Raw genomic sequence first — 72089 nt, 5'->3', positions numbered from 1 at the left:
AGTAGAATTGATTTTGATACCTTAGAGCTTGTTGTGATTCCATATCATAAAAAGTAAGTTGTTTGGTATTCTTCTACTTTTAAAATATTTTATTATATTAAATTATTCACCTATGATTATTTTCAGATCTCATTGGAGCCTAACTGCCATAAATTGTGTAGATAAGCAGTATTTTCAAATCAATTCTTTGAAAGGAGTACATGACATGCTAATATGTAAGTTGAATTTTTCCAAGGATACCTAATCATTTAAACTTTTGTCTATTGTAAGTACTCTAAATTTTATTTATTTTTTATATAGATCTGCAAAAAGATTAATTAAAGTTCTATAAAAAAAGACTCCTATGCCTTCTGATCTACTTACACAAATGGAGTACAGATAAGTTATGGTAAGCTTTTTATCAAATACATCAAGATACTTGACTCCATATACCATAAATAAGTTGTTTAATTTTTCTTTGTATTGTTATTTATAGAGCCCTCATCAAGATGATAGTCATTCCTGTGGTTGGAGGGTGATTGTAAATGCCAAAAGATTTGCCAAGTTTATTTATCTTAATGATGACAAATTTATCAAGGTAATGTAGTAGATATTTAATTTTAAGATATTATTTCACTCAAAAAAGAGTGCATTGAAAAATAGCACTGAACTAACATTCCTTTGTTTCAAATGTGGGATAGTTTTTCAAAGATTTTTACAATAGTGAGCATGTTTGGTATGTATAAGAAAAGTACATACTTGTCAACTACATACAAGAAAGAAAAACCAAGGTAGAGACTATGGAAGCATAGAAGGAGATGCCATCAACACCTAAGGCAACCAAAGCATTAAAGAAGTGAAAAAGAACTCCTAAAAAGGATATTCCTCACAAAAAGAAATAGTCTTTGTATATGGTCTTGTACAACCTCATGTATATAGACCATGAAAAAAGTAAATACAAATTTGTTGTAATATTTAAGCTAGTATTTATATTGAAAGTAAAGATACATTTTATTCAATGTCCTTGAATTGTGTCTTTCTCTCTTCTCTTTGATATCTGTAAAAAATTAGCATAGATGTTTACCATTCAAGAAGTGTAATCAAATATATATTTACTATATATGACTTGATGTACAAACTTACTCATTTATTGCTAAGTTGAAATACAAAGGAATATGGTAATTTGATATCTTTATTCTGTAAATCCAACCTCACTTGATGTAGTATATATGATCTAACCTTTAGTATTGTAATAATATCCTCACTAAGCCAAATATCAATGTCCACTATTATATGATCTTTGCTAAAAGCATCGAGATTTTGATCCAGAGCAACTAGACTACTACCAACATAGTGCCATCTACTATAATAAAAAGCTAAGGATGAAATTTTGAATAGCAAGCATGTATTTACAAGTAATAAATTCTTGATTTATCTTACAAGTTATCTTGCCTTTTATTCTTATATCCCATCCCTCATCAACAAATTGTAGGACATGATCATATGCCAGCCTCTTATGAGACTGATAGCATGGTCTCCTTTGATCTTCATATCTCAACATTGGAAAAGAAATCAATAAATGCATTAATAGGCATAAAAAAAGTAATCTTTCTTAGCCTACTTGTGACATTAGCTTTCAATGTTTTCTATATCTCGAAAAAAATTTACATCTATAGCTCTCATTAATGGCTAGACTTGGTAAAGACCACTCAAGGCTTGTAAAATCAAGTAAAGGAAGTGGGGATATTGCTTCCCATTGGCCATTATACATAGGGATAATAGAAAAATAGTCATTAAAAAAATTATTCTCTACGAGCTCTGTTTTTCTCCTACCTTTGTGCATTTCTTCTCCAATCAAACCATGCATAACATCAAGAATATCAATAATAGACTCGACGGACTACCATTTTTCAATATTAGAAAGATAGACATCTACAAATAAAAAGAAACTTGTCACAATAAAAGTTAAAATTTCTTATTTAAAGAAAAGCATCAGAATAAAATACTTATAATTTGGTATATGCAATGGAAGACTTGAAGCTCTAGGCTCCAAATGTAACTCTCTATGCATAAATGCATGTTGTACTAAAGCCACTTTTATGCTTTTCTTTTTTGCTCCAAGTCCAAATCTTTGATCCTACCCTTTTAAGTAGAGATAAAGGAGCTCTCACATCTCTGTCTTTTCCTTCGTTTTGCTTGTTGCAATGGTAATCTAGCTACCTTTGCTAATAATGGTAGAAATCCATCTTTCATCTATTTGGAATGAATTAGACGTAAATATGGATGTGATTTAGAGCTTGGACACCTTGTTGAAGGTTAACTTTCTATGTCCACGAGCACACACAAAGAGAGAGAGAGAGAGAGAGAGAGAGAGAGAGAGAGAGAGAGAGAGAGAGAGAGAGAGAGAGAGAGAGAGAGAGAGAGAGAGAGAGAGAGAGAGAGAGAGAGAAACAACCACCAAGGAAGGAAGGGTAAAAGAAAGATAGATTTTGAATCAATTTGCTGATGACACAAATGGTATGGTTAAGAATGATCTAGTTTCTATGAAATTATATTGCATGTTGCCTTTAGCTTTTTTATAGGTTTTGTGGTTAACACAACCAAAACAAGCATTAATGAGACCCCACCAAATTGGCTGCTAGAAGAGGGCTATAAGGCATTGAGGAGAGTAAGCTATTCAAGCTTTTAAGGGTCCCTATGGGGTTTGGGGTTACTCAAAGACAACAATGGAAATGGGTCTTAGAAAGGTTGTAAATAAATTTGGATAAATGGGGTTTGGGGTTACTCAAAGACAATAATGGAATGGGTTTTAGAAAGACTGAAAATAAAATTGGATAAATGGAAGGAATTTCAACCTAATTTTAATGGCTAGGGAAAGGGTATCAAAAGACATTATAATCCCCTATTGCATATTATCTCTCATGTTGAAAGCCTCATAAAGCTAGAATAAAAGAGCTTGAAAGTATATCTAGGAACTTCCTTTGGTCTTACAATGGTTTTAATTGTAAGATACCAAAAGTACCTTGGCAAGGTTATACATTGCCCAATAAATAAGGTAGGCTAGGACTCCCCAATTTGAACCAAGTGGCCACTAATCTAGTTGCTAAGTGGGTGGTAGGAGCTTCTACCATGAGAAGTATGGCCCACCCCAATTTGAACTAAGTGGCCAATAAGCTAGCTACTAAGTGGATAGTAGGATTCTTTATAATGTCATAAAATTGATTTTAGTCAGTCAAGCTATTGAAGCTCTAAATGTATAAGGATGATAATAAGGAAGAGCCAACTTCTCTCTTTTTCGGCTAGTTCAATTTATTGTAGATGAGTAATGGATTATGCTTCCCAAAATGAAAAAACAATCACTAATTTCTCACATTTTCTAAAAAAATAGAAACATCATTAGCCACTATTCCTCATGTTCTATTTTCTTTTTAATACAATTGTCTTACAATTTCTACACACACAAAAAAACATTGCATATGGGACCCATTATGTTTATGTATGCCATGGGAATCATGTAGATCCATATTCTGAAGGGAAAAGCCCAAGTGAGAGCACGAGCAAGGGGAAGAAATGGATGTGTGAGCCATGGCAGATGGAGCAAGAGAACAACACACACACACACACACACACACACACACACACACACACACACACACACACACACACACACACACACACACACACACACACACACACACACACACACACACAGATGTGGAAACTCCAATAGTTACAAATGTGTGATCGGTCTCCCTTATTGTATTAGTCACTGAAAGAATAACGAATAAAGTGACAATGATAGGTGCTTGCCACCTACAATGTACAAGTGTGTAGGTACTATCAGTGTAGTGAATACACAGGTGGCATAGCCATAGATGCCTTTACCCCCAACAACCTCCCACTTAAAGACAAATGTACCTCTAGTGAGAAGAGAACAAGAAAAAAGTGACAATGTACAAATGTACATAAAGCACAATAGGATGAGGAAAGACATCATCTCATCCAATGCCCATCATCTTCCTAAGGAAGACAAAATGTTGCACTAGGAGACTTTTAGTAAGTAGATATGCAAAGATTTTTGTCAGTTGAGATCTTGATAAGCTTGATGGACTTGTGCTCAAAAATCTCTCTAATAAAGTGGTAATGCATCTCAATGTGCTTTGTCTTCACATAAAAGATTGTATTCTTGGCCAACTGAATAGCAAACTTATCACCATGACATCTATCTCTAGTAGATCACCTCAAAACAGGATGTGGGCAGTACATCTTGTCTAACATCATGGTCATAGGCCACTGAAGCATCAGCTGTTGCAAGCTATCTAGCTAGTTGTATAGTCACAAGAGGCTTCTCCTGAAATATCACCCTGCATACCTCAATGACCTGCTCATGCTACTTATACATTTTCTCCTCATGGAAAACAACATCATGGCTACTGATGGCCTTCTGAGCTTGTGGATCCCATAAGTGATAGCCCATCTCACCTCCATCCCCATAACCAGAAAAGATGTTTATTGTATTTGTCCTTGGGAACATAGCAAAAAGCCTCACAACCAAAGATACGCAAATGAGCATATAATGGAGGTTTTCCAAACCATACCCCCTCTACAACCTAATAGTCAAGAGCATTGCATGCGAATCGATTAATCAAATTTATAATAGTAGTAATCGCCTTGGCCCAAAAGTGATGCGATAGTCTACTTAGCTATTAAGCATACTACGGACTCTCTCTTGAATTATCTTGTTCATGCACTCAACTATACCATTCTAGGGTAGGGTGTATGGGGTAGTCAACTGATGCTTAATACCCCTCTCATCTACAAAATTGCTCAAAGGCTTAAGATACATACTCACTTCCATTGTCAGGTCATAGGCATTTCAATCTATATCTAGACTAGTTCTCAACAAGAGTAAGCCAATGCTGAAACATAGCCAATACTTTTGATTTTTGCTTTATGGGGTATACCCACATCTTATGTGAGTAATGATCAATCAAAGTAATGAAATACTTTGCACCCCCTAATGACTTGGTAGACGGTTCCACAAATATCAAAATGAATAAGAACCTGAGGCTCACCCATATGTATGCCAAACTTCTTGTGCAAAGTGTGTATGTATGCCACAAAGACAATGCTCACAAGAATCAAAACACTTATACTCAAGGGGTGAAAGATACTGCAAATAGATAGGCATTTTTATTTCCTTTAATGGCATGTGCCCAAGGCAACGATGCCCTGATGGTACATATAGTATTGCCGCCACTACCAAAACATGGTTGATAGACCCAAATACAAGGGATAAAGAGTACTAGACTTGGCACCTTGTGCTAGGATAAGATTCCCATAGGTAATCGCCATGAGTAATCCCCAAAGGATTCAAAGTAACTTGCATTATCCAACTATCCAGCAAAGCGTAGACTTTTAGTCAAAGTCAAAACATGGCACACATCATGCAAAGTAAAGATGTTGCATGAAGCAAACTACAACTATACATCTCCAAGACCAACAATATCCAATGTCAAATCATCACCCAATCTTACAGATTCTATCATGTCGCAATAGGAGTGGAACCACTCGTGATGAGGGGTAACATGAAATGAAGCCCCTAAATCAATCGACCAACATTGAGCACAAGTGGATAAGTCATTAGTCAACTATGAAACATCAAGGGAAGAAGTTGCAAGTATGTAATCATCATCAGAATCAATCTGCATGACATTAATCTCTTCAATCTTGACATTGGGACTTGCTGGGGACAATGTTGCGATCATCATTCTTTTCCTACACTTTATACTTTTCCTTTCCCTTGCTCTTGTCATCACGCATTTTATGGCACTATGGCCGAATATGACTTCCTTTCCACAATAATGACAAGTCAATACAGACATACAGCCACAACACTTAATACGAGATTGACTACGTGACTGAGAAGAACAAGACATCAAAGAATCTCTCCCATGGTTGTCATTACTACTCTTAGCAATATTACTCTTTATGTGAACCTCTTCATTCAATAATGCACCCTCTACATCCTACAATTTCAGCCTATATCAGTAGGCATATCTGCACATATAGCGATACGAAATGTGTCCCATAATTTAGGCAATGTAACTAGCAAGAACAATGGTGGAAGATTGTCCTTAAAGTTAATCCCCTACAAAGACAAGTGACTGAAAATAGAATGAAACTAATTTAAGCAGGTGAACATGGAAGTCCCCTCCTTCATACAAAGGTCCATGAGTTGCTTCAGCCAATACATCTAAGAGGTAGGGCGCTACTTATCACATAGATATCGCATATCTTCTCCCAAAATAATCTAACTGGCTAATACTTAAATTGGCTATGTAACTTATGGCCAAATGAATAACATAGACCAATAACTGGCACCAGATACCATGAAGTACCTATGTTGCATAACTTATAGCAACTTTTGTCTTTGACATCGAAAAGGCAAGGTTGGAAAAGATGAAATAAAGAGAAAGATTATATCCGAAGTTGAGTATGAGATACTATGGACCCTTCCAGGTGTTGGAGAAGATCAACAATGTGGCATGTCGACTAAAATTACCTTCACATCGATGGATACAAAATGCCTTTCATTTCAATTTGTTAAGGCCTTTTCATGGTGATGTGCTAGAGGATATGTCAGCTGAAATTCAACATGAGGTTGAGAAACTGAAAGAGATTTTGGTACCCGAGCAGATTTTGACACACAAGGAAAGAAATGCCAAAGTTAAAGTTTCCAGGAGATACTTGGTGAAATTTTAGAATTATTTACCAATGGATGCCAAATGGATGGAAGATGATGACTTGGCAGACCATCCTCAATTGTTGCAGCTTTACATAGATGCCTTTGAGTTAGAGCCAACTTTAGTTTGAGCTCCATCGTTCAATAGAGCAAGGGTCTGGAGTATTGCATGATACTCAAGGGGGAGGTAGCACTTCCACTCCTCTAGTTATGGACATCTCTTGTATGTAGTGGATCTCAGATGTATTCAACATGCATCCAAGGTATTGCGCTAATAGTATGTTTGCCATGAGGTCACTACTTAGTGTAATAGTCAATGTGAGATGTATGCAAATGAGTATGAGTTTCACCCAGGCACGGGAACTATACTTTTGCATTAGCTTATGATTAATTTGGCGTGAATTTTACCTCAATTTTGAGACAACATATGTTATGATGACATTGATGTTTTAGCCATGGTTTATGCTTGGTTATGCTATGCTATGGTTTAGTTTTGCTAAACGAGTTGAGCTCATGAGAAATAGACATGTCACATGATAATTTGACAATGTTTTTAAGATTCTCTGTGAGTCTTATGCTATGTTATGATTGGTTGGTAATTTTCAATATGTGTTGGGCATATGGAATGGTTGAGCAATAGTGCGCAATGTTATGTTAACTATGATGCCTTGTGGAAATTTCAATCTACTATTTTGCTTTTGATGCATCTAGTAGTGCAATCAAGGATAATTGCAAGGATTTTAAGGGGGAGGGTTGTCATAAGGACATGTATTTTTGAAACCTCACTTAACATGTGGATGATTTTTTATTCACATGGTTAAGTAAATGTTGCACACGTGAGATGTAACTGGGATTAGAATCTCTAAAGTGCATATTTTATGTTTGTATAGACTACATCCAAGTTTTCCACATAATGATCACTCTTAAAGATCTTATCCTTAGTTTGCAAAATAGATGGTACATTCTTGTGACGCTCAACCACATCAAATGGACCTTTGTCCATAGAACTATACATTGTGTTGTTGTAAGCAAACTCAACCAAGGACAAATACTGCTCATATTATATCTTGTGGTCTAAAACATAGCACCTCAAAAGATCTAACATTGTGGAATTTTCTTCCTCAGACTAACCATCTGTGTATAGATGGAAGGATGATGAGAATTTCAACATGGTATCCATATTCTCAAACAACCCCTTCCAAAATAAATTAGCCATCCAAGGGGTTTTGATCACTAATGATCAACTCTAGCATACCATGATAAAGATGTGCTACAAAAACAATCCAACCATATGATCAACCTTTATTTTCATCCTCATTAAAATAAAATGGGCTTGTTTGCTAAACCTACAAATAATAGTCCATATCACATCATTCCCTGTAGGTGTCTTAGGAAGCTCAAAAATAAAGTCCATTACAATGCTCCACTAAGGCCTATCTAGAATAGGCGAGGGCTACAACAAACATGGCATCTTTTGTCTATCATGATTTACATTTTGGCATACGATACATGTCTTAACAGACTGTTCTACATCATGCCTCACTAGCAAATAAAAGAAATGCTCCACTCCCTTGACCATGCAATACCTCTATGTCTAGCATACAGAGAAGCATGACTTTCAGTGATAACTCTATGCCTTAACTACTTTGTGACACACAGTCGTACATCCATCATCAAAAATCCATCTCTTAGCACAAAGTATGCATGCCTTTGGCCATTGCAAAGTTAATCATAAACATTAGCAAAGTCTGAATCAGCAACATATTGCTCTTTCATGGCATCCAAATCATTCCATATTGTCATGATGTCCACCTCAAAGGTACTTGTCAACCAATTCAATGCAAACATTTGCTTGATTTGTATCCATATTGACAATGCTCTACCTTGTATCAAAAGAGTGGACCACCATTGTAATGCATTTCATTTCAAGAAAGTGGTTGCCTTTCGAATCTTCGAGGACTCCGTGAATTTTCCCCTTGAATAGGTATGAAACTGCTAAATGAAAGTCAAAGCTTTCAGCCTATCTTGTACACCACTGAAGGACTCAAAATCCACTGCTTTTCCACCCTCATCATAGTCTTTTGTTGCCCCTTTGGGTGTCAGGTTGTCATACATTGGCTGCTGCAAAAAGGGTGCATTTGCTTAATTTACATCAAGACCAACGCCAAAGAGAGCATTTACATTACCAACATTCATTTCTTAAGCCCCATAAGTATTTGGGGGTGGAGATGTAGTACCAAACATGCTACTTAGTGCCATGCATTCCTATATGCGGTCCTTGTCCAACCATAGCATGAAAAATTATGCTTTCACCAAAATATCTCGACTACCCCATCATAGCATGCATGCTCAACTATCCAAAATCCATTGGATTTGCACTTTCATGATATCCTTGCATTCCTTGCTTTGTAGGTACCAACTATTTTATCTCATTAAAATCTTTGGGAGCTTCAAATGAAAGGTTTAGCATTATCTTCAACACATAAATCATAATGTCCCGAAGGTGTAAAAGACTTCTTCTTCTTCTTGTCTTTGTTGTCCTGCTTTGGAGCATTCAAAAATCATGTAAATTGAGAATTCTTTGCCAAAGCTTTGGCTTGCAATCAGGGGCCTCAAGCCCACCAAATCAAGGGCTTAAGTGGTAATCTCGTTAATGAAACCATGTAACCAACCTTCTATTCCATGAATAGGTGATAATTTCCTAATTACAACTTAGTTACAGTATCAATATTTATTACAAAATTGAGAAATGCAAATTAACTTACAATCTTGAACAATGGATACCCTGTTCACCTCAAAACTGGCGCCCCTTTCAATATATATTTAACTTAATTGAAGAAGAAGTTGTTGTACAATGGGATTTTTCCAATCCCACTATGTATTCCAACTCCCCTTACTGTCCAAAATAACCAACAAGTCTTTAATTTTATTTGCCCCTTAATTTGGCAGTCAATTGACATTTGCCCACTTTGATGGAGATTTAAAATGCCCCAAATTCATTGATTTGCTAGTCTCTCCACTTAAATTCGACTAAAAGCAACTTCAACCTTGTTGAATCCAAGTCTTGGAGCTTCCGATTTCTTGCACACTTCTCGAGGCTATTATTAAACCCTAATTCACATTGCAGATTAGGGTTTACACCATTGAAATCTGAAATTTCACAACGTCTAGTAATCTCAATGATGTAATCTTCAGAGTAAGCTCTAAAAAGGCTAGAAGATGAGAGAGAAAATGTTGATGAGAGAGAAATTCAAACTTTCTTTGCAAAGAAGTGAAGAAAATATGTCATTTACTATTAATGGCATATCTCAATAACTTGTAGATGCAAAGAACTGGAGAAAATCAATCATATACTACTGCTACCATGTCTCAACAGCCTATAAATATGGTCACCTACTATTAATTGGTCTTCTTTTGCCCTCGGCTGCCTCTCAGAAGGTCCTCCAATGGCTGCAAACCAGCAACATCTCCTCCCTCCCTCTTATAGGTTGAATACATTAAAATATCTCTCTCCAATCTCTGAAGACATTTTTTAGTCTTACATGTATATTTTAAACAAGTGGCAACCTTTCCAAATGGTTTTTTCAGTATTATCCATAATTAAATATTAATTTTTAATCTTTTTAATTTTAAAAATTAATGTAATATTATTTCGATACCTTGAAAAATAATCTGATTGACCAATAATTAAATTGACTAGGCAATTTCCATTACCGAGTATCTCTGCACCATCTTTGACCATCTCATTGGTATTAGATACCACTAAACACCACTTCTCTAATGTCACCAACAATTAACACTTATGGCTAAATGAATGATCTAAGTCAACAATTGACACCAAATACCACCAAGTACAAGTGCGATATAACTTATAGTAACGCTTGTCTTTAATATCACATGATTTTCTTGGGTCCTGGGCTCATAAATTTACTCTAATTCCAGTTACATCTCACATGCACAACATTTTCTTAACCATGTAATTCAAGATTAATCCACATGTTAAGTGAGGTTTCAAAAATACATGTCCTCATGACAACACAAGTATAAGAAGGTAAGAAAGAAGAGGAGCGTCAATTTTTATCTCTTCAAGTTAAAGCCATGGATACCAGAGTAAAGTGCTTAAGCTTTTAGAATCTCAAGCTGATGAAGCTCCTCGATCAAGGATTTTAATACCAATTTTCAAAAAAAATCCAAACGAGAGTGCGAGCAAGCATAAGCAATGGAGGTGTGAGCTACAACAAATGGAGCTAGAGAGTAAGAGAGAGAGAGAGAGAGACTTAAGATGTGGAAACTCCGACAATCACAAGTGTGTGACAAGCCTCCCTTATTCTATTAGTCATTGAAAGAATAAAGAATAAAGTGACAATGATGACACCCACCACTTGCAATGTACATATATCGGTAGTATCACTATAGTGAATATACAAGCAGTGTAGTCACAAGAACCTTTACCCTCAACACTTTCAACATGCAACATGCAACATACAAAGTACATTGAACCTTTCATAATCATATGGGCCGCTCACTTTTCTTATCATGAAAAATTTGAGAGATCCATATTGTTATTTTTCATTGGTCCCACAAGCATAACCAAAACAACCAATATTTTGGGTTGCAACCTTACCAAACTCATGGGTTGCATCATATCCCATGATATCACCATGTGGAAAGAAATATTGTATTGGTCAACTAGTTATTATCCATCATTCCAAAAAGAAATTCATAACATATACAATACTTATTGTAGAATCATTTCAAATTTGGTATTTACTTGTAGGTGTTTCTTTCATAACACTCGGATAAATTTGAAAGTCGAGCTTTTAACTAATTGAAGACACTAAAGTTGCTTCCTCATAATGTTTCAAATTGTTATAAAGGATCCTAATGAGCAAGATATCTACTAATAACTAACTAGAAAGCTCAAGAGCATTCTTCCCTTTTTACTTTTGTGTAACAGAAAATTAGAAACTTAAATTGTTTATTTTGGATGACATTGGATTCCATGATGTGATTGGTATGCAATATATGTCCATTTGATTTGGATGATGTTGCATTCCATGTGGCGATCAATATGAAATACATGTTGAAATTAGAGCCTCGCAAGATATCTAGCTTGCTATGGTAATTGTAGTGAGAAAAGAGTGATTGGTTAAGAATGTTTTCCTTCAAGGAAAAACTAGGCTTTCTAAGAATGGAGTCATTGATGCTTTATATTGTGCATAGAAAGACCTTACTCTTGAAATGTCATGGAATATAAGACCTTACTCTTGAAATGTCATGGAATATAAGTGCTTATAGCTATGATTTCTTCCTTGATCAAAAGGATGTGAACCATGCATATTGGCATGTGGTATTTCCTTGATTTACAAACTTGTCTAACCCTTCATATTTTAGGGTTGCACTAGCCCTCGAAGGGGGTTTTACCCTTTCCCACAAGAGCAAAGCAAATACAAATATTTAAGCAATGAACCATCAAAGAAAATTTTGTTATATCATCCTTCACAAAAACTATAATATCTAATTAGCCGTACTACTATCAAAACACCATATAAAAACAAAAAGGTTTTAGACAACTACTCAAATTGAGAGCCAATTCTCTAAAGAAGAGATCTTGAAGCATTGTCTCAATCTACCAAAGCCTATGTTGCTTAGTTATGACATCAATTGGCAACATCACAACACAAAGGGTTTAGACACCTGCTCAAAATTGATGGCAAATTTTCTAAAGAAGAGATTTTGAAGTACATGTCTCAATCTACCAAGCCTATGTTGTTGTTGTTTATGACATCAATTGGCATGATCACAACCCTTCAAAAAGGACTTGAAGGCTTTTGACACATACTCTAGTGATATGTTATATGCCACAAAATGATCTCACTTTCATTATAAAATCCAATTGCATTTGCACACAACGAATATACTAAGAGAAGTAATACTAACAAAACAAGCCAAACCTAAGAAACTTAAGAAAGGCAATGCACTTGTTATTGAGAGTCATGGTATACTGATGCATGCAATCTCTATAAAATCGCACGCCCTTTTGCAGGGGATAGGTTTAGCAATACAAGTGGAGAACAAAAAGAGGGCAAAAGAGGTTGTAGAGACCTTGCCTGTTGTGAAAGAGTATCTAAGAGGCCCTCACTACATATTATGCACTTGCCTCCACAAATGATATCATTGAAGTATAGACTTCACAAAGGGATCAATTGCTTTCCAGGAGACAAATTACAAAGTTAAGCCAATGGATTGTAGCCCGAGTGGTTTAAAAGAGAGAGAGAGAGAGAGAGAGAGTGTGTGTGTGTGTGTGTGCGTGTGTGTGTGTGTGTGTTACGTGAATTCAAACCCTGGGAACAACCTTCAAGCATCTTGCAACTTGAAAATTTCAAGCCTTCTCCAAAAGAAAAACAAAGCTAAGGAACAATTGCCTATTTACCTGCTGGATGAGGAGATGTAGACCAATAGAATATACCTTGTAAATCTCCATTCAGTTTGCAACTATCGACCAAAAAACTTTTTACATATGTTCAGTGGATGGACCATTGGATAGCATACCTTTTGTGCAATCCTTAAAAGACTATTTATGAAGTAAATTCTGAAGAGGTCGAGGCTCCCCAATCAGTAGAACTCTTCAATGGAGGAGACTTCGTAAGCTTATCTAGCTTCCACGATACGTAGTGTATGAGAAGGGAGACAATAAGACTGGCACATGGAAATGTTCAGAAACCTGACTTGGCTTTATCTCAAAAATAACTGAGATGTAAGGATAGAAACCCATTGATGCCTCACTCTTATCATCAGTGCCTCTCAACATCGAGAAATACTTGCCTGTGTTGAATGTTAGCTTGTACCTCCCTTCCTTGACATTATTGGAGGGTGGCATCAATGGACCGGAGCGCCCATCACTATCAGTGATTGATAATCCAATTTCATCCCAATTTTCTGAACCATGTCCTGCCGAGAAGCCTTTACTTACCTGGAGAATAACCTCAACGCCTGCAGCTGGCCTTCCTCGTGACACATCTAATACATGAGTTGTAATCGGAGGCCGTACAGAAGACAGCTGATGAGGGACCTTGCCTCCCTCCAACCTTAGATGTGCTCCAATCTGACCAACCCTGCGATCTGCAATCAACAGTCCTGCCCAACATCAATTAGCATAACAGCATACTGCCATTAGAAACTTTGCAGCTTGCCTAAGAAAAGAGCAGCCAGGATCTATGTTTGTAATAGCTAGGACAGATGTGGGGAACCAATGACAACACACCAAATTGAAGAAGAGCTCACAATTAGGACTACTTTGCAGTTCTTAAGATCCATATTGTTGGGTATACCATCTGAGGTGGTGAAATCAGACCCCGACTTGTGTTGTGCACAAAGTTTGCCAAGTCGTATTTCAGTTATCCTTTGTTGTTCCTCCGCTGCAACTTGAATCTCGTCTATTGGTGTGTTGTTAAGCCGTTTCTGCCAAAATGAAAGCGCGTGTCAATCAGGGAACCTTTGGAAAACAGAGTGCCCTCTAAATATCATTTGTGTCAATTGAGCTTTAAAGAATGAGCACATACACCTTTCTTTTTGTAAGCAATGTCCTTCAATTAATAGACATAAGGCAGGAAGCACTTAGTGTAAGGACAATAGACTTGATGTTGCAAACTAGGAACAGTGAGCATGCAAAATACATTGACTTTCAATCATGCGGAAATTCCACTAGATTCTGCAAACTAAGAACATGGGCATACTATGAGAGTGCGCAACGGAAGAAGGAACTCAAACACAGAGGAAGAGAGAGACAATATGCAAGAGAAGAAGAAAAGAAACCTGCACTGAACAAGGAACAAATGCTAAATACAAAAGGACTGATCAGTCCCTGCACGCAGCCCACAGCATCAGTGAGGGCACTAGATCAGGCTGATGATAATGGCAGCACCGAAGACGAAGGAAGATGACGGAGTCAGAGTGTGCGCTTGCCGAGGGAGGGAAGATGATAATCTGACTGACTGCCAAGTGGGAAATGGCTATAAATAGCCAAAAATCCCAAAAATTGGCTGACCTGAAATTTGGGGCCAAAAATATGGCCGATCAGCATTTAATGCTGGTAAAAATGCCAAAAATGTTCAGAAAAATCCCGGAAAGGGTGGACAATGTCTGGCAAGTGAGGCAGGCTGAAGAATGCAAAAACTGCCCCGTGAAATGCACATAAATCCCCGATTGGAGGAGAAAATGCATTGAAATGCAACAAACTGAGTGCTCTAGAATGAGCTACCTCCTCCGTCAAAACAAGCAATAGATATGTTAGAGCTCCTAAAGTCCTTATCTGACTCAAACTAAGGCTCACAGACAAGAGATGATAAGGCATGACAAACATGACTGCTAACACATACAAGTTGAACGTTGGGACCAAATAGCCTTTAAGTAACATGTTGTTTTTACCTGGAGGCTACTATGTTTGATCACTATGGAGCTTTGCAAGCACTCAAGAAGTACAACTATGCTTTACTTAGGCCAATCACAATGACTAGAAGATACAATGCTAGTCCCACTAGGTGTATTAGCTCAACGAAAAATTACATGAGCCAAGTTTCTTTCCTTGAGGTAAATATCACTCTTGCCCGGAGGTAAAAACTGGGATGCATCAAGGTAAAACTGAAGATGAAGGGTTTTATGCCCCACCTAATCTGGAAACTGTGTAATAGTGGCTCCTAGCTCTCTCAATGACCAGCACAAGGCATATAGAGCTTGTTTAGGGTGTAAAGCATATATACTGATTAGCTCTTTATTACAGCCCCAAAACATACTTATTACCAAACCTTCCTAGAGTGTGTCTATGTCCCATAAGCCAAACCCTGATTTGGGAGGATCCACTCATCTAATGGGAGGCAGCCTGTCCGCTCAGCCAATCTTGTTTGTAAGTTCTCCATCAGCTAGCCATCAATTCCTGTCCACACCCCTCCATTGGCAGATACCTCAGTTCATTGTGCAGCTAGCAATCACCCAGCTCCTATCTACCAGCAATGATACCTGTGTATGCTACATTTACAGCAAGCGACCCGGTACCAGCCCTTTCAAAGCAGTCTACATGAGTTGCCAGTCCCTATGCTGCATTTTGCAGATCAGGTTACTTGCAGGCAGCTGTCATCAATTTTCACCAGTCGCCATAGGTCAAAGAGTGGACAGCAGGCTTCCCTTTCAAAAAACTGCTGCATGATTCTGCCCCTCTTTTGTCAATTGCTCATGCTCCTGAGCTACCTGCTGCATTTCAGGATCCATATAGAGTATGACACACTCTTTAGCTCATACTCTCTACCCCGGTCCTTCAGAGACACGGGAGTTCAAGATGTTGTATTCACTCTGCATGGTGCTTTTACTGCATTGAGCATTGTATCTATTCATTCATTCATCTTCTGTGTTCATTGTCTCTGAGCTACCCTAACCCTACTGGGTTCTTTTATTTGTATGTACTTTGTTGAACAATCGTGTTTATACTCTTTGTTCAAGTATTTCTTTATATGGTATCACAGCTAGATACTTTTGTTCGAGTATTTCTTTATATGGTATCAAGCTAAGTACTTTCTAAAGAAACCTAGGCCCTCAATTAGAAAGCTAGTCACCACAAATACCATTTGACTATTCTTCATATTTTACTACAGCGAGCTACAATTTGCAACAAAGGAAAGAGTGGAAACTCTGGCTCAATTTATGACTTCCATGATTATGTGCAGCCCTCTGTGAGAGAAATTTTCTAAGCTTTACATGGTGAAACCCTGATTTTAACAATTTGGACCATGCCTGTCCTATGAAAAACAAACGGCCATTTGCAAAACCCAATACTATAAACATTTACAAAAGCCCCAGATTTACAAGCAGTGTTTCCAGTTGCACCCACACCTTAGAAATAGCAAATAAACTTATGTATACTGCATTCTTATTTGGATGAAAATCCTCCCCTCTTATCATGCAAAACAAAATGTGCTTACAACCACTTTCTAGCCTGAACTATTTTCTTTCTACCTCTTTCCTTGTTCCCCTCCAAACCCACTCCCCCCCCAAACCAGGCACCCCAGAAATAAGATTGCATGCTTTCAATCCTCTGCACAAGACTTCCTCAAGCTCAAGTAGTCTGGTGACCGGTTCATCAACTTAACAATTCTTTTCACTTTGAACAAATAAAGTGACTTGCCTGCAGAGTTGTCAATATTTCATCACTCGTCTTTCCAGAAGCACAAATCAAGAAAGTAAACCCAAACTTCGCTTTATACTTCTGATTCCATTCGGCAAGATCCTGCACACTTACAATGACCAAAGTAAAGACTTCATTACATGCCAGCAAACTTCAGCAAAAGGGGGTGAAAATGTTGTAGTCTTACTAGGTCATAATAAAAGTGAATGGCTGAATGATGTGATGTGCACAAAAAATCCATTAGGTGCTATGGTTCTAAAAGTGAACACAAGACCCAATACGACACGACACATGATTCGCCAAAGTATCAAGCAACTACCCTTAATAAAGGACTTGTGTTACATATCGGCCTCCTCCTCCATTAGGTTTGCCTTGCTCAGTAATAAAGATACAAGGAAAATTGTAAAGAGCTTACGAAAGGATCCTTTTTCTTCTGGTTATAAATTTTTGTGCAAGAATATATGCTTTGCCTTTAAGAAATATTCACTTGTTTCTTCAATGAAGAGGAGGGCAAGGAGAGGGGGACACATGAAGATAATTGAGAATAAAGAGTTGAGGAAAATGACTATATTATTACCACACTCTATAACAGAAGACTGTTTCAGAGTCAGATAGTTCAGATGGCACCAGCACTTCAACCCACTACAATGTCAGAGAACATTCCTCTAAATTTTAGGGATAAAAATAAAACTATACATATTTTACCTGCAATAGTGAATTATTGGCACTCTCTAATGCCCTTGATTGCTCCCCCCGACTCCACCTGCAAAATTTCAATACTCTAAAAGGTTCAAGAGTTTCACAGGAAATTACAAAACCCAACGATGCACCTACATAGAATCTCAGCAACTTTTCAACATATAATTCACTGCATTTTTGTGCATTCAAACTAATAGAACGTAAAATCAAGGGGAAGAAAGAATACTCTGTGGTTGGAGCATCTCGTTTTAAAGCTGCCACATCACCAATGCGAGGATGGGCAGCAAATGCTTCCAACCAACCTGGGATATCAACCTATTTCAACAAATATCACTAACACAATCATTACATTTAAGTGTTCAAAAACCAGCTCCTTTTGTGAAAGACAAAAGTGAGGAAAACTCATTCACAGTGATAAGCTCATGTGTAAACTATGAGAAATTCTCAATCTGCATGTTTGCATGGACTTCTTTCGTAACTAACTCATTTGTTTATGCCTAAAAAACTGGGACATAGATTATTAGCTCTCTCAAAGGCAGATGAGGGAGACTCCAAGGAAATTCAGAGCACTGGAGGAGGGAAAGGATTTTTGACTGCCTGGAACTCATGCAAATTCTTCCATTCTAGAAGTCTTTACAGACTGCTTGATAGGCTTTATCCATAGCCCTTGCATAAGATATTCTCCCTTGAGATCAGCCAATCTGGGGGATGTCCTTTCCTTGTTTTTCTATTTCCTTTCTATTTGGAGGGCTTCATATACCGTGGAGAGCCTCTTCACACACACTGATAGCTTCTACAAGTACTCCTTTGTATTTCCTTTGTTTATTCATCAGAACATATACAGTAGATATGTCATCACACCTGACTTGGAAGAAAAAATATTGACCCATGCACTGTCATTTATTCTTGAATTGTAAGACTTGATTACTTTGGACACATCTTTCAAAAGGAATGAGTTGGAATTTTATAAACTTGTTTCCTGTAAAAGTGAAATGTGAGAACAGACCCATATTTATTTGAATCTACTATGTAAACAGACTTTCAAATAAGAGGACCTTGTATGGCAAAGCCATTACCTGCCCATATCAATGTGATTCATCTTGTCCATGGGTAGGTGGGGGAGAGAGGTATTTACATCTCCCAAAACAAAATGGCCTATGAGACCAAGAAATAAGTACCTCTGACCATGTTGTCTTGACTCAAGAACAACAATGAAAACGAAAATGAGAAAAACTAAATATGGTAATGCTTACAATCATAAGGATTGCAAGCATAGACTACTATTAAATATACAAAATGATCTCCCAATGATCCTCTAGTTGACCTAGTGCAAACCCTATTTAAGTGGCTCAACATGCAAACCCCCCGCCCACAAAGGACTGTGCCTAAGACGGTGAGGAAATCACGTTTCCACCCTCTTTTCACCGAAACGTCCCACCCCAAAGAAACAAGGCATCAGACCAAGGGTTAACTCAATGGACTGCCCAAGGGCATACCACAGTGGCAGACACAATGGATATCCTCTTTCAAGTAGCCCAATTTAATGGATCTTACATTTTTATTTTCTTTTCTTTTCTTTTCTTTTATGGCTATAAATGAACAACGTATCCTTTTAAAAAGAAACATAGCAAGGCAGGAATGGGGTGACGAAGTGTAGAAGAAATACTAATAAGGTAAAGCTATGGTGGGAGCTGCCATAGTAGAGAGCCAAAATGATGATGTGCTACAAATATGGTGGATCGAAATCTCTTTGATAAGCTAATTAGAAGACATGCTAATGCACGGAATTTTCATCCTTGGATGGATACCTATTGTTGAGACATTCTTTAGTTCGCACACTTCATTTAGGGTTTCGCATTGATAGCCCCAAAAAGGGTTAGTGTCCACATTTTTTATCACTTTTCCAATGGCACCCACACAATGGTGCACCACCTTAGACAACTTATGCCTATACATAGACAATCACTTCATTCATTACTACCTCTCTCTCTTCAATCATTCTTGACCACCTTCAATTACCACCACCACTTCCCTTCTCTTCCTTCACCAGCCCCTTCCACTACCCTCACACCCCTTTAGGAGGACAGTGCAGTTCATGGCTCCTGGCTGCCTTCACCCTTCCTCTTCTGCTTCAGGCACCCTATTCCAACATCCAGCCTTGCTTTTGGAACATCTTCCACTTGGTGTCACCATCATCTACAGGCATCAGCACCCTTCTCCTTCATGCTCCACCTTCACCTGCGTCTTTCAGTCTGGAGACCTTCTTCTTGCCTAGCATCATCATCTCCAACTTGGCATCAGCATCCTAGCCTCTGGCGACAGTCTCCATCATCAAGCATCAATGATTTCATCACTCACTCCATCATAGGGACTGGTGGGACCTACTTTTTTGCAGCCTAGCTTCTCCTCCATCAAGCAGCATCACTCGTCTGTTAGAAAGGCTTCTCGGACCTGCGTTTTTGCAGCCCAACTCATCCTCCATCGTCTAGCATTATCATAAGACACCTGGCATCGACATCTGGGCTGCTCTCCTTGCGTTTGATAGCTCCGACATTCTAGGATTTGTGTTTTGCTACCCAAGTCACTCCCTAGCATCAAAGGACTGTAATTCGCTCCCTTGACAGCCAGTAATCATCTTCCACATCTCCGGCGGTATTAGAGGACTGTGGTCTACTCCCTCCATAATTGTCCTTCACCTTCCAGTGGTTACTTCAATAGCCCACTACTCGAAGGATTGTTATCGCTCCCTTCACTCTGCAGACTCCCACAGGTGCTGCTGCCTAATTCAAAGAGGACTGTGCAATCATCTTTTGAGCTTCCGCTCCATTGTATCAACTTTTCTTCCCATAATATGACACCGTATTTCTCTTGTGTTTCTCAGTTTCTCCTCTCTGAGTGTTTGCCGTACATACTTTGTGCCACTCCCCGCAAACCCTGCTGTCTCTCTACACTGTCACTTATTTTGACATGGTATCGAAGCATACCTATTATTTTTAACATGGTATCAAAGCACAAGAGCTCAAAGAGCTAAAGACCCTATTCATTAGAGAAGGCAAAGACAAGTTGCAGGTTTGACATCATCTAATTTTCCCCTTCATTTCCGCTGCATCACGAGGAGACAAAGATACCTTTCTCTTCCTCTCCCACCCACCTTCCCTTTTACAAGTTGAAACTCCGGAGCTATGACTTCTACACAGGCAGATGGAAAGACTACTAGGTGCTCCTCTTCCGACATCACCGAAACCCCCACCGATGCTTACCAACATAGACCTTTGCTCCCTACCCTGACGGTATATATGCACCTACCCCCAAGCACTCGATTTGATACCTCTCCTTTCTAGGCCACAGAGTTTATTTTGCATCGGCTTTCAAATTCTTATGCTCCAGGTAATAAGATGCATCTAATGCACACTAAGCCCTTTCGAGCCACAAGAAGATCAACTAGTACCATGGCATCCTCGCGACTGCCGCAATGCGCTACAAAGGTTGCTTCTACTTCTTCTAGGGTTTCAAGAATGCCACCTCGACAACTCGTGGTTCTACAGTCTGCTCCCCCGAGAGAAAACGATTATTGGATATTGTCCCCTCGACAATCCGCTCCTTCTAGAGAGAGTGATTATTCGATACCCTCTATTACTTCAGCTCCATGGTACGCTTCACTAAGAGACAGTGACTGTTGCCCTCACCCTTGGCTCAGCCAACCTTTCTCCACCCTCGACTACTCAAGTTCAAGAGGCAACCTCTAGGCGTTCGACACCCCAAATACCTTCTTCAGCACGACTGGCGGTACTTCCTTCATCATTAGATGATTCAGAGTCCGTGATCCATGAGTTTCTAGATTCTCTCTCTCTTGTAGAGCGGCATTCAAAGTGGAATGTACTCTCTTTGTCTTTAGAGGGGGCTTCTACTTCTTCGGCTTCAAAGGGGAGCCTGCACCTCCAACCTCGGGGGGGCACCTACTCATCATGAAGTCTATCACCCACCCTTTACTCTTTGGGAATGGCTGTCTTCGAGCAGTCATTTCTCCTCCTAATACCCCGGATCTTCAAAGACCGCCTAGATCGGGGCCTTGGAGGTTCAACCATAACTTGGTGACAAGACCTTCAAATTCCTTCCGCATGGAGTTACGGAGCTAGTGGCTTCTCTCCCTAGGTGGAGTCAGGTTCTACAATTCATCCCATCTATTGTTCCTTACTACAAGTTCCCTTTCATGTTGGATCTCCACAATCCTCTACATCTTCATATCTCGCTTCACTAATCTTTCTTCATCCCTTTTGGACCTGAGAGGGGATATTAAGAAACCTTTTCTTGAGTTCACACACTTCATTTAGGGTTTCACACTGATAGTCCCAAAAAGGGCTGATGTCCACATTTGTGGTCACTTTTTTAGTGGGCACCCACACAATGATGCGCCACCTTAAACAGCTTATGCCTATAAATAGGCTCTCACTTCATTCATTACAACCTCTCTCTTTTCACTCATTTTTTACCACCTTCTTCGATCACCACCACCACTTTCCTTCTCTTCACTAGTCCCTTCCACTACCCTCACACCCCTTTAGGAGGACATTGCAGCTCATGGCTCCGGGCTACCTTCACCCTTCCTCTTCTACTTCAAGCACTCTATTCCAGCATCAGACCTTGCGTTTGAAGCATCTTCCACTTGGCATCACTATCATCTGCTTAGCGTCAACACCCTTCTCTTGTAGGCTCCACCTTCACCTGCTTTTTCGATCTAGAGGCCTTCTCGCTTGGCATTATCATCTCCAGCTTGGCATCAACATCCTAGCCTCTGGCAACAGTCTCCATCATCGAGTGTCAATGATTTCATCACTCGTCCATCATAGGGGCTGCTAGGACCTCCGTTTTTGCAGCCTGGCTTCTCCTCCATCACCTTGCGTCATCATCTGTCATAGAGACTATAAGACCTGCGTTTTTATAGCCTGGCTCATCCTCCATCATCCAACATCAACATCTAGACTGCTCTCCCTGCATTTGACAGCTTCGACATTCTGGGATTTGCATTTTGCTGCCTAGGTCACTTCCCAGCATTAGAGGACTGTAGTTCACTACCTCGACAGTTGGTGATCATCTTCCACATATCTGACGGCATCAAAGAGCTGCAGTTCACTCCCTCGACAGTTGTCCTTCAGCTTCTAGTGATTGCTTCAATAGCCCACTGCCCAAAGAACTATGTTTCGCTCCCTTCGCTATGCAAATTCCCACGGGTGTTGCCGCCTAATTCAAACAGGACAATGCAATTGTCTTTTAAGCTTCAGCTCCGCTGTATCAACTTTTCTTTTCATAGAATGATTCAATGCATCATCACCATGTTCTTGTGTTTCTAAGTTTCTCTTCTCTCTCAATGTTTGCCATACACATTGTCACTCCTCGCAAACCCTACTCTCTCTCTACATTGTCGCTTGTTTTGACATGGTATCAAAGCATACCTATTATTTTTTACACCTGCATTCACAGGTTTTCTCCCCATTCACATGCTCCCTTTCACATTAGCATGACACCAATGCTTGAATAATGCAAGTTGTAACGTAAAGTGTAATGCTCAAACAAAATGTTATGTACAATGCAATGGTACCACTTGAGCAATGCCCTCATAGGAGACTTGTTCACTTGCCCAAGCGCCCTTTTACAAGTATGATGATCAAGATAAATATAGAAAATGATATAAATGCATGAAGATACCAATGCAATAATTGAGATTTTGTACAAACCAAGGGAAACATATCATCCTTTCTCACTACCGGACAAAGGGGGGAGTAGAAGCATTTGATGAAGATGAGTGAAGTATGTGGCCAAATGAAAACCTTTGAAATGAATAGTCTACATGGTAGCCTCAAGGAAGGATATAACTCGGCCTTAGGAAGGAAAGCCTCCATGCTGGTCCGGAAGTGTAAGGCTTATCCAAAGAAAAACAATCGATACGCCTGTATCGAACTATCCTAGTCTCTACTCCAATAAAACATGGTAGGAGTAAAACACATGCAGTAAGCATAAGTACCACAAAAGACCATAAGACACACATGCCTCTACTTCAATGAAGATACCTTAGGTGTTTTTTAGTTTTAGATTAAGATTTCCCACTACTTAATACCATATTTCGGTAGTGATATATGTGAACACGGCGCAAGCTTGGGACCACCAAAGCACCTTTTTCCCTCTCTAGGACGTTTTTCCCCCTAACCTTGTATAAATGCCTATGCACTTTAGGGCATATTTAGCCTTCTAAATCTTTTATATTCATACTAATCAATATACTTTCTGTTGTGCCCTCTCAAGCTGCTGCTTCTCTAAATAAGAAAGAACAGGCAGGAGAGAGAAAATTCTACAATTCAGCCCTCAAAACAATGACCAGAAAAAATGTAAATCAGGTCTGTTGCTGCATCTCTTGCACAATAACTCTGATGGCAACCCTAATGCCGCCAACAACTTCAAAAGGGGGGTAAAAAACCCACCACAATTGACAAGTCCTCCTCTTCTGCCATCACCTCTCACAAAAGTAGAGAAGAAAAGTGTTGTCCCTGTCCTACCGTACATACGCAGTTTAGCCCAAACGTGCCATCCCCACCCTCAAATCTGCATCAAAACATCCTCACACAGCTTTGCACAGCTCCCAAACTTAGTCAGCTGCCAATTGTCAAACCTACTTATGCAAACTCACCTCTAGACTTAATTTTCAGCCAATAATAATTAATTACAATAGAAAATACATGTCTAGGCCCAAATATTGGCCATACCCAATCTTTATTTTAAATTCCTAATCTCTTTGAACCCAAATGTGTTAAAACTTTTCACAAACCTTGGTCTAGGTGTTAAATCATTTAAATCCCTAACCCCCATGGCACCAAAAGTCATTTCTTGGGGGACTTTCAATGTCCTTGACCAAGGTACTATAAGAGTGCACAACGGAAGGACACTGAAACCAGCCTACCTTCTTAGAGAGGGTTGTAATTCCCTAATCAATCACATAATTACAACAATCAGAAAATAAACATAAATTGGAATGCACAATTTACCTTAATAATCTCGAACATTGGACACTCTATTGTCCCCAAAACTAGTGCCTCTTTCGGTATTTCTTTAATTTCAATTGCCAATGGATTGATTACAAGCCGAGATTTCACAATCTCCTTGGCTAATCCAAAAGCCCCTTGCTAGTCCAACAATCAACAAACGAATTGGGCAATTCGCCCCTTGAATTTCACTGGAGGCTTGCTCTAATCGGACCCCAACTAGCCAAATGCTACCCCAAATTTACAATGGATGGCCTAGTATCTGAAATCCCTATCAATATCACAAATTGCTGTTAGAGATCATCGCTCTGGTCGGACTACACAGTCCAATCGGACTGTCAGTCAGACTGCCACGTGGCAGTCCGACTGATTTAATGCAGCCGACCTGCTATTTCTGGCGCCTGTTTTCTGGCTATTTATAGCCGAGATTTCTGCAGTCTGGACACACTTTTCTGCTCGCAGATTATAGACTGGTGGCACGCGCAGATTCCGTCTCTGTTCGCAGATTTCTGACAGGAGACAGTGCAGACTGCAACGGACTTCGAGGTGAACAGCAGGTTGCATCGTCGAGGTGGAGACACGCAGTCCAGCGCACTGCGCCCGTGTATATATCTGCATATCTTTGTATACAACACACTTTATATAACAGATCTTCATCTTCCACTGTCTCTTTCTCTCTCTTCTCTCTCTCTGTGTTCTCTCTCTCTCAGTCCTACGCTTCTGCACCGCTGCACTCTGACATGGTATCAGAGCAGTGTTAAAGGGCTGACTGAGTGCAGAACCAACCTGAAGAGGAGTTTCTATCGCGACACAAGGCTGTGTTTGAGGGCAGGCAGGAGGGCTGCGCCTCGGAACAAGGCTGAAGCGAGCGTGGGCGCGCAGGAAAGGAGTCCAGGTGGTGGATTTGCTACTGTTTACTGCTGTTTGACGAGAAGGAAGTTTGAGTTTTCAGCTTTCAAGTACAGGTTTTGCTTTTTCATCCCCTCCGACGGGTGAAGAAGTTTTGGGACGCAGAAGAGCCCTAGCAGGCTGAGTTTTCACAGTAAGAGGGGGCTGCTTTTGCGTTTGTGAAGGCATTACAGGTGAAGATGTCTACAGAGATTGACTTGGAGATCCAGACGATTATGGACCGGAAGGTGCCAATCTTACCGGCTCTTCCCGCAGATCAGAAGCTCGATGGCGACAACTACCACATCTGGCGCGTCATGATGTCGGCCATCCTTGAGTCCTACGATTTGGCGGAGCTTGTACAGGAGGAGATCGACCCTCGGTGAGAGATGAGTCCAAACTCTCTTCCAATGCTCGTGCAGAGTTGGCCAAGGCACAGTCTCACTGGGACAAACTGAATGCTAGGATTCGTTCCTTTCTTTTTCTGTCTTGTACTACAGCCGTGATAGCTCACATCTAGCACTTGACGGTGGCTCGGGAGATATGGCTGGAGCTTGATCAGATGTATAACCGGATGACCCTTATGAAGCGGGTTTCTTTGGAGGTACAGATGCGGACTTTGTCCGTGAACAAGTCTTCTTCGTTGCGGGAGCACATCAACAAGCTTAGACAGCTTCAGATGCAGGTTCAGAATGCGGGGAAGCCGATTTCCTCCGAAGACATGGCGATCACACTCTTGTCCCAGTTGCCGCCACGATTCGGTGCTTTCTACTCCGCCCTTATTGCTTCGGGGCGTGAGTCCACTCTTCGATGGAAAGAGTTGGTTTCTATGGTCTTGGACCAAGAGGAACAACTAAAGAAGAATGCTTCCAAGTCGGAGGTACTAACAGGTCAAGCCTCTCAGAAGAAGGGGAAGGACCAAAAGAAGAAGAAGGGGAATAACAAGTCAAAGAAGGACAAGGATAAGGACAAAGAATCCACATGCCATATTTGTGGAAAGACTGGCCATTGGAAGAAGAATTGCCCTGACAAAGACAAGAAGGACACCAACAAGAAGGACACGAAGGATTCTGGAGCGGTGGCTGCACCCTCATCAGCTGCATTTCTTCATCTAGCTGTCATTGAGGACTCTACACCGAATGCTTCTAATGCTGCGATGACGGCTCCCCAGGCTCGAGAGTGAATCGTTGACAGTGGTGCCTCCCGGCACATGACTCCTTCATCAGATGGTGTTGCCCAGTTGCGACCGTTGCGTGGGCAGATTCTCATTGGAGATAGCTCTTCAGTGTCTATTGCAGGACGGGGTGAGATGCAGCTTATTCCAGATGGACGCGGCAGTATCCATACCTCCGAGGTCTTGCATGTACCCGGTTTAGGATACCATCTTCTGTCAGTTCATAAGATTTGCTCCCTTGGACTTTTGGTAGAGTTTGACAGTGATTCAGTGCGAGTCCTTGATCGTGGGTCAAGGAAGATTCTCTCATCCGGATATGAGGAGAACGGCATCTATAAATTGAAGTCTTCCACCGCCCTCTCTACTCTTCTTATTACCTCTCAGACACAGTCAGAGTTATGGCATGCTCGGTTTGGTCACCTAAACTATGATTATCTTCGGAGGGCGTCACGTGGACAGCTTGTTCGAGGGTTGCCAGACATAGTGGTGAGCCAGCAGCCATGTGTCTCCTACATTCGTGGGAAGCAGCATAGGGATGCCATTCCCCACAAAGCTTCGCGGCGGTCTACTTCACCGATGGAGCTTGTATCTACGGATCTTTGTGGCCCTATGAGGAACGAGTCCTTGCGAGGGAGCTCGTACTTCATGTTGATCGTAGATGACTACAGCAGGATGACATGGGCCTATTTTTTGGCATTGAAGTCAGAAGCTTTCTTCCACTTCAAGGATTGGCTTCTCTTTAAGGAGAACCGATCAGGCCGGCGATTGAAGACCTTGCGATCCGACAAGGGTGGTGAATTTGTTTCTAATGAGTTTGCTCGTTTTTGTGCAGATAAAGGTATTCACCAGGAGTTTGCTAATACCAACACTCCTCAAGAAAATGGCATTCTTGAACGGAAAAACCGCAGTGTGATCAAGATGGCGCGCACCATGATGGAGCACCGACAGACACCTCAGTTTCTGTGGGCCGAGGCTGTGGCTACTGCAGTCCACATCCTTAATCGATCCCCCACTTCGGCTGTTGATGGGATGACACCTTTTGAGGCTTACTTTGGGACTAAGCCCGATGTTTCTTATTTTAGGGTCTTTGGGTGTGATGCCTATGTTCACATTCCCAAGGCTCATCGTGATAAATTTGAAGCAGCTTCCCGAAGACAGGTATTTGTTGGCTACAGCTCCCAGTCCCAAGGCTATCGTTTGTATGATCCCGTCAAGCGGGATGTGTACACTAGTCGAGATATGCGGTTTGTGGAGGTTCCGGCCATATCAACGGGTGAGGAGCATCCCGTTCTTGGAGATCCAGGGGAGAGTTGGGCTCCTGCTATAGTTCCATTGGAGCCCGCGCCTTTTGATTCTGATTCTGTTTCTGACACAGAGTCTACTGTTCCACCGTTCCCCTCCGAGGAGTTACCACCGGTGGATATCCCAGAGTCTTCAGCTGATGAAGAGAGGCGAGGGGCGGTCCGGCCTCCTCCTCGTTGGGCCCGTGACACACTCCGTGATTCAGGGATCGAGGGGGTCCCTGAGGAGTGGGGACCGCAGGATGGTCCGCGGCGGTCACAGAGGCACCAGGCACATTCTACGGAGCTTGTTTGTTCTAACTATTGTTTGATGACCCGTGTTCTGCAGGATCCAGAGCCCACCTCCGTGAAGGAGGCTTTACAATCCGCACCATGGAAGAAAGCTATGGAAGCCGAGTTGGAGGCTATTGAGAGGAATGGCACTTGCTCACTCGTGCCAGGCCCCCCGAATAAGAAGGTGATTGGCGTCAAATGGGTCTTCAAGACCAAGTACCTTAGCGATGGTTCTTTGGACAAGCACAAGGCTCAACTTGTTGCTAAAGGTTTTGCACAGCGCCCAGGGATTGATTGTCATTATACTTTTGCCCCCACTGCTCGTATGGCGACTATTCGAGCTGTTCTTGCCTTGGCTGGCCATAGGAGATGGCCTGTCTATCAGTTGGATGTGAAGTCAGCCTTCCTCAATGGTGATTTGAAGGAGGAGATCTATGTCGAGCAGCCTCCTAGCTTTGGATCTTCAGATGGGAAAGTCTACAGGTTGAAGAAGGCTTTGTATGGCCTCAAGCAGGCTCCGCGTGCATGGAACAAGAAGATTGATTCGTTCCTTCAGTCACAGTTGGGATATCGGCATTCTAAGGCCGATCCGCAGCTTTATGTACCACTTCCGAGGATGGTTGTGTGCTTTTTGTGTTGTATGTTGATGATTTGATTGTCACATGTGATCATGCACAGAAGGTCCAAGAGACGAAGGCAGCTTTACATCGGACGTTCGAGATGACGGACTTGGGTCTACTCCATTTCTTTTTGGGCCATGAGATTTATCAATCTCAGAGGGGGATCTTCATCTCTCAGCAAAGATATGTACAGGAGCTCTTGGTTTCTTTTGCGATGGAGGATTGTCGGACCCTTTCTACTCCTATGGATCCGAACTTGAAAGCCGCTGCACTCTGACAATTGCAAGTGTTGATTTCAGTGTACGATGCCTTCTGATGTCATAGGTCCTAAGGTGGATCCTAAACCCTAATTTCTAAAGAAATTTAGGATTTACAGCAGAAATCCCTCTGTTGTCCACCAAATATCGCTAAGATCTACTCCAAATGGTTGAGAAATGTTGAGATCTCCTGAAAATTGACTGGAGGAGGTGAGAGAATGCCAAAGAAGAGAGAAATTTCTAATTTCCGCATGGGCAATGGCTGAAATTGACTGCTACCTGCTCTGATTAGCCTAGATTGATGTCACCTATTGCTAAAAGAAATGCCTAGCTGCTATCACTTGCAACCATCAAGGTCTCCTGTAGCAGTTGGCAACCTCCTAAATGTCTCCACAGCAGCAAATTCTGATCAACAGCCCTCTCCCCCTCTCCCACCAACTAAAATTTACTTGAATGAATGAGATCTAGCCCCCAAAAACGTTTTCTCAGTTTGCATGAGCATTTTTACCAAGTGGCAGCCTTTTAAACCCATTTTTCAACATTATCCAATCATTAAATAATTCTAAAATTTAATTTAAGCCCATTTGACCCTGTCCAAAATTAAATGTGCCCATCCATAATTAAATTGGCTAAGCCATTTGCAACCTTGAGTAGTCCCCAACCTTTATTGACCTTTATTGACCCTTAGACTAGCATTCAACAACTAATTAATGATAGTTCCTAGTGTCACCATTGACACTTATCGACCAAATAACTATCCTTGGGTCAAAACTGACAGCAACTAACTACCAAAACCCAATTGGTGTAACTTATCACAGCATTTGTCTTTGACAAGCTTGCTTCTCTTTACCATCAAAAGACGTTTGCCACCAAATGCTCGATGTTGATGATCTCCTCTTATGAAGGATCACATCAACAAACTCGAGGATATGCAGGACGAGCTTTTGTCCCTTGAAAGGATGATATCTTCAAAGGATATGTCCATAACTCTACTAACTCAGCTGCCATCTCCTAGATACAATGTTCTCTACACTAGCCTTCTAACATGGAGGACCTGAGATAAGCTTCTTTGAAAGGAGCTTTTACCACTCATCTTGGAGCATGATAAGCGTCTCAAAGAGACAGGGACTAGTGGATCTGACTCCACAAACGCTTTTACTGTAGGTTCAAGGAGCGGGATGGAAAAGGTACTTATCCTGAGGAGAAGTATTAATAGAAGTACACCCATTTGAAGCCTTAGGAGGGGGGGTCCAAGGATTCAAAGGCCACACCTGCTACCACTGAGCCTATCTTCATACACTTGTTTGAGGTGGAGGATATTGCCTTTGCTTTTTCTTCAAAGGAGAAGCCTTGGTTTGTGGATAGTGGGGCCTCTTCCCATATGACTCATAGCCAAGATTGGTAAGAAAGAAGCCTTGTTTATTTAAAAAGAAATGTGTTCTATTGGTATGGATGATTTTCATGATGAATGAGGTATGCAAAAGCATTTCTGGTTTATGAGTAGTGAAAAAAACAGATATTTCTTAATGAACTTAAGACAAGGTAAGTAGTTGAAACAAGAAACGGTAAGTACTCCTTTCTCTTCTTTTTATTCAAACAATTTTGTTTTCAAATGTCAAAATAATGAAGTAGGTGCATCTTCATCATCATTACTTCAATTTAATGCATTTAATGGACAAAAAGAACCCACATTATTTCCCACATCTACATCTATCACAGATCCATTTAATCTCCCTCCCATTTCAACCTCTTATTTCGCTGCCATATCCTTTCAACCTCCATTAAGTGCACCTCCTATTGCCTCTCATGTAGGATCGCATGTGTTTTCATTCACCACACCAGGGGGTTCTTCAAACTTAGACAAAACCGTTAGGACCTCATCTCTTCCTTAGTTGGGTGGTGTTTCATCTTTTCCTCACGCACTTTCAAGATCATTACAGCCTCAGTATTCCCCCTAGTCTCTCCTGAGTATGGATCAATTGGTGCCACACTTTTCCCCCATGGCATTACCTAGTGGATCCTCTGGTTATTATGTTGTGTCTCAGCTGACATTTGGACAGGGCTTACATGTCCTAGTGCCTTCACCTCCACCGCACCTTATGAAAACATTCATGTTTCAGTGCCTCCGCATCAATAGACACTCATTGGATACTCACAGCCTATGTCTGCCTATCAACCTCTTCCCCCTTCTCCTCCTTATCAGACACCTCCACCACTACCACCACCACCATCTTATCCTCCACATCCATCTTACCCCACATTCCCGACACCTCATGATTCTACCTCATCTTCTGCCAAGCATGCATTCAATGACATGTCTCGTTTTAACGGTTCAAACTTTACAACTTGGTCGAACTTGATGAGACATATCCTTGATTCACAGAAGCTATGGGATCTTGTGCAAGGCTTGGAACCCCAACTCAATCCCACACTTGCTCCATATGAGGTCGTCCACTTATGGAAGGCTAGGAATGCCTCTACTATTGTCAAGTTGATGCAAGGCTTATTGCCTGAGTTTCATTCTCAACTTCAACATTTTGACTTGGCGTTAGAGCAATGGGCACACTTGACTGATCGCTATGCGGATCGCGATAGGAGTGGCGTCGAATAAATCTTAACCATGAGCTTCAGAACTTCAAAATCTCTGACCAAGATGACTTGAAAGTTAAGTTGGCTAACTATTGATGTTTCCTTGCCGAATTCTCCACTATAGGGACTCCTAAGTCCTCTGACGATGAGATCATATTGTTTATTACCAAGCTGTCGCGTAAATACTTCAATTTTGTGCAGCAAGTGGTTTCTTTGCCCTATGAATTTGAATATCAGCTATTGCGTTATGCACAGCTATTCGATCAGTTTTATATGAATAATCCCTTAGAGGGAACTCTTGTTGCTCGCCGTTCTCAAAAGGGGCAACAAGAGAAGGGTAAACCAAATCAAAATAAAAAACAAGCAAGGGAATCACAAGGAAACCCCTAGTCTCAACTCAAACTCGGGTGGCAGAATGTACTTAAGAAAACTAAGTATTGTCAACATTGTCAAAAAGCTAGCCACTTTGACAACGAGTGTCGATCAAAGGCAAGAGACACAACACCAAAACCCAAGTCGCAGATCCTCACCCCTCAGTCAAGCAACCCCCCTCAGGGGGAGCAAGGTGATGGCAAGGGGCAATGGAAAGGTCAAACCCACACTACCACCGATCAGCCATCTCAGTCCACAACTTTCTCAACTTCAAAGGGCTTGTCTCACTGGTCTGCAAGGGCCCACATCGTCTTCATAGAGACATCCAATGCAAGTCTCGTCCACATCTGTGAGTTGCCTCCCAACAAGATTACTGCGTCTTAGTAGGCCACTGTGCAGCCGACGCACACCCTTTGTCCGATACTCTGGCTGCATTGGGGTGAAACGCCTTGCGGTAAAAGTTTTTTTTTTTTAAGGGCTTGGCTGTTAAGAAGAGTGCTAGGGTTTGCACTGAGGACACACAAAGTGTATGACTACGACAGAAACACAAAGACAGACACAGAGGGCAAAACTCAAACCCTAAACGCAAAACTCAAAACTCAAACACAAACAGAAGAAGGGAGAGAGAGAACACAACTCTGAAGTGAATGAATGCTGTAAATGAATGTAAGAGTGTACAATATGACGGAGTGTAGAAGTGCTGAATAGTGAATGGCAGCAGGCCGGTCACCAAAACGCAGCAGTCTGGAGGCTGGAAACTGGTAAACGCAGCAAAGTACCACCGATCGGGGGCTGGAAACTGTGCACAGTCTGCTGTAAACAGCAAGCTGAAAGTGTCTGAGAGTGTTAGGGCCTGCAATGCTGAAAATGAAGGCTGGCTGACCCTGGAGATGATGGACAGCGGGCTGAACAGCAGTCTGGGACAGTTTGGAGCAGTCGCCAGCAGCTGAGAGTTGTTGCCTACAACAATGGACAGGCTGAAGATGATGTGGCTGCAGTCGATGATGGCTGGACAGCAAATGGAGGTGGTCTGCAGGCTAGAAATTGGACGCCAATAGCAACAGAGGGTGTGTGGGCTGGTGTAACCTGCAAACAAGGATGATGGCTGGATGGGGGCAGCCTGTCTATTTATAGATGTGGAAGGGCGCCCCAAAAATTAGGGTTTCCACTAAACTTTCTCGAACCGCTCCCCGTTTTAAGGTTTCCACTAAACTCTCTTGAACCGCTCCCCGTTTTAGGGTTTTACTCTATAAGAGCATTTTTAATGTGTTTTGGGGTTGTTTAAGAGGCTAATCAGCAAGTAATGCATATTTTAGCTCAACATTGGCTAGCCTACTTCTCATGGCACCATTGTTGGGCCTAGAGGGAGTGTTGAGCTAAAAATACATTAGCTTCACTTAAACAGCACCAAAACATGCTTAATTAAGGAAAAAACCTTGTTTATATAAAAAGAAATACATTCCTAGAGAGTGTCTGTAGTATCCCATAAGCGCAAACCCACTTGGGAGGGCCTAAACTTTCTATAAATAGGTATGCTACCCTCCATTCAACCTTAATCGCCTTTTTGCAGATTTTAAGTATTTCAACTTGCTGCCCACGCCCCGAACACAGAGGACATCGCAGTCCAAGCTGGCCATTGCTATCTACAACAGCCTGATGCCTATTTCCAGCCTACTACACATTGTTCGAAGCTAATTTCACCATGCTGACTACTACTGCTGGTTTCTCTTGCGTTTGTAGTCTTTCTCTCTCCTGTAGCCTGCGTTTGCTGTTTTCTCTCTTACAACCTGCATTTCTAGTCTTTCTCTCTCCTTGCTTGCGTTTTTAGTCTTTCTCTCTCCTGCAGCCAGTGTTTTTAGCATTTCTCTCTCCTTGCTTGCGTTTTTAGTCTCTCTCTCTCCTACAGTGCCATTTGCATCAAATTCAACCTTCCTTAGCTACGTTTGCTAGTGTTCGACATTCGGAGGCTGCCCTGCTGCGATTCAAGATCCATTCAGAGTACAACACACTCTCTAGCTCTCATTACCCCTACCATGATCCTTGAGATACAAGAGTTCGAGGTACAATATTCATTCACTATATAGTGTATTTGATGTATAAGCATTGTATATTCAATAGTCATTTCATTTCATTCTTGTGTTCATTGTCTCTGAATTACCCTAACCCTAGTTGTGTTCTTCTATCAATCTGTGATTTGTCGTACGGTATTATTTGTGTTTCTGTGTTAGGGTATTTCTTCACACGACATCTGTCACTATTGGTGACAACTCTTCAATTCCCATGCATGGAGTGGGAACCATTTCCTTATTGCGCGATAAGCATTCTTCTTCAGCCAAAGTCCTTATGTACCAAATTTGGGCTTTAACCTTTTGTCTGTTTATATTCTTACACAACTAGGTACCGATGTCATCTTTACCCAGGATACAGTTACAATGGAGGATGCATCTTCCGATGTTGCTTCATGAACTGGTACACAGGAGAATGGACTATACACTCACAGCCCTTGCTACGCGGTCTTCCCACGAGCTTGGACTACCTTGGCATACTTGTTATACTGAGTCGAAGCGGAAGCAGATCGAGAAAGAGAGCTGAGAGCAAGCACAATAATCGAGGAGTTTAAGGACTCAGAGCTAAAGAGTGTTTGACAATGATTAAGAGTGAGTCGTCGAATGAGTGTGTACCAGTGTGGTACACACAAAGAATGAAAGAATATATTTATACTTAGGGTACGGTACACTTACACCCATTAGGGTGGGTTCACATGTGTGAAGTAATATATACATGGGAGAGCGCGTAAAGAGCCTTTACACCCAACAACCTCCTACTTAAAGGTCCTAAGCGAACCTTTAACCAACTCCCACAAGTCTAATGCAATGCTCATGTGGAGCCTTTGCAAGACATTTAGTGAGAACATCTGCAGGGTGATCTTAGTCAGGGTGACTAGACCATCATCCAGAAAATGTCTGATAAAATGATACCGAACATCAATATGTTTGGTACGTGCATGAAACATGGCATTCTTAGCCAGGCATACAGCGCTCTAGCTATCACATCTAAGTACAGGTGTTTTGGTGGGCAGCCCAAAATCCTTGACCAACCGACCAAGCCAAACTGCTTCTTTTGAAGCCTCAGTGGCTGAAATACATTCAGCTTCAGTGGTAGAGAGTGCTACTATTTTTTGCAATCTAGAGCACCAAGAAACCGCCCCACCTGTCAAGGTAAAGATATACCCGCTAGTAAATTTGCGAGTATCCAAGTCACCTGCCATGTCTGCATCACAAAACCCTTGCAGATCCAACGTACCCTTGCCATAGCAAATACATTTTCTTTGTGTGCCCTTAAGGTACCTTAAGATACATTTCACTGCTTCCCAATGTGCTTTGCCAAGATTTGACATGAACCTGCTTACAACTCCCACTGCATAAGCAATGTCAGGTGGTCTAGTAGCAACCATAGCATACATGAGTGAACCACAAGCTGAAGTATAAGGTACACCCTTCATAGTATTGGCTGCCTTGTCATCTTTTGGGCAATCTGCTTTGCTAAGCTTAAGGCAGGGTGGAAAAGGTACACCAAGAGACTTAGCATCAGACATAGAAAAACAATCAGGTACTTTACTGATGTACTTTTCTTGTGAGAGAAATAAGAGTTGCTGCTCTCTATCTCGTGTGACACGCATGCCCAAAATATGATCGGCTACACCCAAATCCTTGATAGAAAAGGTTGAATTCAACTGCCTTTTCAATGCATTAATCTGGCTTTTATGCTTACCAGCAATAAGCATATCATCCACATAAAGTACGAGTATAATAAGGCTTCCATTATCAGCCTTCTTAATATATAAGCAGTGATCTGCACTACTCCTTTTAAAACCATGTGAGAGTATGAAGGCATCAAACTTTTTATACCATTGTCTAGGAGCTTGTTTCAAACCATATAAGCTTCTCTTAAGCTTACATACCAAATGCTCCTTTCCATGTATAACAAAGCCTTCGAGCTGTTTCATTTACAGCTCTTATTCCAGGTCACCATGCAGAAATGCAGTTCTAACATCCATCTGATCAAGTTCAAGATCCATAAATGCTACAATGGCAAATAACACTCGAAGAGTGGTCATTTTGACAACAGGAGAAAACACTTCCTGAAAATCAATGCCCTCTTTCTGTGTATAGCCCTTAGCCGTAACCAAATCCCAAGTATCATTCTAATACAATGAATTCATTTCTTCTTGTATAGCTAGCTCCCACTTTTTCTTTAACCCACATGATAAGGCCTCTTTATACGTAAGAGGCTAACCTCATTTGTAAGCAAAATGCAATCCAAAGAAGGATCAAATCTTTCTATAGGTCTTCTAACACGTGTAGACCTTCTTACCCAATGATCTGTGTTATCAGGTAGTGGATCCACATCCAAGGGAATGTCAATGACCTCATTGTTTGGCTGCTGAACTACATGTTCAGGTTGCTGTAATACAATTTCAGGCTGCCGTATTTCATTTTCAGCATACTGATTTTGGTGCTCAAGCTGATGTTCAGCCTCCACTTACTGCCCATTTTCATCTGGCTCAATGATGATACGCTGATTGTCATAATCAGCATCAAAAGAAGCTGAATTTTCAGTGGCTGATGGCTGCTCTAGTATTTAACTTTCTTTTTGTCTGAGTCATTAGATGTGACATTTTTCAGCAGCTTTGACTCATTGAATATCACATCCCGGCTGCGTAGCACCTTTTTTATGCTTGGAACCCAAACTCGATAGCCCATTTCCCCTTCATCTCCATAACCTATGAAGATACCTCTATGAGATTTCATGTCAAGTTTGGTTCTACTATCAACAGGTACATGTACATAGCATTCGCAGCCAAAGACTCTTAAGCGCTCATATGAAGCAGGTTTGCCAGACCAAACCTCTTCAGGAATGCCACTGTCAAGTACACGATGTGGAGATCGGTTGCAAATATACACCGCGGTTTTAAGTGCTTCTCCCCAAAACGATTGCGAGAGATTAGCTGTGGATAGCATGCACCGAATCTTCTCACATAACGTGCGATTCATTCACTCAGCCACACCATTAGAAGATGGATTGTAAGGAGCTATAAGCTCTCGTTTAATCCCATTGTCACCACAAAACTTATTGAATTCTTTAGATACATACTCTCCCCCATTATCTGTTCTTATGCATTTTAACTTTAGGCCTTCGTGAGTATTAACCAATGCATAAAACCTTTTAAAAGCATCCAATGCTTCACTTTTCTGCTTAAGCAAGTAGACCCATAGCTTCCTAGAGTAGTCATCAATAAAAGTAGATCAAGCTTTTAGCTAATTTGCTAGTCGACCTATGATGTGCTATCCTTGGCACCCTAGGCAGTTTGATGGGGTGTGATGTATATGCCAAGGACATCAGTATTACGTGGACTAAAATGACCTATCTAGTTTTAAGCTAGGAAGGCTAGCTGCTTTGGATATTACGTCTAGATTTCGTTAGGCCAAGAGGGCCAGTTGTCTGTTTAGTACGGGCGCGGTTAATGGTTTGTTGTTTTAGTTTTGTGCTAGACAGGTTCGGAAGAAGAGCTTGGAAGGAGCCTTTTGTTGCGCGGAAGCTTCTCGTGGCCCTATCCAGGTGATATCTCTCCTTTATGAGTACCGTATTTTATGCTATATGTGAGAGGCTCCATGAGAGTAGGGACTCTTTACAATGTTTACCAAAAATACAATCATCACAAAAGTCAAGCTTTGAACTTTTCACATCAACTCTTCCAAGTGAAGAGAGTGCCTGCAAACCCTTTTGGCTCATATGTCCAAGACGCTTGTGCCATAACTCCATGTGTGACTGTATTTCAGCAACTGCAATAAACTTTTCAAGAAGTACCTTGCAGTAGAGATAATACAGAGTCCCCTTTTTACCACCTCTAGTGACTAGCATAGATCCTTTTTATATTTTCCACATGCCACCACCAAAAGTAGTGAAGTAACCTTTGCTGTCAAGCTACCCAACAGAAAGCAAGCTCTTCTTGATGCCAGGAACATACCTAACATCATGAAGAATCAATTCCTGATCATCTTCTAGAGCTAGGTGTATGGTGCCCATTCCTTCAATATCACATGCATGATTGTTGCCAAGGTAGAATTTTCCAAGATTACCTTTTGCATAAGTAGAAAAGCACTCCAAAGATGGAGTTACATGAAAAGAAGCACCGCTGTCAACAATCCAAAATTGTGACAAACCATCATGAGCTGACAACAAAGCATCTATCACATCTGTTTTTGTGATATACATGTCCTCCACTGTCATAGCAAGCGGATCTGAAAATGCAACCAGTAAATCAACATCTTTATCATCTTCTATCTCCTCAATAACAACACTAGATACCACATTTGCTTTCTCTATCTCTTTGGGTTTAGAGCTGCCATCCTTGTCATTCTTTTTGCCTTTTGCATTAGCCTGCTTCTTACGTTCTTGTTCCCTTTTAAAGTACCTGCAATCTGGCTTTTTATGCCCTTTGCGACCACATTGATAACAAGTTACATCTTGTTGTTTTTCCTTGCTTTTGCTGCGATTTTTGTTTTTATTTGCAGCGTTATACCTTTTTTCAGCTCTTCCTCTTACATTGTAGGCTAATCCACTGTTTTTCCCACTTGCCTTGCGTCTAATCTCTTCATTCAAAATAGAACCACGCACACCATCAAATGTCAAGTTGGGATTATTGCTCAATGACACAACCAATGCTTCCCATGAATCGGGTAAGGTCATGAGCAAGAAGATGGCCCTCAATTTAGGATCAAAAGCTGGCAAACTTGCATCCTGTAACTGACTCAAAATACCAGTGAAAGCATTCAAATTCTCTAAAGCAGGTTTGGACTCATCAAGCTTCAAGTTGACCAACTTCCGCATGAGATGTACCTGATTGACAGGGGTTGTATTCTCATAAGTAGCCTTAAGCTTTTCCCAGACTACATAGGCAGTATTAAGTCCCTTTATATCAACCAAGATGTCATCTGTGACAGCCATTTTAATGTAAGTAATGGCATTTTTATTCATTTTAGCCCAATCCTCATCTAACAAAGCAACAAGCTTATGTTCTTCTAAAGCATCATCACAATCCTTTAGAAAGAGTATACCCTGCATACGATCTTTCCAAAGATCAAAACCATTCCCGTCAAATTTACGAATCTCAAAGAGATTCTTTGTGTCAAATGTAGATGCACTACTAGCCATTTTCAAGAATACACAACTGCAATAACGGACTGAATGCTTTCAGCCAATAGCAAGATTTTTGAATTGTAACAGCAAGTACACACTCTTGTACTTCCAAAGTGTCCAAGAAGTAAATGTTTAGCTGCAAATTTCAATCTCAAGTACTGATTACAGCATGTGCATGAATCAAATCTGATACATTTGCATTATGGATAGCTCCCACTTCAATAGTACATCACCAAAATTCCCAAACGCAATGACCCAAATGCTGTATTTACCACTGTTTCACTGCATAATGAGTATTTAACAATGCATGTACCAAGAGAAACTGCCCTTTTTCAACATTTGAAGCATCCAAAACTATAAAGACTCCCACTCAACAGTGAATCTGCAGCAAATTTCACTGTCCAGTCTCAACAAGACTCAAAAATACATCACTAATGTGAAAAGCCCCAAAATTTCTGCAGTGAATTTGCTCCAATTGCATAAATACATCATCCCAAGCATCAAATGCGAGCTAATGTTGCAGAAATTTCACAATTTCTGTAAAAGCCCCAAATTTTGGGGTCCCACAGTGCACAATTTCCAAGAAATTGGCTCATCCAAGCAAAAATTTCACTTGCATTTGAGAACCCCCAAAAAATTTCTGAGGCCTGTGCACTCAATGTCTACAACTTATGGTTCAGAGATCACTGCAATATGTGTCAGGTTCTAGATTTTGCTTGATCGATGAAGCACAAGAGTCGAGGGGTACACAAGTAAAAACCCGTGTAGTAATAGACAACTACTGCAGAGGACTCTACATAAGAGAAGGGGAATGGAGCCTATAAAGCTTGCTCTCATGCCAATCCATTGCTAAAATAGCTCTTGAAGAACAATCCTCAATAAACACGGCTTGCTTGATGAAGACAACCCGGGTACAAAGTCTAGTCAAACCATAAACTGAGAGGAATGGAAAGCCTAAGGCTGGAACATGTAGGACCTCTAAAAGGGAGTGCGAAGTACGGTCTCATAATACCGGTAAAGTGCCAACACCACTAATAAGCACTGAACAAATGTCACCAACAATCCTAGCATCAAAGAAACGCATTTCTTTAAGTTTAAAACTTACAAACATTTCTTAATGTAAAAAACGTTTCTAACAGTAAAAAACGTGAGAGTTTTTTTTTTTTAAAGATTGGGTTGGGGTGACCCTAAAAAATGGGTTTCTTGACAAAAACTGTTGGAAAACATTAAACATCATGATGATGAGTAATTGCTCGTGAGGACTTAAGATTTTGGATGAGAGACTTAATTTTTTGGGATTTTGTTTAGTTATTGGACTCTATCAATGTCGTATGTGTTCTTGTCTTGAGAGTTAATTCTTATACGACTTGAGTCTCATTTATGAGTTATTTATGATATATTATGATTCATTCTAGATTTTGACATTTTGTTAGTTCGTTTTGGAAAGAGAAGCATAATGTTGTACCTTGACTCGATCCATATTGTACATTGGATATTTACACATTTATTTCAATTTTATTTGTATGATATGTATAAATCATAATGTTTGAGGTCTAAATCATAATATAGCTTGTCCAAAAGACTAACTTTGATATAAGTTAATAATGGACCATGGATTCATTTATTCAAAACTTCCATTCTATGATTCAGTATTAACTAAGACGTGCATATGTTGTAACTAATGCCCTTAGTTTGCACATACACCAAGAATGAGCTTATCCATTCACTTTTTAGCTTTTATACATGCCCTTCTCTCCTTGGGCATCCAACCCATTTCCATGACCGGTTGTCTGGCCTTGGTCCTCTTTTTCCCTCTTTTCCTATTCTCATGGCTCCTATTTTAAAATCCCTATATTAAAAAACCTATGTTTCTTATTTTACCCCCTCTTGAAAGAAACTTATGAGACACATTTTTTATGTTTCGTTTCTAAACGTTTCTAGGTGCTATGGGAGTCTTCTCCATTCCTTATGGGGTGAGGCAGTGGCTACTGTGGTACATATCCACAACAAGTCATCTGCTTTGACATTGTAGGATATGACTCCCTACCAGGCTTTCATTGGGAAAAAGCCTTCAATTTCCCACTTTCGCATCTTTGGAAGCGAGGTATATATCCATATGGACAAGAAGAAAAGAAAGCAAACTCGATCTCAAGTTGAAGACACTTATCTTTATTGGTTATAGTATGACAATGAAGAGCTATCAGCTCTAAGACCCAAAGACTCAAAATATCCAGGTGACCAAGGATGTGATCTTCAATGAGGCTGTGGCCTTTTGTTACACGTGGTTCTTTGTCTTCGATTGACCCCCTCCCCCCACCATCAACCCCTCCCCTTCCAAGTTACCCCTTGGCACCCCTTCTTTGTCTAGGACTCCTCCCCCTCCTTCCCCTTCCATCCTTGACGGCTCCTCCATCCGTTACTTTATCATCAAGTATTGGTACCACTTCCCCATCTCCTCAAGTTTTCTCGGGTCGGGGGGGGGGGGGGGGGGATTGAGCCATCAAAGGGGGAGTTTTCTTCATTGGGTGAGGAGAATCTACCTTCCCTTAGTGCGGGGGAATCCCCTCCACAGGTAGATGATTTATAGGTACCGGAGGCTTCTTGGTCTCCTTCGCAACGGGATGAACCTATAACCATTCCTCAGTGCTATCAATGGCTTATGCAGGATTTAGGGATTACCCAATTACCTTAGACACCTCTTGGCCCACCTAGGTTAGCTAAGCTTTGGGCCCGGCAGGATAGTTCACTTTGTATGAACTATGCCCTTACGTAACAAAATCTTCAGGACCATGGGCCTACTACAGTTGATAAGGCTCTTGCATAGGATGTTTGGCACAATGCTATGCAAGTTGAGCTCAATTCTATCACGCATAACCAAACTTGGGAGTCGGTTCTATGTCCCAAGAAGTGGAAGGTAATTGGTGTGAAGTGAGTCTATAAGACCAAGTATCCTGCAAATGGGACCTTGGACAAGCATAAGATCGGGCTTGTTGCCAAGGCATTCTCCCAATGGGCAGGTTCGAATTACTTTGAGACTTTCGCACCGAGAACTCAGATGTCCACTATTCAAGCTATCTTGGCTTTAGCTACTCATCACCATTGGCCGGTTTATTAGATGAATGTAAAGTCGATCTTTCTAAATGGCGTCTTGGAGGAGGAGATTTATGTCTCACAATCTCCTAGTTTTCTTGTGCATGGGAAGGAGGACCATGTTTACATGTTGTCGAAGACCCTCTAAGGGCTTGGTATCAACGAATTGATTAATTCTTCCTAGACAATGGCTTCCATTGATCAAATCATGACCCCGACCTTTACTACAAGGTTGTAGAGGATAAGTGCGTCTTGGTTATCTAGTATATTGATAACCTCATTATCACAAGGAGCAACACATAAGAGGTTGATCGGACTTGGCAAATCTTGGGCCAAGAGTTCGACATGACACATCTTGGGATCCTACACTTCTTCCTTGGATTGGAGATTAATTTAGAGTTTGGTATGGCCAAGTGTCAGCTTATTTCTTGCCCCATGAACCCCAAGTCCAAGCTTATGGCAACAAGAGATCCCCTTAGCGATGCCACCCATTATAGGTGCCTTGTTGGATCTTTGATCTAGTTGATCCATGCTCGGACAAACATCTCTCTTGTGGTGGCTTTGTTATCTTCTTTCATCAAAAATTCTTCTCAAGCTTACTAGTGAGCCACTTTGCACATTCTATGCTATCTACAAGGGGCTCAATCCTACAAGATCATGTATGGAGAGGAGGCCACTCTTTCTAGATGGAGTGACTCCAATTAGGCAGGATGTAGATTCGAGACGGTCCACTACAAGTTATGCCTTCTCCCTTGGATCACGAGCTATCTCTTGGAGCAGTAAGAAGCAACCTACTATAGCCCTTTCTCCTACAAAGGCCAAGTATCATGCCCTTTGTTCTATAGCTATGGAGACAATTTGGCTCTGTCGTTTGTTGGCAAAGATTGTATTTCCACAAACATGGCCTACGAAGCTATGCATAGACAACCAAAGTACCCTCGCTCTAGCAAAGAACCAGGTGTTTAATGCTCACATGAAGCACATCAAGGTTCAATGCCACTATGTTTGAGAGCGGATTGTGGATTTTGAGTTACCAATGGCCTACTATCCTATTGAGGACAATGCAACGGATCTGTTCACAAAGCCTTTGCCCAAGGCTTCTTTGCTTCATCACATGAGATTGTTGGGCCTTCAGACACTCCCAAGATCTGAGAGGGGTGTTAGCTTGTCAATTTTATTATTGTCAATCTATCATCTCCTGGTTGTGAGCTCCTATCAAAGTCTGACAAAGACATGGGAACTCTAGCATTTTAGTATGCATTTCTCTTGCTTTAGGCCCTTTCCCTATGTTTGTCAATCGGTTTACACCTCCCACCAATGCCTATCTACTTCTAAACTATCGACGATGCCATGACATTATGTCACATTTTTCCATGCAATCGAATTGCATTTATTACAGCCCTATGGTCTTTTTCAACAAGTCGGCCATATTTAAGGCCCCTTGGGCCTTCATGCAAGTTGGCTAGATTTGGGGGACTTCAGCTATTTATAGTTGGTCCCTCCTCACTTTAGCCATCATCTTTTGCAGGTTGCTATGTGCAAGGACTGATCAGTTGTCACAAGGACGTGAAAATTTGATGCTTTGCTTACGCTTAATTGACATTTGATTAAAGGATTAATCAAATGTGCAATTAAAAGATGCACATGTGTTGCACATGTGAGGTGCAAACTACTTTTTCACAGTTGAAGGCCAAAGGACCCTGTGAAAAATATGGATATCAAAGGCAAAAGTTGTAACAAGTTACACTTCTTAGATTCTAGATGAATTTTGGTGTCAGTTTGCCCCTATGACCATTAATTGGCCATTAAGTGTCAGTGGTGACACTAGGGACTAAGCATTAATTAATGGATTAATGCTTGTCCAAGGGTCAATTAATGCATGGGACCACTTTGGGTTACAAATGGCCTAGCCAATTAATTTTTGGATGGGCAAGGTCAATTTTCTGGGCATGGATTAAGGGCTGAATTAATTTTCAGAATTAATTAATTCTGAAAATTAATTAAATTGCTGGAAATGGATTAAGAAAGCTACCACTTGGCAAAACTTTCCCATGCAAGTAGGGAAAAGGCTAAATAGGGCTGAAGGGAGAGGAAAATCTCGTTTTTTCATTTTGGAGCTGTTGGAAAGAGGTGTTGGACTGTTGCTGCCAACTTTTGGCACCAATTCCCAGCTATTGGAGACCATTTTGGTGATGGAGATTGCATATTCTTGACCTTGGGAAGCTGACAATTGCTGCCGATGCACTTTCTCCTAAAGATCACAGTCTCTGATGCTCCTATTGTTGTTGGTGCATCCGTTTAGGGCTGGTACAGCAGGGCAGCAGCTGATTTTGATCAGTTCTTCGCGACAAATCTCAAAATTTTCTCTCTTTACAACATTCTCTCATCTCCTTCAGCCTATCCTTAGCCATTCTCAGTAATTCTCAGCCATTCGGAGGAGATCTCGGCCATTTTGGAGGGCTGATCTGTAATTTCTACAGTAAACCCTAATTCACAGCAAAAATTAGGGTTTAGCAGGCACCTTGGGATCCATGCCAGAGATTAAAGGCTCAAGGGACTGAAATCAACAGCTGATAATTGAAGATTATCAAGGGATTTCAGGAGCCAGCCCATCCCAAATTGATTTGGGGCAGCATTTGGCCAGCCAAGGGTCAAATTGGAGAAGAAGTCCTAGGTGAATCAAGGGGCAAATGACCCAAAAGGCTTGCTGGTCATTTATATCAGCAAGAGCAACTGGTTAGCAAGAGGAGATTGAAGAATCTCAAGTTATACTCCTTCCAATTGAATGAAAGCTAAAGAAATACTGCAAGGGGCGCCAATTTTGGGGCCAACAGGGTGTCTACTGTCCAAGAATGTTATGGTAAAGTGTGTATTGCATTTTATGTGCATTTATTTATTGCTGTAATTAACTCTTAAATCAGGTTATCACCACCCATTTCAAGAAGAAAGGCTGGTTCCATGGTTCCGTTGCCGAAACACATCAAATCTCTTGATTTAGTGGGCTCGAGGCACCTGATTGCAAGCCAAAGCTTTGTTCTAGTGTTGATCTTTGTGCTCAGCTGAGAAATTACAGCAAGATGTCTTCATACAGTGGGATGCAATCAAGCAGTAATGATGCCTCTCATGATGCACATTCACATGGGGAAGAAGGAAATGCAATGCCTGATCTTGGACAAGGCACGAATCATGGACAACATACTGAAAATGTGGTTGAAGGCCAAGATGTTGGACCCTCGATGCAGAAAGAGGATGATGATCAACAAGAGGAAATGGAATTCGATGATGCATTCAAGAATCGAATGAGGGCAGCAGCCAATATCTTTGCTGAATTGGCAAAAGATCCTCAGTTTACTCGGTTTTTGAACACTCCTACGAAGGACAACAAGGGCAAGAAGAGAAAATCCTCTTCTAGAACTTCGGGACAGTCAAATGCACCAAAGAACAAGCCAAAGCCTTCTCAAGATGCTCCTAAAGATGCTCATGGTCAAAAGCAGTTGGTGCCAGTTGGGCAAGAAATGCAAATGCAAGTTCATGATGTAAATGCTAATCCTATGGTTTTTGGACAGTAAGGTTTGCATGAGAATTTGGGGCAGCCAGCTTACTTTGGTGGTAGCACGATTTTTCATGCTATGGTGGGTGAGCTACCGAATGTGGGAATGTATGGCACACCTCCCCATAACTTTCAGCAACCAATGCATGGCTTGCATAACCCAATGTACTCGGGTACATCTCATGGAATGCATAATCCGATATATGGCGGCATCGGTATGATGCCTGGTGTGCAAAATCATGCATATGGGCAAGCATCGGTACCCCGTCGTGCTTTTGGGGCTCAAGAAATAAGTGCTGGTCATGCAAATGCTCCGTTTAATGCTGGCTGTCATGGAAATTGCCTCTACACTAGCGGATACACTATGCCTTTCATGTGAGCTTGTTGAGGCCTTTTTATGCTGATGTGCCTAAGGATGTATCTGCTGAAATTCAGTCCAATGTAAAGGAGCTGAATGAGATATTGGTATCCGAGCAGATTTTGGCACATAAAGAGAAAATGTCAAAGGTAAAGCTTCCATAAGCTATTGGGTAAAGTTTCACAACTGTTCACCAATGGGTGCTAAATGGATCGAAGAGGATGACTTGGCAGACCATCCTCAGTTGTTGCAGCTTTACCTTGATGCCTTTCAATTAGAGCCGACTTTGGATCGGGCTCTTTCAGGTTCAGCAAGGCAAGGGTCCAGAGTACCACCTGATACTCGAGGGAGATGTAGCACTTCCACTCCTCCAAGAATGGACTGCTCTCGTGTATAGTGGATCTCAGATGTATTCAGCATGCATCCAAGGTACTGTGCTGACAGTATGTCTACCATGAGGTCACTATTCAGTGTACTAGTCACTGTGGTATATATGCAAATGGGTATGGTTTTTACTGCAGCTCTGAAACTGTACATTTGCATCAGGTTATGATCATGAGAGACCGATTACCGAGTGCTGGTTTTCAATGTATGATCATTAGTTTCAATGGTATTCAGCTGGTTCTATGGATAGCAACATGTGTATTGAATGCCATTGATAATTCAGCCATGGTTTTGGCTCGGTTTATGCTTTACTATAGTTGTGTAGTCAGCATTGTTGAGAAACAAAAGTTTAGGATGCATCTGATGAGTTTCTAGCAATAGTTCTGAACTATTGTTGAGCTTTATGCTATGTTTATGCTGGCTGGAAATTTTCAACAAATGGTGGACATATGAGATAGTTAGCCAATAGTGTGTTAGCAGAGTATTTGTCAACTCATGTGTGAGTCTGAGCTTGATCTGGGCTGGGCATTTTTATTAGGTATTTTTCTGGTATGGCATTTTATGTCATTGGGGCATTTTTATGCACCAGTCGGCCAGCATTAATGCTGTCCGACCAGCATTATTGCTCCCCACTTTTTCAGCCTATTTATACTCAGTGGCTCCTCCTCAGTCAGCATCATCATCATCATCTTCACCATCTGCAGACTCTGTGGAGAGAGGAGCCAAAGCCAATGCCAGTGCCAGTGCCCACGCACCCAGTGACTGACTGTTGTATGCGACTGTCTCGTGTTCAGATATATGGATTCCATTTCCGGTGCATACATCTGAGTTCTCATCTGTATCGTGTTCTTTTCTTTTCTCTTTTTGTCTTGTGTTTCAGCAGTTTATTTCAGCACATGTTTATGCTTCCACTTCTGACATAGTGTCCAATGTTGTGTTGACTATGATGCCTTGTGGAAATTCCAGTGCAGTATTGTTTACTTTGACACATTACAGTGCAATCGAGGACGATTGCAAGGATTTCAAGGGGGTGGTCTATCACAAGGACGTGAAAATTTGATGCTTTGCTTATGCTTAATTGACATTTGATTAAAGGATTAATCAAATGTGCAATTAAAAGATGCACATGTGTTGCACATGTGAGGTGCAAGCTACTTTTTCATAGTTGAAGGCCGAAGGACCCTGTGAAAAAGATGGGTGTCAAAGGCAAAAGTTGTAACAAGTTACACTTGTTAGATTCTAGGTGAATTTTGGTATCAGTTTGCCCCTAGGACCATTAATTGGCCATTAAGTGTCAGTGGTGACACTAGGGACTAGGCATTAATTAATGGATTAATGCTTGTCCAAGGGTTAATTAATGCATGGGACCACTTTGGGTTGCAAATGGCCTAGCCAATTAATTTTTGGATGGGTAAGGTCAATTTTCTGGGCATGGATTAAGGGCTGAATTAATTTTCAGAATTAATTAATTCTGAAAATTAATTAAATTGCTAAAAATTGCTGAAAATGGATTAAGAAAGCTACCACTTGGCAAAACTTTCCCATGCAAGTAGAGGAAAGGCTAAATAGGGCTGAAGGGCTCTAGAGGGAAATCCCGTTTTTTCATTTGAAGCTGTTGGAAAGAGGTGTTGGGCTGTTGCTGTCAGCTTTTGGGGCCAATTCCCAGCCATTGGAGACCATTTTGGTGATGGAGATTGTATATTCTTGACCTTGGGAAGCTGACAATTGCTGCCGATTCACTTTCTCCTGAAGATCACAGTCTCTGATGCTCCTATTGTTGTTGGTGCATCCATTTGCGGTTGGTACAACAGGGCAGCAACTGATTTTGATTAGTTCTTCACGACAAATCTCAAAATTTTCTCTCTTTACAGCATTCTCTCATCTCCTTCAGCCTATGCTCAGCCATTCTCAGCAATTCTCAGCCATTCGGAGGAAATCTCAGCCATTTTGGAGGGCTGATCTGTAATTTCTGCAGTAAACCCTAATTCACAGCAGAAATTAGGGTTTAGCAGGCACCTTGGGATCCATGCCAAAGATTGAAGGCTCAAGGGACTGAAATCAGCAGCTGATAATTGAAGATTATCAAGGAATTTCAGGAGCCAGCCCATCCCAAATTGATTTGGGGCAGCATTTGGCCAGCCAAGGGTCAAATTGGAAAAGAAGTCCTGGGTGAATCAAGGGGCAAATGACCCAAAAGGCTTGCTGGTCATTTATAACAGCAAGAGCAATTGGTTAGCAAGAGGAGATTAAAGAATCTCAAATTGTACTCCTTCCAATTGAATGAAAGCTAAAGAAATACCGCAAGGGGCGCCAATTTTGGGGCCAACAGGGTGTCTACTATCCAAGAATGTTATGGTAAAGTGTGTATTTCATTTTATGTGCATTTATTTATTGCTGTAATTAACTCTTAAATCAGGTTATCACCACCCATTCCAAGAAGGAAGGCCGGTTCCATCAGTCCTTCCAATTGCATTCAGCATTTATTTCAGTCAATGCAGATTTGTTTCTTCCTTTACTCCTCCGTCTCCAATGCTACTATTGCCGTCATCATTTCCAACCTGATCTAGTGCCCTCACTAACACCTCAAGCTATGTGCAAGGACTGATCGGTCCTTCCAATTGCATTCAACATTTATTTCAATCAATGCAGATTTGTTTCTTCCTTCATCTTCCTACTATCTCCTCTCTACGTTCGTGTTCCTTCTTCCATTGCACTCTCACAAGCTCATGGTCCTGAAAAATTTGTGACATAAGGGCATAGTTCATGCAAAGTGAAACTATCCCACTAGGATTGAATTTTGGCCAATCTACGTGGACCAAGAGACATCTAAGGGAACCAAGTAACCCCTAAATAATGCATGAACCTCTGATACCACCAAAGAATGGTATAGGCTCAACTTGCTGCAAAGGAAACTGAGGCCTTCAGTACCTGTAAAGCGCCTATTTGTGAAAGGGACTCCCTATCACTAAGGGATGGTAAATCCTCCTTATCCAATGAAGAAGGCACCCCTTCTGACGGCTCAATCCCCCCAAAGGAAACCTAAGGAGACAAGGAAAGGATAGAAACACTCCATGATGATGGAGTAGACGAGGGAACCATCAAGGGTGGAAGGGGAGAAGGTGAGAGAGAAGAGAAAAAAGAGGAAGGAGTCGCAAACGAGAAAGGGGTGCGAAGGGGTAACCTGGAATGAAGAGGAGGAGCCGATAGTTTTTGGCGCACGGGCCCGAGGGCGGGGGCGGGGGGGGAGGAGGGGGGAGGGTTGGTGACGAAGAACCATCAATCAAACTGTCAGAGGCCACAAAATCATCAAAGATCACATCCCTGCTCACCTCAATCTTTCATGTCTTTGAATCATAGAGCCAATAGCCCTTTATGGTCATGTTGTACCCGTGAAGATAAGCTTCTTCAACCTAGGGTCAAGTTTGCTCTCTCTTTTTTTCTTATCCACATGGATATATGCCTTGCACCCAAAGATGTGAAAATGGGAAACTGAAGGCTTTTTCCCAAAGAAAGCTTGGTAGGGATTCATATCCTGCAATGCGAAGTAGAGAACCTGTTGCAGATATATACCGCGGTAGCCACTGTCTCAACCTATAAGGAATGGGAAAGACTCATATGCACCAACATCGTTCGGGCCATTTCACAGATGGTCCCATTGGGTATGTTCAAATGGGAATACTCCATCCAAATACCGTGTTCCATGAAAAATTGAGAAAATAGGTTAGAACAAAACTCGCCACTGTGGTCTCCTCAGACACCGTGAAATTTGAAAGAAGTTTGCGTCTCTGCAAACATCTTCCACTCACAGAACTAGGAGTACGTCTTACTCTTGTACTCCAAGAAGTAGAACCACATATAACGACTAAAGTCACTCTATAACGACTAAAGTTGTCAACAATCAGCATGAGGTACTTGGCCTTTCCAAGAGAGGCTATGTCCATAAGTTTGTAAAGGTCGATATAAACCAACTCAAGCGGTGTCGAAGCCCTCCAGGTAGCAACCTATGGATGAGGTTGCCTATGTTGCTTACCCCTCAAGCAGCTGGAACATAGATCTTCTTTTGAGAAGCTCATCAAAAATAGCATCAAGATTTAAATGCCCATAACAAGGATATCAACGCAATCCAAGCTTGTGTGCGGACTACGCAAGAAGGGTTGTGAGTATATATAGTCCACCCTCCTATGTCCTATGTAACTATCCAAAGAGTAGCACCTCAAGATGCATCCTCCACTATCACCGCATCCTGGGTAAAGATGGCTTGAGTAGCTAGTTGTGTAAGACCATAAACAGACAAGAGGTTAAAACCTGAATCTTGTACATAGAGGATTTTGGTCAAAGTCCACAAGCTAAGGCTTCTGCTCAGAAGAAGAAGCAAGTGTCATATCCTCCACATCAAACAAGTGTACGAAGACGGACTCTGTGGTGTCCTTGGACTTGGGCTTAAATGGGAAGTGCCCTTGCTAGCACTTCTCCTCCAAGACGAGTGTCCTTGCCACAATGGGACACACAAACTACAATATGCATGAGTTCACAAGCAATGGATAGACAATTGATCACAACACAAGTGCTGCTAGAAGGCAAAATCTGATTAAACATAGCCAACAAAGGATCACAAGGAAAGATTACAATGAAAACTCATTGAGAAAATCCTGAAAATACTATCGCCCAACTTACATACAGCCAAAAACAAAAAAATGCAAGTAGAGATATAGTTTGTCCCAAAGTTGGAGTGTTTGCTTATGGAACACAGAAACTTTGGTAATCTTTGAGTTTTAAGACTATTTTAATGAGCTAATTAAGGTTTAATGAGGAATGTTACTTTTTCGCTTAGCAATCTCTCTCGCACCCAAAATTGATAGCAAAAAGGGACTGCAAGCTCACCCTTTGTTTTATCCCAAGATGTCCCACCCCAAAGCAACCATGGCATTGATCAATGGGTGTACAACAGCTGCCTAAGAACCTACCAAGACTACAAAGGCGATGGTTACCTTAGCTTGGGAGTCCAAAGGGCCACCCTAGAGAGGCCAAAGTATCAAACGAAGTATGGTTATCAATGGAGTAATTGTGGCCAAGGGGAAAAATAAAAGAAAGGGTCAAATCCAACATCACAAAACAAAAGACTATCTCAACCTCTCATCCAGGGTGTTGATGACGAAGTAAAGGGGTGAAGAGGTATAAAGGGATGGTGATAATAGAACAGTCAATGGAGACAGCTCAAGATTCACTCCGCAGTACTCCACATAATGAGTTGCATAGAGAAATGCTACATGATGAGAATGTGTATGCAACGAGATACCACTTGGACATTGTCCCTAATGGGGGAAATTGTTCACTTGTGCAAGTGCCCTTTTACAAAGATGATGACGATCATGCAATGCAAAGGGTGAGTATGCAAGGAAAGGAAACCGATGTTGAAGACAAATGCCAAAACCTATAGGTACCAAAAGTAGAAACCCCCTCTCAACCATGGATGTTGATATCAAAGGAGAGAGAGAAATCTAATGTCATTCTTCATGTGATGACAAGAACCATGAAGAAGGATGAAGATGAAGCACCCTAGCTGGAGGACTAGGGAGAAGGAGCCACCATGGTAGCATCAAGAGGTATCATAAGATCCACCTCAAGAGAGGAGGCCTCCATGCTGGTAAAAGGGAAAGTCTCCAAGGAAGATGGAACCACAAAGGTACGATGAGGATCTATTGAGCTAAAAATGCATCATAAACTGATTACCTCTTTATTATAGCCCCAAAAGTTCAAAACTCAATTATCACCAGGCTTTCATTAAAGAGAGCGTCAATGTCCCATAAACCAAACCCTAATTTGGGAGGATCTACTCATATATAAATACACAGCCTGACCACCACTCAGCCCCATCTCGGCATTGCAGGCTCATTACCAGCAGCTGGCACCCACTCTGTACTGTTGTCTACACCCCTCCCTGACAGATATCTCAGTTTGTGTTGCTGTCAGCTCTTTCCCAACCTGAGGTGTCCCCTAACAGCTGTTGTTATCACTCACACTGCATGTAGGAGCTGTTTCAGATCTGCCTTTAGTGCTGCATACAGTTGTCCTGATCAGCCTGGAGGATTCTGTCACAAACAGCAACCAGATTTCACAGACAGAAACCAATTTATGAGAGGGAAAGCTCTCTTACAATGACCACATTGCACTTGACATTTGGTATCATTTCAGCTTCTCCTTGGAGGTTCATCACTATCCCAACTATCTTAAAGCCAACGAAATGATGGTATCTACCTAATTCTTGAGATACTTTCCCATACAGGTCAATACCATAAACCTGTTAAATAGATACCAAGCGAGCTACAGACAAATGATACCAAGCGCAGTAAAGACCATTACTTGGACCAGTAAGCAGATAGCATAGGTTGCTTCTGAAGGAGGCCACAGGTAACAATTCAAAACAAGAGGCTTCATGCATCATAGCAGACATGGCAATGGGAAAGGTTATCTTCTGCTGACATCTACTGAGAAAGAAAAATAGCACATTGAACGGGAGAACCTGATTCCACCAGATACTGCGCGATGCTTGGATGGCTTGCGCAAGGGACAAAAACGGGCCCGCTTTCGCCATCTCTGCTGCAAACTTTGAGCTTCCACAGCAAGCCAGGAATTCCTGCTGACTGAAATGGAAGGATCCCGCCATTGAGATGAGTTCTCCGCAACGATCAATCACTGGACTATGAAATTCGTCCCGGGAATTACTCAGAATAGATACTAGCTCGCCCTCAGCACTATCTCCCACGGGGTCTTTATGACCTCGGGGAGTTGGGATCAACGGCTCCTCTTCACCCCGAAAAAAGGCTCGCATCAGAGCCGCTACTTTATGCAGAAGTAAACCCATCCAGATTAACAAAACCCAACCCGCAAATAGAAACCCAACCAGCCGGAAACTTGGATCTGACGGAGCAACGGCGTCTCGAAATTCGGGGATGTTCGCTGCCACATGCAAAAGTAAACCCATCCAGGACTATAAATGCACCGCCAGTCGTTAAAATTGATGGCATGGGCTGGCAGTAAGAGATAGTAGATTCAGCGGGGCCCACTATCTCTGATACGTATTTTTGAATCGTGGACTACAAGTAAACCCAGCCATTAAAGTAAACTGTGTTGACCTGGTACCGAAAGCCGAAAAGCTCTCGGTATTACCCACAGGAAAATCCTGCACGCAGGGCGCATTCGTGTGCTGTTGTGAACCGAGGTTGGATGCCCATATTCCAAGCGCATACAAGCTCACGCGATCATTGGAACAAAGGTTTGAGGTTCATATTACGATTTCTTGGTCATGACTTCCACTACAAGGTGCATATCTCTCTCTCTTTCTTCCTCTCATATTTGCATTGGATGCATTGTGGCATTGGAATGATGTTTTGGTGATATATACGTATGTAGTCAACACGCATGGATTATGGAAAGCGACATTGAGATCGATGATCTCGACACGGATGAAGAGACATTAGATGGATCATCAAGCGACGAGGTTGAGATGCTTGATTTCTTAAGTGGAGACAATGATTCGGCACCACAAGAAATCACTAACAATGCACCAAGCCCAACTACCTATACCTCATCGAAGTACTTCTCTTTTAATAGAGAGACTTACAGCTTGATGGTCAGTGATTTGAGCGGGCAGAAGGCCATCACATTGGAGGTGCTCAAGCAACTCCACAGGAGGGAGTTGCTCGACTTGAAGAAGTGGAGAAGAATCAGAGAAGGTCTTTGCATTGGTAGAAATGGCGATGGATACATTACATTGGCCTTGAAATCGGAGCCATCATTGCGCATTGCATGTATAGAGGAGTGGGAGAGCATATTCCTTGAAAATCACATAAACAAGGTTACAGGTGCTCACGAGGGTATCAATGTCACAATTGATTCCATCAAATCCACGTGGTGTACTGACTTGAGAAGGCATGGCATTCCTCTTGTGTATGTGAGAGATCTCATCAGTGGGTGTACTTGCAAGGTGTTCACAAGGCCCCATGGTTATAAAGGCCCATTGTTCGTTCATGGGAAGGTTCAAGAAAGAAGAGCACCCATCTTGGAGTTTACTGTAGATAGATCTCTTGTTGAGCGGAGGCTTCAAGAAATCATGCTTGAACACAGTGTTAGGTTGGGCAAGGTTCGCTCAACCAAAAAGCATGGTTTAGGGAAGACAATAGTGGAATATGCATGTCATCGCAGTGGTAGAGCAACTCGAAAGGGATCCCAAATCCGCAGGTTGCGAACGTCGAAGAAATGTGGTTGCCCTTTCAAGGTGCAAATAGAGTACAAAGACGATCTCTATGATGTCACTATACGAGTCCATGGACCACACGAGGGTCATGTACCTGGATCTCGTGCCGACTTGTATCACTTGCCGGTGCATCCAACTGTGATTGATTGTTGCAAGGATGACCTGTTTGACGTTGGGACATGTCGGCACGTTACGAAGATGAGCCTTAGCAAGGAGCGGTTTCATTTGAAAAATGCCTCTCCATTGGATCGTGTCATTTATAGGTTCTTCATGATACCAAGGGAGGTACAGACACTATCATATCAAATTCGAACTGAAGGTATGCTACCTTCTAAGCCTTTGTCTATGGTTCTAGGTTGCTTTGAGCGTCAATGTTCTATGTGTCATCCTGTTGCAGGCAAACTTTCGAAGGATGATTGGATGGCAATGTATTTGGAGGCTCTCCGTCTACGAGATCAAAACAAGGTATTTGACATATTCTCATAAATGTTTATAAGCTGTGAAAATTAGTATATCTATTTGATACTATCATCTACATGGTCTTTTAGGTACTCTATTGCCAACCATACAATCCTCATGCCATAGAGGACAAGGACAAACCATTCGTACTGATAGTCCAGGACGAATGGATGTTGCAAATGAGTAAGAGGTTCTCAAATAACAATGCTTGGGCAATCGACAGCACATTCAAGACCAATGTGTTTGGTCTTCCGCTTTATGCGGCGGTTTTACCAAACCAACATGGGGTGGGTATCCCTATTTGGTTTATGCTATGCACTAGTGACAATGGGTCAAACCAAGAGATTATGGCTTTGCAAATCACCATGAGACTAGTCCTCTCTAGGATGGGAGATATTCGCCCTGCTGCCCTGGTGATTGATAAGTCCCAGCCAGAGCTGGAGGCGCTCTCGAAGGTTGTTCTGGAAGACCCTCATTGTTGGACCACTGACTACCTTGGTGGCAACAAGCGTCAACGAGCATGCCATATTATTCTATGCTGGTTCCACACAAAGAAAGCATGGGTTGAAAATCTCTTGCCACAGGTACACCTTTTCAATACCATTTTACTTTTAAGCATTGCCTTTTTGTGAGTTCCATGAGCTTGACAGTGAGTACTTTACATGTTCTTGTGTGAATCAAGGTCCCTACAGATGAGCGCGATCATGTGTATGCCTCTTTGTCCAATCTTATGCATTGCCCTACAGAGTCGCAGTTTGATGATATGTTTGAGCAATTGCTTCATCGTTATTCCGCTCATCCAAATGTGGTCCGATACGTTACCAATGGATGGTGTGGGAAAGATTGTATTTGGCGTGCAAGATGGCCCAAGTTTGGTCGCATGTTTCCACATGGCAATGTCGACACAACAAACCTCATCGAGAGACTTTGGCAATATATCAAGTACACTCTACTTGATGCTAGGATCAACAGGTCCATTTTGGATCTGCTGCACGCCCTTGTTGGTGACTCATCGTCGGGTTCTAGAATGGGTGGATCGGCTTTGGAGTTTTTCAAGCAAAAGCAAGAGATAGGTAATGTGGTCAATTTCCTTTCTATTTGCACTTTTGACCTTTCCTTAAAACGCATTGTTGTCTTATACATGTTTTTTATGCCAGCTGATTCTGAGCGCTTCAAAGTCTATGGGTCAAGCAAGAGTCATACGGCTAGATTGGCAGCAGGGGAGAAGATTCTTCAGCGGTATGAGCAAGATCCCTCCTCTCTTCAAGTCATTAACGAGGGGACCATGTTGTTTAAAATAGCAAGCACCACCCAACATGCAAAATGGTATCATGTAAGAGTACAATCAAACTACTGTGATTGCCCTGATTGGTCGACTGACTGTAAACATCTTCATGGTTTGAGGCTCATCTTGAAGAGCTATTTTCCTCACCTTCATGAGATTCTCCCCATCATCGATAGTGCGCATGTCTTTGATGACATAAAGGAAAGACCAGGTGGCGATAAAATCACAGGATTGGAGGGATCATCTTCCGATGGTGGCGTGCAGAAAGGGGAACTCGTGTCCTCCATCGCAGACTTTAGAGACCTCCTTCAAAGGATCGAGGATGGGATTCCATCCTACACAGCGGCACAGATGGATGCTTGTATGCGCCAACTGGAAAGTGCTAAAGAGTCTCTTGTTCACATGTTCACACCACAGGAGATTGACATGCCTAAAAAGGGTGGGATCTATCAGATCCAGGAAAATGTGACACGGGCGCGCCTAGGGCATGGCAAGGATCATCGTCATCGTCCAAATGAGAGGGGGGAGTCCTCATCACAACCCAAGCGTCCATCTATTACAGGCGTGTTAAGGCGCAAGCATCAACGAGGGAGGGGTCGTGTAAGGTTTAGCCCAAAACCGCGGATATAGTGTCCTCATTGCTGCACCAAAACATTTTTGGTGGACCCTCTCGCAGTGTATTCATGCAATACTTGCCATGCACTACTCCCTCTATCCCTGCGGTATGCTCCTCATCCAGCGGATTCTATCTTGATCGGCAAGGCGGTGCGATTGTATGGTGAGTCTTACATTGGCACTTGTCGTATTTTGTATTGCACCTACAACAGTGAGAATGAGGAGCGTCAGTTTTCTCTCTCGTTCCCTGATGGGTCCACGATCACAGAAGTCTTGGCATCTAGGTTCAAAATGTTTGTACTGTACACATGATTCTCCATCTAATGGATAACGTTCTCCTGGATTTTATCTTGCTCTATTTGCTGGAATTAGCTAGTTTTTATGGTGGTGTTTTGGATTTTATGGTAGTGTCGTATTGGATAATTATATGATTTTACTAATTAGAAATTAGTGTGTATATTTGGCAACACATCCAACAGGTTATTTCTTATCACTACATGTTCATGTAATCCAGATGTGACATGCTCTCATATTTAAAGAGTTGCGCAAATATTGATAGCTTAAGTTAGTAATGATGGGTGCATTGTTGGGAAGCATCGTTGACACATGTGATAAAGCAAGTTGAACCACACATCCCATGGAATAATGTAACCGCAATACTATGGTGCAATGAAATCATGAGATTAGTAGCATTAAATCGTGAGATTAGTAACATTGAATCATTGGTGACTATACAACCAAATAAGCAAATGTTTATGAGTTCAATTCATGATACTATGGTCAATTTGAGAGAGAGAGAGAGAGAGAGATAAGATCAATTAATGATTTCTAAACAAAGAATCCTATGGAATAATGTAATGAAGTGCTATGGTGCAATGAAATCGTTAGATTGGTAACATTAAATCGTGAGATTAGTAACATTGAAACGTGAGATTAGTAACATTGAGATAAGATCAATTAATGATTTCTATACCACACAAAGAATCAGAAAAAGTCCAAAAAGATGCATGAGTTCAAAAAGAACCATGAATTCAAATCTTGGTACATGTCTGCCACAAACCAAGTTCATGACCATAAGTGAGACCATAAGTCCATGACTGCCACAATCTAGCTAAATGTCACAAATTGACTAAAACCACACAAGATCACCGCTCCAACACTCCAAGCGCCCACTGGTAAAGGTCCTCCTTCAAAGTGGTAACGTAGGTGGCATTGAACCATTTTCTAGTTAACTGCAATACAAAAAGTTGATTATGGATTGACGTATGCACACAAGACCATTCAAAGTCGCATAGCAAAAGCACTTATACCAGTATAGGCTTACCCAGTTTTTGGTTGGTTTCCCAACCACACCACCCTCGATGAGTAGTCTTATGAAAGCCATCACATAAAATCCACAATCGACCGCATTTGTCTGTTGAGGGGCCTGCGAAAAGGGATTATAGTCATCTTTATGTTAACTTCTCTATGTTACATCTCTAAGTGTCAGTAGTACTGCCACATTCTTAGTACATACCTTAATGTGGATGAGCTTCATTTTCTCCACGTCCGATAAAAACCTTGCGCATACTGGGTCAGTACAAAGCCTTGATAGTGCAAACACGGCCCTGAAACATAGACACAAAAGAGATGAACATAATACATATGTGACACAACATAAAGCATGGGTGCATATAGAATGTTACGATACCTGTGCACATAAGGTAGACATGCCGTGAAATCAATGTACTCCAAGGAGTCAAGGCATAGGATGGCTCCATGATCTTGAGGTAATTTTTCAACCCTTCCTAGCAAAGGGTTGAAGACCACAAAAAGAGACCAATGTGACCTGCACATCAAAGAATGCTATTAAAACTAGCGCATCAAAGGGCTATGATAAAGCATTTATAATAAGTATGCATAAAGGGACTACTAACCTCTCAAGCACAGGCAGAAAGATAAAGGTGGACATCGTGGGATCACAACTATCAAAGTAATTCCTCAACGAAACACTATCGTCTTGTGGCTCAACCATATTGATGTATGGAAACCACAGACTATCCACAAAGCATACATCATGGACGTGCTCTCTCGGCATCAAATGCTCCATCCAACTATGAAATAACCAAAACCATAAAATACACATAACAATAACCATAACCATAAAATAACAAGAACCATAATCATAAAATAACAATAACCATAACCATAACCATAAAATAACAATAACCATAACAATAACAATAACCAACTATGAATAAAAGCACAAATTAGTTCAATAGAACAACAAAACCCCTAGTCCTAATCATCAGGCAACAACCAATAGAGCTATAACTAGTTTAACAAACTTACATGGCGAACAAATTCATGGTACGGGTGGATGCCTCCTCCACGCACCGCAATGCATCCAACAAAGCCCGGTCGACATCCACACGGAGCTTTGAGCATAGAGACACGAACTCGATATTTGCGGAAGTCTCTAACCTAAAATAATACCAAAAAACAACCACACACAATGCAACCAATCACAAGTACAAGAAATACAACACAATGAAAGCATTGGATTTTAAAAAAACGCACCTTGAGGTGGCACTTTTTTGCCCCTTCATCTTGGCAGGAGAGCAATTCACATTGGTGTCAACCGAATTGCATCCAATGGTGAATATGCAATGCGAAGCGTCACTTGGATACTCAAGAGGGGAGGAGATGGTGATAGGGGTGGGTCGAGGTGATAGGAGGAGCGACGTGAAGCGCTTACTCCCCTCGCCCTACAATGCCATAACAATAACCATAAACAATGCCATAAACATAATATACATAACAATAACCATAAACATAAAATACACATAAACAATAACCATAACCATAAAATACACATAACAATAACCATATAATGCCCATAACAATAACCCTAAACCCTAAACAATGCCATAACCATAAGCATAAACATAACCATAAACATAGCCATAAACACAACAAACATGCCCATAAACATAACCATAACCCTAAACATAGCCATAAACACAACAAACATGCCCATAAACATAACCATAACCCTAAACATAGCCATAAACACAACGAACATGCCCTTAAACATAACCATAACCATAAACAATGCCATAACCATAAGCATGAACATAACCATAAACATAGCCATAAACATGACCATAACCATAAACATAGCCATAAACACAACAAACATGCCCATAAACATAACCCTAAACCCTAAAAAATGCCATAACCATAAGCATAAACATAACCATAAACATAGCCATAAACACAACAAACATGCCCATAAACATAACCATAACCCTAAACATAGCCATAAACACAACAAACATGCCCATAAACATAACCATAACCCTAAACATAGCCATAAACACAACGAACATGCCCTTAAACATAACCATAACCATAAACAATGCCATAACCATAAGCATGAACATAACCATAAACATAGCCATAAACATGACCATAACCATAAACATAGCCATAAACACAACAAACATGCCCATAAACATAACCCTAAACCCTAAAAAATGCCATAACCATAAGCATAAACATAACCATAAACATAGCCATAAACACAACAAACATGCCCATAAACATAACCATAACCCTAAACATAGCCATAAACACAACAAACATGCCCATAAACATAACCATAACCCTAAACATAGCCATAAACACAACAAACATGCCCATAAACATAACCATAACCCATAACCCTAAACATAGCCATAAACACAACAAACATGCCCATAAACATAACCATAACCCTAAACATAGCCATAAACACAACAAACATGCCCATAAACATAACCATAACCCTAAACATAACCATAAACACAACGAACATGCCCTTAAACATAACCATAACCATAAACAATGCCATAACCATAAGCATGAACATAACCATAAACATAGCCATAAACATGACCATAACCATAAACATAGCCATAAACACAACAAACATGCCCATAAACATAACCATAAGCATAAACATAACCATAAACATAGCCATAAACACAACAAACATGCCCATAAACATAACCATAACCCTAAACATAGCCATAAACACAACAATGCCTATAGCCACAAACATAACCATAACCATAAACAATGTCAAAGTCGGTAAGCATAAACAATAACCATAACCATAATCCTAACTACACAATGCCCATAGCCATAAACATAAACAATGCCATAACCATAACCTTAAACAATAACCATAATAAGCTACACAACAAACAATGCCATGACCAGAACCATAAGCATAAACGATTACCATAACCATAACCTAACTACACAATGCCCATGAACTATACAATGCCCATAAACAATAACCATGAACATAATTCTAACCACACAATGCCCATAAACTAACCTGAACCATAACCATAACCAAAAGCCACAAAATTGTGAAAAACTAACCTAGGAGTCCATAACATCGCCGGTGGATGGAGGACCAGCCTGCAATAAGCTATCCAAGTCCATCTGGGAGTTTCGCTCCACTATTTGCAACTCCGCATGGTGGTCTAGGACCTGACCCTCATCATCGATATGGGGCACATCCTCCTCATCTCGTGTGCGAGGTCGTTTCTAAAAAAAGCAACGTGTGAGTGTATTTACATATTAAAAAAATGATAAACTTAAGGCCAAGGTAATTAAATTGCATTTGCATATGACACTACAGAAGAACAAACAATATTAGGTTAGAGACTTACATGTTTTTGGTACCCATCCGCTATTCGACTCTGCGTTCTCCGCACACGCTCATCTCGTTTGGAGTCATATTTGCTCATTTGTCTATTCACAAATGCCTCCACATACTCCTGCCTGTCCATGGTACGCTCAGCATCTTCGAGTAAGTCCCATAATGAGCTCGCTCTAGCATGCTGAGTCTTCTCATACTTACTTCGGGCCAAACTCAGCTTTCGTTCAAGGTTAGAGAAACGAGACTCTGCCTGGCGGTGCCAAGCACCAACAGGATGACTAGCATGTTGTGCGCCTATGGGACGGCCAGTCTTTCGACATGGAATATCGTAATGGATACCATGCTCATCCTTCAGATGCTGTATCATCCTTGCCCGTCTCTTAATGTTGACATGTCTTTTCGGACAAAGAATGTCAACACGGCATTGACGGGCAAGAGACCCATCCGCTAGTGTGATCTCAATGTATGGTGGGTTTTCCTATGTAAAGTGACATTCTATTTATAAGTATCACATCTTAGGAGTATGCTTACTAACAACAGAAAGTAGGATAAACACTTACCTGGGAGTAGCTCGGCACTTCTCTTTCAAAGGATGTCTGAGACGCGCCTGCCGCCCGAGCCCCTCTACGAGTACGTCGAGGAGATGATGCAACCTAAAAAAAAAGAAACGGAAGTACACAATATGTGAGAAGTAAAAAATGAACGTTAAGAAAACCCTAAACAAATATTAAAAAGGGCATCTTACTCTGGTATTTTTTCGTGAATGGACATCCGACGAAGAATGGCTGCGAGTGCGTGGAGCCATTTGCCAGAGGTGAAAGCGTGCGCACCTACTCATAACCATTGGATAATCCATGTAACAAAACAACAAAAAGTGAGAAGTTGATAACCATTGGATGATCCATAAAAAAATATAGAATATGCTCGATGAAAAAATATAGAAGTTGATAACCTACTAAACTTTTGTGGACATGCTTGATGAAAGACCAAATATAGAATATGTCATGATTTATGACCAATGGTGGATGCCACATCCAATCTAACGATTAGATGTGTTCAATTTAGTAACAATAAAAAAGCTCTATTCAAAAAATCGGTAGACTATCAACAATTCTTCACCAAGCTATCACGTCACTACAACACTTCCAAGTACTAGTGCCTTGCCTTATTATTCCTAGTGCAAATATATATTTTGACATTGTAACATGGTTATTGGGCTTCTTATAGGATTCCAATCAATAATTTTTGCGAAGGATTGAGACTCAACACATTCATACCATTCCCAATACTCGCCAAATTTGACCTATATAGAGTGCTTTGCACATGTATAATTGCCAAATTTGACCATTTAGTAGATTTTGGGGCATGGAAAAAGCTAAAAGTGATGATTGGTGGGCTTGCAACTACATCAAGGATAGTCTCATTAATGTAGCTGGAACCAAGATTGAGGTTCTACAACCACATGTAATTGGCAAGGGTATTATCTCTTGCCCAAACTTTAGAGAAGTAGAGCTAATTTATTGTGGTGTACCAATAGCTACTTAAATCTAAGACCATTAATTTTCTTAGAAAAACAAAAAGGAAAGCAGTGCTTGAATAATTAAATTATGAAAACATGTAGTTGTGACCTCCTCAAAGCTTGAGCCCAAAACCACTTTCACAATTTGCACATGCATCATAGTTTATCTTAGAAACTTGAATTCGATTTAGCTTTCCTTTTTGGTTATCTTAAATTTTTAGTGCAACCCATTCTCCACAAAGTGGCATGGTTCAAAAGAGGTTGAATGCTAAGTGATGATTGTAAGCTTAGTGACATAAATAGAGTTGTAACTCCCTTTGTTATTCTCACATTCATTTATTGGGTTCATATTTATGTTAGCCACAGTATACATTATATATCAATCGAATATACAAGCTTAAAGGAAATGCATGCATGATTATCACACTTAGGCGCGGACACGTATCAGACAGAGCACATATGGTTATTGCAAAATGATTGCGACAGAGCACATATGGTTATTGCAAAATGATTGCGACGTTAGCAACCTAGATAATAATCAACAAACTCTTCCAACAGGAGTTATGCATCCAGATTGTTGTGAAATATTACAAAAGGATTGAGCCTGAGACGGGAGATAGTGCCTCCCACACACGCGTCACGCTGATGAAGACGATTGGGCCTCCCGAGATGTTGCAACTTCTTGAGTCACGGTCACACTGCAGCCTCCTGAGTCACGGTCTCACCGACTGTGGGAGGAATGAAGACGGAGGTGCATACAAGACGGAGGCGCATACAAGACGGTGGATAAAGACCAGCACGCATCCGAATGGGCATGGGATGCGCACTCTGGGAGACACAATCGTGGACTTGGGAGTTGCTGACGTGGATGAAGACCAGCTCGCGTCCGAATGGGTCCGTGGGTGGGTCTCGAAACACCCGAACCAACCGCCGAGTTGGTATGAAGCCACCGAGTTGGGAGGCAACCAGCCGCAGAGAGCCGAGGGATGAAGTCGTCGGCTGGGAGCTCACGAGGCCATTCGTGTGCTGATGGATGTGCGCAGGGTGGTGGGAGCTCGCTGGGCGGGAGCTCGCTGGGCGGGAGCCGCAGGGTGCTGGGAGCTTGCTGGGCAGGAGGGATGAACCCCGTGGTGGTTGAGCCGCAGGGTGGTGGGAGCTCGCTGGGCGGGAGCTCGCTGGACGAGGGCCGCAGGGTGCTGGGAGTGAACCGCAGGGCGGGAGGGAGAGCCGCAGGGAGCCGCAGGGTACGAGAGAGAGGGAGAGCCGCACGGTACGAGAAGACCGCAGGGCGGGAGGGAGAGCCGCAGGGAGCCGCAGAGTACGAGAGAGAGAGAGCCGCAGGGAGCCGCAGGGTATGAGCCGCAGGGATGAGCCGCAGGGTGGGATAACCGCAGGGCGGGAGGTGATCTGGCACTTCGCATGTTCCCAGGAGTTGATAACACCCTGTTCAACGGCGGCGGCACATTCTGCGGGGCCCTTCCAATAATGAGGAGTTAAGGCGCTCCAGTTCGCATGCCGGACACGTAGGAGACTGCCAATCAACGGCGCACTTTTCCGGGGAGGTCTGGTTTATGATCTCGGGCGGGACGACCAATTGAGGATGGGTTTAATCCTCGTGGGATCAACGATGGTGCATGGTCGTGAGGAGGGGGATCAACGTGAGCCATTGATCCCAACTCCCCGAGGTCATTATGACCCCGTGGGAGTTAGTGTTGAGGGGCGGGAGGGAGAGCCGCAGGGAGCCGCAGAGTACGAGAGAGAGAGAGCCGCAGGGAGCCGCAGGGTATGAGCCGCAGGGATGAGCCGCAGGGTGGGATAACCGCAGGGCGGGAGGTGATCTGGCACTTCGCATGTTCCCAGGAGTTGATAACACCCTGTTCAACGGCGGCGGCACATTCTGCGGGGCCCTTCCAATAATGAGGAGTTAAGGCGCTCCAGTTCGCATGCCGGACACGTAGGAGACTGCCAATCAACGGCGCACTTTTCCGGGGAGGTCTGGTTTATGATCTCGGGCGGGATGACCAATTGAGGATGGGTTTAATCCTCGTGGGATCAACGATGGCGCATGGTCGTGAGGAGGGGGATCAACGTGAGCCGTTGATCCCAACTCCCCGAGGTCATTATGACCCTTTGGGAGTTAGTGTTGAGGGCTAGCTCGCCCCCCACGCGAAGGGCGGGCGCGATTTTTGGGGGGCGGGGGGGGAGGGCATCGGGGGGCGGGGCGCATTGCACGTGCCCCTGCCCCTGCCCCTGCGTTCTTTTTTTTTGTGGGGGAGGTGGGGCCTACCATGTGGCACTCGCCCCCCACCGTTACTTAACTAATAGTATAGAATTTTTAAAAAGTTTTTAAAAATATTTAATTAAAAGAAAAGTTTCAATTAAAAAGTTTAATTTAATAGAAAGAGACTTTTGTTTTATAAGGTAGTTTGATTTAATTAAAGGAGAGGGAAAAAAGAGAGAGCCTAGGCTTTACATATGAGAGAGAGGAGAGGGAAGAATTTAATTAGAAAGGGAAGGGGAAGAGAAAGGGAGAGATTACATATGAGAGAGAGGGAAGAGGGTTTTAATTTAAAAGAGAGAGAGAGAGAGGGGAAGGGGATTTTAATTAAAAATGAGAAATTACACTTGAGAGAGAAAGGAGAGGGTTTTAATTTAAAAAAAGAAGGTTTCGAAAAATAGGTAGGTTAGAGAAGCCTTATGGAAGTTCACTACATCCAAAATAATATAGTAGTAAGATAGAAGATTTGCCTTTGTTACTAAGTTCTATCTTTTGCCTAGTTTTTTTTTTTTTTAAAAGGGAGAGGGGTGATGGCTTTTTACACTTTCTTTTATTAGATTTCTTAGAAATTTTAACACACTTGAGCATTGGCTTTTTACATGTCTTGTTTATCTTGGGCTTCAATTGAGACCTTTCAAAGCACCACAAAAAAATAGAGGATAGAAAATGAGCATTGGCTTTTTAAGTGTTCTGTTTAAGTTGGGCCTCAACCTAGACCTTTCAAAGCACCACCAAAAAAAAGGGAAGAAAACACAAATTGAGAAAGAAAAATCCCAAAAGCTCAACGTGAACAAGCACTCAAAGAATAAGTTGATGGCCCTACTTTACCCAAAGTTTTAGCTAATATGAAGTGATTTAAGTAAAAACCATTGGGACACTTTAACCATTGCAATAGCAATGCCCTTACGAGCAATTGTAATTTAAAGTTATTGAATGAGGGTAGTATAGCTAGAAGGAGAGATTATGAAGGCATGGTGGGAATAAAGGACCCAATTCTAAGCAGGAGTCCATATGTTCAGCTTATATCCTATACTAATATTGACCAAAGCTTTTTGAAATTGGCAAGTGATAGAAGGATAGGTTTATGAAAGAATAAGATCTCTAGATGCACGTTTCTCACTTTACTACCATGTAAAATTCAGTTTCGTCTCCCTTAACACAAGAAAAACCTCTGTGTGTGTGTGTGTGTGTATGTGTGGACTAAGGCATTATATGTAGCACACTTTTGTATACTCATCGAGAACAAGGTAGCATAGAATTCATATCATAGCATGGTGTTATGAAAATACCGATTTTTGTAATCCCATCGAAGTTACAATAAAATGCTTGACTAACTTACAACCCCAACATATGGTAATTAGTTTACAAATGAGGTTTATTTATATTAAGACTAGGCTAGGGTTTTTAATTTAAAAATCATAGTCTATGCCACTTTTCATTTCTCTCCAATCCTCAATCTCTCATTTGTTCTAGTTTTGGGTGTGAGAGAAGGTGTTAAGCTTTAAAAAAAGGCACATTATAGTTTAAACGTTCGTTAAAGATCTAATAATGATTTAGTCTAATGTGCTTTATGCCAGACCCTGCAAAGCAACTTCCCTTTGCTCAAAAGATTTCACTTTGAAGGGCTTCGCATATAAAGATAATAAAATAGCAAATGAAAATCCCATCGCATAATCATATATTTGCCGAAACAGCTCTTACACTTGTGCAAGTTGTTGAAAAAGACTATTTGTTACGCACATTAAAGAAGACTTGCCTTATAGGATCCTCTTAGACTATCCATGAAGTTGGCACTAGAAATAATTGATACTCTCAAAGTGGCCTTGGAGACTTTTGTGATTTTCCAAATCCATGACATATAATATTTTATAAAAATCAACAATGCTCTTAAGAAATAAATAATTGTATAAAAATATCATTGATTATTACATTGGCATGAGTGCATAATGCATCATATTACAACACAATGTTGATAAGATATGGTTCTAAATAGATTGAAAGGAGGTGAGCTCTGAAGTGGAAGCATGAACAGGAGTAGTAGCTATGGTGGAAGGAGTAGGAGCAAGAGAGAGACAGAGAGAGAGAGAGAGAGAGAGAGAGAGAGAGAGAGAGAGAGAGAAATTCCAACTGTCACAATGTGTAACCGACCTTTTCATTATTTAAATGTCACTAAAAGAATAAAGAATAAAGTGACAATGATGGGCACCCACAACGTGTAGTGTGCACGCACAGGTACTATTAGTGTAGTAATACACGTGGACTAGGCAGAGGCACCTTTAGTCCCAACAACCCCTCACTTAAAGATAAATCTACCTCGGTGAGGAGGGAAAAGAAAAGAAAAAAAATACAAGTGTACATAGGTACAACAGGATGAGGAAAGGCGTCATCTCATCCTACACCCATCATCTTTCTAAGGAAGGCAAAATGCTCCACTGAGAGACTTTTTGTGAGTAAGTCTATAGGATTCTGGTATCTCTTGACAAGATTAACAGTCCTATCCTCAATGACCTCACGAATGAAGTGATACCTCACCTCAATGTGTTTCGTCTTCACATGGAAGACCGGATTCTTGGATAACTTGATAGCACTCAAAAAATCCAAATGTAGTATAGGGATAGCATCTGTCATACCAAGGTCAGCAACCTAATAGCCTAACTAGATGGCCTTCTTGTAAGCCTCAATGGCTGCAACATGCTCGGCCTTTGTAGTGGAGAGAGCCATGCATTTCTGCACCTTAGACATTCATGAAATAGCACCTCCAACAAAAGTGAATGTATAGCCAAAAGTGGACTTCCTACTATCTGCATGTCCTGCATAGTCAGAGTTAGTGTATCCCACGACTCCTATATCCTAGTCGCATAACAAATATACATATTAGTAGTGCTCTTTAAGTACCTCATGATACCTTTCATGGCATCCCAATGCCTCTTACTAGACATAGCCATATAACTTGCCACAACACCAACTGCAAAAGCAATAAGATTGCTCACTACCGATCCATAGGGAATCTTGGCCATCTTGACCTTCTGCTCATCTGTTTGTAGGCAATCGGCCAGTGATACTTTCACATGAGAAGGCAATGGACAATCAATAGTCTTCACATCCTACAAACAGAAGCGCTCAAGGACTTTATGGATATACTCCTTCTGTGATGACTGATAGAGTAGTCCCTAAGACTTGTCAGGTGTAATGTGCATATCAAGTATATGAGAGGCTTGTCCTAGATCTTTCATCTCAAGCTCTTTTTGAGTCGAGTCTTAAAAGCATCTAGCTCATCATGAGCTTTCCTTGCCAAAAGTATGTCATCCATATAGAGTACCAAAATCAATAATGAACCATCAGGGGCTTTCTTCGTGTATAGGATGGATCCATAGCACTATGACTGTAGCCCTGTGATTGCATAAAAGCATCGAACTTGCAATACCATTCCCTAGGTGCTTGCTTTAGACCATAAAGACTCTTCCTCAATCTGCATACTAGATGTTCCTTACCAGGCTCTGCAAAACCCTTGGGCTACTCCCTATATATCTCATCATGCAAGTCCCCATGTAAGAAATTCATCTTGATATCCAACTGATAAAGATCTAAGTCAAGCTGGGCAACCAAAGTTAAGACTAAGCGCAGGGTAGTCATCTTGACTGCAGGAGAAAAGACTTCATCAAAGTCAACACCATGTTCCTACTTAAAACCCTTAGCAACCAATCTGGCCTTGTATGCTAGCTTGGGGTGGCCAAGGGTACTTTTCAACTTCTACACCCACTTGCAAGGCAAAGCCTTCTTGCCACTAGGCAAGGAAACTAGATCCCACGTATGATTATTATGCAATGAGTCAATCTCAGACCGTATAGCCCTCTCTCATGAGTGATAATCACCTCTACACATAGCCTCATCAGAGGTAAGAGGCTCTCCTACATTTGGAGTGCGTGCGAGAAGCGAGCTTTTTGAGCGAGCTTTTCTGGGCAACCTCCATTTCTTGTTCCACATAGTCCACTTATTCCACCCCTTGATTTTCTTTTCCTCCACCACCACTACCACAACAACTTTCTCCACCACCATTGCCACCCCCGTTGCCATCACTACTGCCACCACCACCACGGCTGCTTCCACCACCACTACAACCATCTTTGCCACCACCACCAATACTATTGCCACCTCCACCACCACTACCATTATCCTCACCACCTCTATGATTGCCACCACTATCTTCACTCTCTCTCTCTCTCTCTCTCTGTGTTTCTCCCTCTACATGTATATTCTCTTTTTCTCTTTCTAGCACACTCAATCAAATAGCACTCCATCTCATGTAATCGATTTCTCTCTCTCTAGCACGATGTTGTGCCGCTACTATGCGCACACCGTGTAAAAAAATCTAGAGTATGGCTTCCTTTTAGATTTAAAGAGCCAATGCCACTTTAGGCATTAGTGCTAGAGTCCATGGTTCAAAATATTAGATTTTTTTGGACAAGTTTTTAGTCAATTTTTGATATTCTAGATATTATCTCTTGTAAAAATCCATAAAACTATAGACAACTTCTAGATTAGGATGACATGTAAAAGAAAGCATGTAGCTTTCAGCCAATTTGAGAGGATTTTATGTAAAAAGAGAGATTGACGAAATCGCGCAACGCGCAATCGCTGTTTTCAGGTAGTGAACAACACTCCGAAGTGGGAGATGAAGGAGTGATCTGGCTGATTTTTGGCCAAATGCCCTCATATTTAACCCCCCTTTCAGAGCTAATGGAGGCATCAAATTGGCAATCTGAGCAGCATAGAGGAAGGTATTATTTTGTATACGTTTTTGTCTATTAGAGTTATATTTTCTCATAATGCTAAAAGAAACTGACAGGCTTTATCTCTCTTAGTATTCTTCTATATTTTCTAATTCTTTTTGGGAGTATTCTTCTACATCTTCAATCTCTTCGAACCCCTTCTCTTCCGTCTACTCCTCTCCCTAAATCTACCTTCATCCCCATACATTCTTCTCTTGCCAAACCCCTGAGGTGACCTTCAACCCTACGCACTGTGACAACATGATATGGATTCATTCATGCGATCACCCCGGAAGAATGGAATACCATGGCCCACACCTCTCTCTCTCTCATATATATATATATATATATATATATATATATATATATATATATATAATTCACTTACTCACTCTCCGTGTTTATCTCCCTCTCTCTCTCACTTTCTCTCTCTCATGCATGAGATCAGTCCACATTGTATCATAATGCCTCACATCAGTTTATGGCATGTGTTGTAACAAATGCTTCTCTTGAATCCTAAAAATTTAAATCTCTCTCTCTCTCTCTCTCTCTCTCTCTCTCTCTCTCTCTCTCTCTCTCTCTCTCTCTCTCTCTCTCTCTCTCTCTCTCTCTCTCTCTCTCTCTCTCTCTCTCTCTCTCTCTCTCTCATAATGTGAAGGGGTCGTCAGTAGCCCCTTACCGGGATGAAATTTTTTTGGCGACCCATTCCTTGTGAGAGTAACTTTTTGCCCAACTAGATTTGTGGGTTTTCTTTGTCTAATAAAGGGTTGCCAATGACCCCTTTTTGGCGACAAAACAAACCACAGATTCGAGAATATACGGCATGGGTGAATAGGGACCAATAGGATACATGTTTTTTTTTTCACCCAAGAGTGGAAAGAAAACCCATACCCTATTGGTCCCTATTTTCCCCATGCCGTATATTCTCAGATCTGTAGTTTGTTTTTTCGCCAAAAAGGGGTCGACAACAACCCCTTTATATTCTCAGATCTAGTTGGGCGAGGAAAGAGAGAGTAACAAAGTGATAGGAGAGAGAGAGAGAGAGAGAGAGAGAGAGAGAGAGAGAGAGAGAGAGAGAGAGAGAGAGAGAGAGAGAGAGAGAGAGAGAGGTAACATGAATAAAACAATGTTTGAACGAGCGTGTTTTTTAAGCAATAAAGCAATGTTTGAACGAGTGTGCATAAGCTTTGTATGACTATCTCATATTATTCTTCTAGGAGTGTAAAGATCTACTATTTAGAAAATTATGTCTCTCTCTTTCGCTCGTAAAGTTAATTAAGTAAATATTTGTTAATTGGTCGAGATAATGGGAGGAGAGAGAGAAAGAATGATGAGAGAGAGGGTATGTGATGTGTGTAATTTTTTCTCACCAGAAAGGGGTCGCCAACAGCCCCTTGTCGAACGAATTTTTTTTCGATGACCCATTCTTGGATAGTGAATTTTGGCCCAACAAGATTTGTGGTTTTTTTTCGCCCATTAAGGGGCTATCAGTGACCCCTTTTAGGCCAAAAAAAAACCCACATATCCAAG

General features: G+C 41.5%; 3 protein-coding genes and 1 pseudogene across 4 annotated transcripts; 1 reads left to right on the top strand and 3 right to left on the bottom strand.

Annotated features, from left to right (window-relative positions):
- Positions 1–13093: 13093 nt before the first annotated feature.
- Positions 13094–53496, bottom strand: TTL (transthyretin-like protein). 2 transcript variants are annotated; one of them, XM_087698753.1, is made up of 6 exons: positions 53205–53496; positions 17824–17912; positions 17604–17661; positions 16899–17000; positions 14056–14185; positions 13094–13861 (listed from the first exon to the last, which is right to left on the bottom strand). In XM_087698753.1, the coding sequence occupies exons 1-6, from the start codon at positions 53346–53348 to the stop codon at positions 13380–13382; spliced, it is 1005 nt and encodes a 334-aa protein (XP_087554879.1). In that variant the 5' UTR covers positions 53349–53496; the 3' UTR covers positions 13094–13379. The 2 variants fall into 2 exon arrangements, with proteins under 2 accessions (XP_087554879.1, XP_087554880.1); XM_087698754.1 differs by having other exon boundaries at positions 13100–13846; positions 53205–53494.
- A 1283-nt stretch (positions 53497–54779) lies between these two features.
- LOC148020929 (uncharacterized) lies at positions 54780–57633 on the top strand (annotated as a pseudogene).
- An 809-nt stretch (positions 57634–58442) lies between these two features.
- LOC148020928 (ubiquitin-like-specific protease 1C) lies at positions 58443–59248 on the bottom strand. The gene is made up of 5 exons (XM_087698188.1): positions 59214–59248; positions 58988–59125; positions 58814–58904; positions 58622–58723; positions 58443–58529 (listed from the first exon to the last, which is right to left on the bottom strand). The coding sequence occupies exons 1-5, from the start codon at positions 59246–59248 to the stop codon at positions 58443–58445; spliced, it is 453 nt and encodes a 150-aa protein (XP_087554314.1).
- Positions 59249–61710: 2462 nt separating this feature from the next.
- LOC148020927 (uncharacterized) lies at positions 61711–69960 on the bottom strand. Its single transcript, XM_087698187.1, has 4 exons — positions 69823–69960; positions 62554–62646; positions 62004–62471; positions 61711–61878 (listed from the first exon to the last, which is right to left on the bottom strand). The coding sequence occupies exons 1-4, from the start codon at positions 69958–69960 to the stop codon at positions 61711–61713; spliced, it is 867 nt and encodes a 288-aa protein (XP_087554313.1).
- Between the last annotated feature and the right edge of the window lie 2129 nt (positions 69961–72089).

This window comes from Lygodium microphyllum, chromosome 18, assembly GCF_053477565.2.
Source record: "Lygodium microphyllum isolate KBCC chromosome 18, Lygodium_microphyllum_v1.1.10, whole genome shotgun sequence".
Taxonomy (NCBI): Eukaryota; Viridiplantae; Streptophyta; class Polypodiopsida; order Schizaeales; family Lygodiaceae; genus Lygodium; species Lygodium microphyllum.
The sequence above is the reverse complement of the archived record's forward strand: the minus strand, read 5'-3'. Positions and strand labels throughout refer to the sequence as shown.

What these genes read in the sequence shown, in the direction of transcription:
- TTL (XM_087698753.1), bottom strand. Translation starts at nt 53,348, where the DNA reads ATGGCGGGATCCTTCCATTTCAGTCAGCAGGAATTCCTGGCTTGCTGT. An exon ending in GCAGTATCTGGTGGAATCAG is followed by an intron (nt 17,913 to 53,204) that starts GTTCTCCCGTTC and finishes TTGTTGAAATAG; the next exon opens with GTTGATATCCCAGGTTGGTT. An exon ending in CCAATAATTCACTATTGCAG is followed by an intron (nt 17,001 to 17,603) that starts GTAAAATATGTA and finishes GTAAGTGTGCAG; the next exon opens with GATCTTGCCGAATGGAATCA.
- LOC148020928 (XM_087698188.1), bottom strand. Translation starts at nt 59,248, where the DNA reads ATGTCCACCTTTATCTTTCTGCCTGTGCTTGAGAG. An exon ending in TTTCTGCCTGTGCTTGAGAG is followed by an intron (nt 59,126 to 59,213) that starts GTTAGTAGTCCC and finishes TTTGATGTGCAG; the next exon opens with GTCACATTGGTCTCTTTTTG. An exon ending in TGAAGCTCATCCACATTAAG is followed by an intron (nt 58,724 to 58,813) that starts GTATGTACTAAG and finishes CCCTTTTCGCAG; the next exon opens with GCCCCTCAACAGACAAATGC.
- LOC148020927 (XM_087698187.1), bottom strand. Translation starts at nt 69,960, where the DNA reads ATGGTAGTGGTGGTGGAGGTGGCAATAGTATTGGTGGTGGTGGCAAAG. An exon ending in AAGTGCCGAGCTACTCCCAG is followed by an intron (nt 62,472 to 62,553) that starts GTAAGTGTTTAT and finishes CACTTTACATAG; the next exon opens with GAAAACCCACCATACATTGA. An exon ending in CGGATGGGTACCAAAAACAT is followed by an intron (nt 61,879 to 62,003) that starts GTAAGTCTCTAA and finishes TGCTTTTTTTAG; the next exon opens with AAACGACCTCGCACACGAGA.